Here is a 71,476-nt window from a genome sequence, read left to right as displayed (position 1 = left end):
CAGCCCAAAACAAATCGTTCCCAAATGAAAAGTACAAGTCGTATTGACAAAATTCTTTCACCGTGAGCACCAGCAATGTCTAGTCTACTGATTTCTCAGTTTTCATGCCTGTGGAGTTTATTATATGGACATGGTGACAGTGTAAAGACAGCCTGTACTTCTGATTTTCAAACAAACTTTCTGAGCCATTTTAACATTGGAGTCTATGGAAGAGTTGGAGGGAGGAGGCTGTGCATTGGTGACATTTATGAAAGAACCATAACACCTATTACAATAATACACACATTGGATGAAAGAGGACAGCGATGGCTGCGTTTTGAGGGTAAAATGATGGCTGTAGAGCGAACATTGTGGACACAGCAGCAGTTTTAAGAAAAGATTTAAAGATTAATTCCCCCCCACCTCTCACTCTGGCAGTTGAGCTGTCTCACTCTAGCGCCAACATTCCGTCCCATACACACCCATTATAAACTCTGAAACAGCTGAAAAAAAGGATGAAACTTAAACTGGAACTGAAGAAAAAGTATAATAGATATTGAAAATATAAATGCAAGTTGAATAGTTGAATGTTTTGGCTTCGTTTTAAAGTTTGAACAGTGGCTCTATGTCAACGTATGTGGAAGTGGAAAGAGTTTAAAGAGGAGTAAGTTGAATGAGAATTTGAAGGGTCTTTCCACTGAAATACATGGGAAATTTTTGTTGAATAAAGTTGAATAATTTAAAAAAATATAAATGTTAAAAATGAGAAAAATAGAAGCTAAAAGCTAAAAATAACAGAATAAAACTTGACTCACCTAAAAAAAAAGAATCCTCATTCAATTATGTCATGTGACAGCCTAATTCCTATGACATCATACTACGTATGATGTCATAGGAATATATGCCTTTGATCTGAAAGCCTTAAATAGGGGGGGCGGATCCTAAACATTTAGTCAGTTTATTCGCAGCACTCGTGTTCGCAGCATTCAAACGTACGCCTTAGAAACATTTTGAAACAGTTGGCTCTTTTACACAGTCATTTTATCAAGACTACAACATGTCTGAAAGAAAACACAGCAAAAAACAACAAGCTTACGCTGGCTGTCCTCTCGAGGGTGCACAGCCAAATTCCCCATCAGCTGAAAGTAGGCAGGTAAACCAAAATCTAGAGGACAGGATTAAACAAATCCAAGCAGAGAAGATTCAACTTGAAGAGCAGTGCAGACAAATGGAGACCCATAATAAACAGCTGGAAGAAAGGCACAATGGGTTTGTCACTAAATACAGAGAACTGGAGGCCCGAAATAAAGACTTGGAAGAAAGGCACAAGGAAAGTCTCATGAACCAACAGAAGCAGCCCAACGTGGATAACATAAATGAGGGCTGGGGAATAATGTTTAATCAAGCTAAGCAGCGCATTGCAAGCCTGATGACAGAAAAGAAGCAGAACAGGCATGAGTTAAGAACAATGTCCTGCCAGCTTCAACAAGCACAAGCTGTTAGTCTGGACATCTATGGGAATCTCCAAGACGCTGTCAACCTGAATCAGCAGCTGCAAGTACAGCTTGATGAAGCCCTGGAGGAAAACCAAGAGCTTCTTCAAGAGAAGAAACAGCAAGACATAAAGGAGAAAGACATGGAATGCAAACTTCACAACATGAAGAAACAAAATGATGTCTTGCAAGTAAAGATTAATGAAGCACTGCACAGAAATGCACAAGTGCTTCACGAGAAGAAACAACTGGACACTAAATACAGAGAACTGGAAGGCCGAAATAAAGACTTGGAAGAAAGGCACAAGGAAAGTCTAATGAACCAACAGAAGCAGCCCAACGTGGATAACATAAATGAAGGCTGGGGAATAATGTTTAATCAAGCTAAGCAGCGCATTGCAAGCCTGATGACAGAAAAGAAGCAGAACAGGCATGAGTTAAGAACAATGTCCTGCCAGCTTCAACAAGCACAAGCTGTTAGTCTGGAGATCTATGGGAATCTCCAAGACGCTGTCAACTTGAAACAGCAGCTGCAAGTACAGCTTGATGAAGCCCTGGAGGAAAACCAAGAGCTTCTTCAAGAGAAGAAACAGCAGAACATAAAGGAGAAAGAGTTGGAATGCAAACTTCACAACATGAAGAAACAAAATGATGTCTTGCAAATAAAGATTAATGAAGCACTCCACAGAAATGCACAAGTGCTTCATGAGAAGAAGCAACTGGACACTAAATACAGAGAACTGGAAGGCCAAAATAAAGACTTGGAAGAAAGGCACAAGGAAATGCTGGTGAACCAACAGAATCTCCAACACGCTGTCAACCTGAATCAGCAGCTGCAAGTACAGCTTGATGAAGCCCTGGAGGAAAACCAAGAGTTTCTTCAAGAGAAGAAACAGCAGGACATAAAGGAGAAAGAGTTGGAATGCAAACTTCACAACATGAAGAAACAAAATGATGTCTTGCAAGTAAAGATTAATGAAGCACTGCACAGAAATGCACAAGTGCTTCATGAGAAGAAACAACTGGACACTAAATACAGAGAACTGGAGGCCCGAAATAAAGACTTGGAAGAAAGGCACAAGGAAATGCTGGTGAACCAACAGAAGCAGCCCAACGTGGATAACATAAATGAGGGCTGGGGAATAATGTTTAATCAAGCAAAGCAGCGCATTGCAAGTCTGATGACAGAAAAGAAGCAGAACAGGCATGAGTTAAGAACAATGTCCTGCCAGCTTCAACAAGCACAAGCTGTTAGTCCTGGACATCTATGGGAATCTCCAACGCGCTGTCAACCTGAATCAGCAGCTGCAAGTACAGCTTGATGAAGCCCTGGAGGAAAACCAAGAGTTTCTTCAAGAGAAGAAACAGCAGGACATAAAGGAGAAAGAGTTGGAATGCAAACTTCACAACATGAAGAAACAAAATGATGTCTTGCAAATAAAGATTAATGAAGCACTGCACAGAAATGCACAAGTGCTTCATGAGAAGAAGCAACTGGACACTAAATACAGAGAACTGGAAGGCCGAAATAAAGACTTGGAAGAAAGGCACAAGGAAATGCTCGTGAACCAACAGAAGCAGCCCAACGTGGATAACATAAATGAGGGCTGGGGAATAATGTTTAATCAAGCAAAGCAGCGCATTGCAACTCTGATGACAGAAAAGAAGCAGAACAGGCATGAGTTAAGAACAATGTCCTGCCAGCTTCAACAAGCACAAGCTGTTAGTCTGGAGATCTATGGGAAACTCCAAGACGCTGTCAACTTGAAACAGCAGCTGCAAGCACAGCTTGATGAAGCCCTGGAGAAAAACCAAGAGCTTCTTCAGGAAAAAGAGCAACTGGAAAAAATACAGGAGAAGAAAAACAAGCACAATTAGAAGAACTGGAGAAAGGAGGGACCCCCCTGCTTCCTCACTGGATCATGAGGCGGCATAGCCTGGTCATCCTCCACCGCTTTTCTCATCTCCTCACCCCTATACCTCGCCTCTTGCCCTTTCTCTCCTTCCACCTCTCCATCATTCTCCATTTTTTCTTTCTCCCCTCCCTTCTTCATCCTTTTTCTTTTCTTCCCCCCCCAACTAGTCAAGGCAGATGACCCTCCCTGAGCCTGGTTCTGCAATAGGTTTTCTTCCTTTGAAGAGAGTTTTTCCTATCCACCGTCGCCGACTCGATTTACAACCCGGATTTACGGTCAGATCCTGCTGTTTATGTCAGTGGAAAAATGACAACCACAAAAAACCTTCGACGCATGGTCTCTCTCGCAGCCCTCGTGTTTGGAAAAATGTGCAGGTAAGCTAACCAGCCAGTGCATGTAAAAGGGCGGCGCAGCTAGTACTCAAGCCCCCACTGAAGTCTAAAATTACAAGGTTCTTTCGAGCAGTGGGAAAAGCTTTAACGAAGCCGTTTAGGAGCTGCTTTAAGGGCAGCAGCGATGACTAAAAGACCAGCTTGACCCCCCCCCCCCCCCCCCACACACACACACACACACACACACACTACAATGCTTCTTTAAAGATCTCGAAGCATTCAATAATTTATTCAAAAACAATGTAATTGGCCAACAGAAGTATATTTCATCTTGTCTCCCTATATTGTCTCTCCATCACCCCCAACCGGTCGCAGCAGATGGCCGCCCCTTCTTGAACCTGGTTCTGCTGGAGGTTTCTCCTTATAAAAGGAGTTTTTCCTCCCCACTGTCGCCTAGTGCTTGCTCAAAGGGGATCTTTTGATTGTTGGGTATTTTCCTGCTAATACTGTAGGGTTTTCACCTTACATTATAAAGCACCTTGAGGAGACTCTTGTTTTGCTGCGATGCTATATAATCTTAGATTTAACTGAATTTTAAAATCATCTATTATAGCATCAAAGTAAAACAAAATGAAATTTAAAAAAAACCTGACATAAAAAAATAGATTTACCATCAAATAAAAATCCTAATCTCAAACATATTCCGATTTTTCTTGTGTTTTATTGTGTTGTCAAGTATGAAAAAACAATGTTGCATTTGTGCACTCTGGTCATGAGTACTGGTATTGTATTACAGCAGAATTTAGAGTAGAATTTGATAAAGGTGGTTTGGGTATGAGATGAACACAATTCATGAAACTATTAAATGTTGTTTTTATAGACACTAAGTGAATATCTGTGGTAAGTTTAACAGTTTTCAGGGTTTTAGGCACATTTCTGCACATAGATTGGTCCAGAATGGAAAGTCTAAAGCAAAAAGCCTGAGTGAGGTGGACATTCTCATCATGGTCTCCAAGGCCTCCTTTGTGACTTGCCATTTTCTCCCTCTCCTCTTTGTTGCGGTTTCCTGGGTCCTCACCCTCCAAACTCCATGGACCTTTCAATTAATCTTTAGGAAATGAAAAATAATAGTAATTAAAAAAACACTTGGGAGGTTTAATTTGTTTATTTTAATTTGGTTTTCACCTGTTGTACTTGTAGTGGAAAATGATTCTTTGCACAAACTGAAAAAACCTGGAGGTTGTGTTCTTTTGCAGGAAAAAATTAATGCTTTCTGAATTAGGGTCATGATCAAATTGTAATGCTTTTTAAATCTTGCTTGAGTCAATACCTACTAGACTGCAGTACTCTAAACCTTCATTTGTGTAATTTAAAGTACCACATGGGTTGACACACTGAATCAAAACATTGATATGAGGAGAAATGTACAGCTTTCACACACATACAATGCCACCTGACATAACTCTCACGTTATTTAATTCTTTCTTGCATTCAAGAAAGACCTCAAACAGTTGCGGTCTTTCTTGAATGCAAGGTACATTTGGGGTGGTATGCGTGCACAAATTAACCGATCCGCTGTACAAAAACCACTAAAAGATCCCGCCACATATCATTTTGAGGTGCAATAAGACACCACATCCACGTCTTTGTACCAGATCTCTTGATTCTACAAATGCTATGTGATCTGCTCTGTGATCTTTGAGAGTGACATCATAATGAAATGGCTACAACCCTGCTTCTTAAACAAACTGACATAATGTGCTTTAAGTGACACAAATTCTAGAAAAGCTCATGTGGAATGCTTAAAATCACTTTGTTTCAAGCATTTTTTAAAACAGCATTTTTAAAGCTAATACTCCAATACAATAGTAATACTGGGAAAATGTCGGTAGCTGTGATCATGTGCTTGTCCAGACCTGCTGTGAAAACATCCATTCTACACTCATCATAATGTAAGTAAGCAGGGGGCTTCTTTCGTTCTAAATTGTTTAGTTAGTAGGGAAGTTACGTTTGTGTCGAGGCCTTTGTCATTCTTCAGAATGTCATTTAACCAAATACAACCGAAGCCCCCTTTCTCTTAAACAACGTTACTCCCTCGTTATATGATTCAAGCTTTTGAAAACACATTACCGAATTCCAGGCAGTGTTTTACGTGATCTGGGTCTGAGGTGATTCCGAGGAGAATGCAAGCACATTATGGAGCCACTAAAAATGTTAAAATTATCAGCATTTTGTGAGCATGTGACATATTCGCAAAACAATCGCAGAATGGATGGGTCGTTTCATAAACACACACACACACACAGACACACACACTGGACCTCATACGGGTATTCTGCAATTGATACATGATTACGTTCACATACTCACTGATATATCACAGCAGGGCTGTTGTAGAGTGAATGACCAGCAGATGTCAGTATTTCCAAATGAGCTGTTGAATGGGGCTTTGTGTGATCTGTGTTTTGGCGAAGCAATTGGCCGGACAGATTCGACACATTCACAGGGTTTGATCACAGCATCACTAGTACTGTAGTTAGTGTAATGACACCCGATGTGAATGAATGTGAAACACATAGTCACATCAGACTACAGCAAAACAAATGCAAAAACAAAACAAAACAAAAGATCACGTGAATGTTTCCACGATGAAAAGAAGAAAAGCTTGTTCAGTGATCACTCGGGAGATCCGGGAGTGCTTTACTACTATTGTCTAGTTCATAAGCAGATTTGGTAAATCAAACTTTGTTTCATTTTTTCTCTCTAGGAGTTTATTCATCTCATATACCTGTTTTTAAGAAACTCTCATGTAGCTTTGGGTTTATGTCCAGGCTCAGTGGGCTTTATAAAAGATCCTTTTCTTGTATTTTAAGTGATTTCATGTTTGTATGCCAGCTTTACTCACAGGAGTGTTCCAAGATTAATTTATCAAACCAACAAATTGTGCAAAAATTTGTATAAATAGTTTTGTGTATTAGAATGAATCCATATCATACTGATACAATGCTTAAAACATTTATTAGACCAGCAGTCATTAATAACAGGAAAGCACAAATATTGTTTTTAAATCTGGCAAACACTTGTTTAAAACTAAAAGTCAAAGTCATGGAACTGAATTCATCTTTTTATACCCATATTTTGGCCTGCACACCGGACCAGTTTGAGAATTCAGAAATTAATCAGACATAACATTCAATCACTAAAAAAAAATTTCTAAAGCAAATTAAATAACTTATTTAATATTTTTCCCTTTTTTTGTCAAATAATAAATGTGAAAATTTGTGGATAACAAAAAATATTACATTGTATGAGGAGCTTATGGATGCCAGTAGATGAAATAGGTACTGTACACTTTTTCTTTTGCTGTGAATAAAATCTTGATAGAGTTTCTACCAAATCTGAAAATGTCCACAGTGTGTCAGAGAATAGAACTGAACTGAGATGTTTTGTTTAAAGTAAAAGAAGGACAAGCATCATCCTCTTTCCTTGTAAACATGCAGCTCAAGACCAAATAAGGCTGCAGCATTGTCCCCTGTAGTGATAGCACTAATCTAATGCATTTGAAAAAAAATCATAATATGACAAGATTTAGCATCTCTTTTTTCTAATTCATAAAGAGGTTAATGGTTGTGTGTCTCTGTCATGGTTAGTCTATACCATTAATGAACTGCTCTGAAATTCATTTGTAACTGCACCAAGACCACTGTCTCAAAAAGCCCCTTTTACATTAGTAATTAATCAGATCGAGTCGCCGCAGTTTGCCACAGTTTTCAGGGTTTTCCATTAGGTCACAGTACCTGGTACTTGGTACTAAATGGTGCCTGCTTGGCCGGGCTTCGAAGTGATCTGAGCAGGTACTAAAGTGTGATGTAGTCAGACTGCATGCCACCAACTGATATGTGTATGTATATATATATATATATATATATATATATATATGTATATATATATATATATATATATGTGTATATATATATATATATATATATATATATATATATATATATATGTGTGTGTGTGTGTGTATATGTATACATATATATATGTGTGTATATATATATATATATATATATATATATATATATATATATATATATATATATATATATATATATATATGTGTGTGTCCCCACAGGATCCCTCTGTGGGGGGACACTCCCACCAGGTTTATATCTGGGACTCTCCACCATTTGACCTTAGAACTGAAGAAGCCTCTCGGATGAGAGGTGAAACGTCTTCAAGTAACTTAAAGAAGTCAAGACGCTTTTCTTTGCAAGCTCCTTTGACTACAATGACCTGGATGACTGAGAACCTTCACAGAGATATATATATATATATATATATATATATATATATATATATATATACATATACATATGTATATGTATGTATGTGTATATACATATACATATATAGATACATATGTATGTATGTATATATATATCTTGGGAGTCATTTGCAGTGACTCCCAAGCTAGGCTAGTGGCTCCAGCAGATCCTGGGAACAACATCGGAGATCTCTGTCCAGAAGAGCGCAGTCCTAGGAACAGCTAAGATACTGCGCAGGACCCTCAAGCTCCCAGGCCTCTGGTAGAGGACCCGAGCTTGAAGGATTGACCGCCCGCAGGGGCAAGTGGGGAATAATATATGTATATATATACTTCAGTTAACAGAAGTTGCATCCGATGTGGTTTTCCTCTGCTGTAAAGAGTCGGCTTCAAGGTTCGATGTCTTGTGCATTCAGAGGTGCTTTTCTTCATATCTTGGTTGTAACACGTGGTTATTGGAGTTACTGTTGCTTTCTTTTCACCTTGAAGCAGTCTGGCCTTCTTCCTCTGACCTTTGATATCAGCAACACATTTTCTTCTGAAGAACCTCCGTTTACTGGATATTTTCTCTTACAGATGACTGTGTGGGAAATGCCAGTGGATCAGTGCTTTCTGAAATACTGAAACCAAAACCAACAACCACGCCACATTCAAAGTAAATGCTTGGTTTAAACTTCAGCAAGTATCCTTAAATTTTGACTGTACCATCCAAATGTCTCAGCAGAAATCGAAATATGTTTTATCAATACTATGTTTTCCAGCTTTGGTAAATATTTGTTTTAATGAGCAATATTTTTGGCTCATGTGCAATTATTTTGGTCCCAGTCTGTTTCAATGTTTCCTACACATACACCATGTATATAGTTCCACTCCCATATGTATACATATACACTGTTTTTTATTTTATTATATTTACCTATTTATTTATTTATTTTCACTGGCAGGCGTAGTTGTAGTTTATGACAGTATAACGTGTTAATGGAAATCACAGTATATGGTAAAAAAATTTTAATAGTATTGGAGGCTGAATCACACACACACACACACGATGTAATAAACACAAATGTTGCATCAGAAGTGAACCAGTTCGGTTAATCTCCTTGTGTCTTTGTCTGTGCAGTAAAATAAAATAAAGCTACCAGCATATGTTTCATGTAGTTGGTTTTATTTTATTATTGTAACCATATAAAAAAGCAATAGTACAATTTGTGTTTTGCATGTCTCCCATTATAATTATAATCCAGATTTTAGTCATGCAACTTAATGAGCTGCTAAAGCAATCACATTCTTGTGTAAATGCAAAACTATGAGACAAATGTTCGCTGTTGGATATGAGGTGAAAGCATTTTCATATTTCTTTTCCAGTGATATACCTTGACTCTCCATTGTCCATTTCCATTTGTGTCCATTTCCAATATGCAGACACATAACACAGTCAAAAAAAGAATCAGCCACAGAACTGTTGTGCCACAGACGTGTCCAGCAACAGTTCCCAAAGCCTCGTGAGGAGCACGTCTTTGTGCCTTCCAGCTGTTGCACAGACAACTTCCTGTTCTTTCCTCTTTAGGAGGAGCCTTCAATCCTGCAGCAAGACTTCAAAACTAAAACTGTCCCAAAGTGCTGAGAATTAGCGATGAAGATGAAGTTTTCCATTGTTTTTATTCTTTTAATAGGTATGAAAAAAAGGCTATTCCACTTTTTCCAGTGTTTGAGAAGTTCTATTGATAGCACGTTAACTTGTTAAAAACGGCTGCTAGCTAGTACTGCTGGAACGTATTTAGGCTAACACGAACTTAAATAAAGGGAGCTACGTGCAGTGATGCTGGCGTTAGTCATGTTAGCATATTAACAGGTGATGATCACGCTGGGTCCAGAGGTTGTACACTCGGAGATTAGAGCTCCGTTTTGCTGCAGTGTCCGTCCGTTTACTGTATATATGGGTGTTGTGCATTTTAAGAGAGTAAATAACGGGGCTAAATGTCCTTTCGCTTCCATATACTGTATTTTACACCAACACGATGTGTATGTAAGAATTTATTAGCGGTTTAAGTCGGGCAGCCTGTGCGTGGGAGTTCAAAACACAGACAGTGCGCATGCGTGCGACGTGAAGAAGCGAACGCTTTGATCGCCTGACTGTGATGTAGCGAACGCTTTGATGTGCCCGTGAAGTTACAGTCAACTGAGCCCTTATATAAACCCGGGACTCATAAACTACTTAGCGTTAAGTAAATGAGATGTACAGACCGCGATCTTCACACTCTAGAAACCTAGATTTTCAAAGTCCTTCAAATAATTTTACTGAAACAGAAACGTCCACAATGGCTGAATTTCAGACTACAGGCTCTATCCCCATTATTCCCGAGCATATTTTACCTGCTATAACCAAGTGTTTCGATCAGTTCTCCCAGGTACAATGGGGAATGATTGAACAGGGAATCTGGGACTCTGATCTCCAAGCATTACTGGCTGATATGATAACCGAAATCATTCAGATAGTTTCTACCGGCATCCTGAAATCTGCACTTCCCACATTTCAGGAGTTAATGACAGACGAATTGTCCCAAACAGATATTAACATAACTGTGGCAAAAATAGCTCCGTCGCTGGGAGACTCTCTTTCAACCAGCATTGGCATCGCTCTTAACACCCCCATGAAAACTGTCCGTCCAGTAAGAAGCTGACAAAACTGATTGAATCGGAGATCTCAGTAAAGGTTAACTCAGCTATGACTCTACTCTTAAACAACCCGAATTTACGGTCAGATCCTGCTGTTTATGTCAGTGGAAAAATGACAACCACAAAAAACCTTCGACACATGGTCTCTCTCGCAGCCTCGTGTTTGGAAAAATGTGCAGGTAAGCTAAGCAGCCAGTGCATGTCAAAGGGCGGCGCAGCTAGTTCCCCTAGCCCGTCTAATTCAAGAGCAGAGAGTACTGAATCAAAGATCTCTGAGAAGGCAATGGTTGTTGAGGAGGTGAGCAGCGCTCTCACCAAATGGAGCACAGACACAGGAATCACAGAGGACAATAATGATGAAAATGACATGACGCCTGTAGAGAAAAAAGAAAGTGAAACTGGAGAGATGGCGGAAAGTCGTTCCAGCACCCCAGGTGAAGTGATCGTGGCTGATGTTGTCAGTGCAATATTTGGACACTCTGAAGTATTCGAATGCCGAAGATGACACAGAAATAGAGAAGTGCACAGATGCTGAGGCAGCTGAAAGTCTCCAGCGTCCCAGCACGCCAGCAGAAATAGCTGCAGCTGACATTGTAAACACAATAATTGATAATCTGCAGTTTTCTGATGGTGAAGATGTCACATCTGGTGAGAAATGTGACTCACGCAAACCTGCTTTTAATGTGCAGTTAATTATCCAAAAGGTGAAAAAACTTTTTCGCCTCACGCATCCCATCCAGAAAAAGCAATGGCCAAAAGCTGCACAAAGACAGCTTCTGCGCTTTTGCCAAAAAGCAGTTTTACAAACTGATCAGAGAGATAAAACACCTGGTGAAGAAAAACAAAAGGTTCTTCATCTGTCTCCACGAACCGGTCAAGTCTCTTGATGATCAGAGAGCAGATTGTATGGACAACTACAGTTCTTTTTGTAGCTATGTAAACACACCAGTGATGGATAGCATGCTTAAAAGTTCTTCCCCAGTTGATTATAACACCATCAAACCCATTCTCGAACAAATGTTTAATAAATTAAACGGGCCAGAACATTTCAACCTTATCTGGAACCCCCTGGAAAAGATAAAGGCAACTGAGATGTTTTCCAGGGAGTTGACAGATAAAGTGTATGACCATCTGATCATCAAGATATGTACTCCCTGTGATGCTATCAGGAAAAGGTCTTTCAGACTCTGTGATCTCTAGGTCTGCAGAGCCAACAGATGAGTTACCTTTTTCGCCCGAGGTCCTCTATGTGACTGTAGAAGACTCAGTGCAAAAGTTTTTGCAAAACACTCTTCTGTGGTTAGAGAATGATGCTTTGGATCAAACTGTCCAAAGTGACAAGATTTCTGGTGCCGTGGGAGACATCCAGGATGTGATTTTAAGAGCACTGACTCCAACAGAGCAAAAAGAAAATGACAGACTGTCTGAACCAGAGTCATATCCAGATTGTCCTCCCAAAAATGAAACAGTCTCCTGCGTGAGTGTACTAGAGCAGGGCCCACCCCCAGAAAACAGCCCTGAGCCTGAACCAATCACTGAAGCTGGGCTTACAGAAGCTCAAAGTCAGCCATCAACCTCTAAAAACTTACAGGAGGAGACTGAGAAAATTGTCAGAGACTTCAGTAACTGTCTGTTAGATAAGCTCCTGGAGAAATGTAGTTTCGACACAAATATTCTGAATATAGAAAAATACGAAGCGATCACCAGGCGTCTTACAGATCTGCTTCTAGATAAGGTCAGAATCCCAGGATATCTGAGTGCTCTTAAAAATAACAAACAGCGGATTCTAAAGAAAATGAGTAAAGCCCTTATAAAGAAGCTTGACTCTGCAGATCAGTTTGTACACTCGGCTCTTACACCAGATGATTACACTTTTGATGAACTTTTTCAGGATCTCCTGGACATGATTATTAAGGTTGTACTCAAGCCCCCACTGAAGTCTAAAATTACAAGGTTCTTTCGAGCAGTGGGAAAAGCTTTAATGAAGCCGTTTAGGAGCTGCTTTAAGGGCAGCAGCGATGACTAAAAGACCAGCTTGACACCCCCCCCCCCCCCCCACACACACACACACACACTACAATGCTTCTTTAAAGATCTCGAAGCATTCAATAATTTATTCAAAAACAATGTAATTGGCCAACAGAAGTATATTTCATCTTGTCTCCCTACATTGTCTCTCCATCACCCCCAACCGGTCGCAGCAGATGGCCGCCCCTTCTTGAGCCTGGTTCTGCTGGAGGTTTCTCCTTATAAAAGGAGTTTTTCCTCCCCACTGTCGCCTAGTGCTTGCTCAAAGGGGATCTTTTGATTGTTGGGTATTTTCCTGCTAATACTGTAGGGTTTTCACCTTACATTATAAAGCACCTTGAGGAGACTCTTGTTTCGCTGCGATGCTATATAATCTTAGATTTAACTGAATTTTAAAATCATCTATTATAGAATCAAAGTAAAACAAAATGAAATGTAAAAAAAACCTGACATAAAAAAATAGATTTACCATCAAATAAAAATCCTAATCTCAAACATATTCTGATTTTTCTTGTGTTTTATTGTGTTGTCACGTATGAGGATTTTTAGTAGATCAGACTCTACTGTATTAGAGAAAGAGAAGCAGGTAGAGCTGGGTTAATTTACTGTCATTGTCTTTGGCAAACGTATTTAAAAGTTAATTACAAAACTCTTACTGCCTATATTCTACTCAATAAAGTTTATCTTATCTTATTCTGTTTTCATTGCGCCATTCTCTCTATACAGTTTTTGAATTTACATACTATAATGTACACGGCAGTTGGTTTCTGTGCTTCTGCAACCTTTTCTTAGCTTTTCCTATAAGGTATTTGTAATTAATTAAAATATATATATATTATTTTTTGGCTTTAGTGGATTCCCGCTCAGGTAACTCGGCCATTATGCACTACCCAGTAAACAAAATGGCTGAACGGTATCTTAAATGTTTGAACATGAGCTAGTCATACCATGTCACGTAATATTCATGTGCAGTGTAGCAAGCTCACCTTATAGGAGTGTAAAACATGAGGCGTATGAGGTGATTGTTTAAATTACTGCAGTAGATGCCTGCAGCTGGAACGGTTTTCTGATCTGAACGTGAACCTACTGGTCACGTTTACAGTAATGTTACCAGATATGCATTGTACTGTAGGAAAACGGTGGTGAATCAGTGTGCAAAAAGCCCCCAAAAGAAACACACAGCTTCTTTAGCTCAAACACTGTCTGATCTCTCTCTTAGATACTGTGCTGTTCCATCTAGTTATTGGTTACTGAGAAATGTTTGGTTATTAATTTATTAAGAGAGTGCAGCTGTTCAGATCAGATGGTGAAGTAGGAAAATGCAGAACATGTTACTATAGCTGAATGCTGTGTAAAATACTAGTAATAAATCTAACTCTAAAACTTTTTATTTTCTTGGTTAAGGATTTGATTATTTCTATGGGGGTAAGGGATAGGATAAGTATAAGCCATAAAGCTTCAGCCTATTCCTTTTTCGGTTACTGTTTGAGTACTTTTATGTAAAATTATAATCTGTTGTTGTTGACTGAAATAAACATTTCAAATAAAATAAAAAATAAAATAAATCTAACTCCCATTTATGGCTTTTACTACTGTGGGGCTAAATAAAAAATTACACACATAATGAAATCTGCTACAATTACAAAGCCTAAGTTTAAAACAATTATTATTTATTAAGCATTTTTTTTGCTCTTTTTTTAATTCGTTTTGCTAATAATGGACTCAATTTTATTATGAAGTTCAAAGACTTATTAAACTTTGAAACCATGAAATCCAGGAAATTTGATGCTCGTAAATGTACGAGACCCTCTTTATGGCTAGTATCCCCAAATATCTAACAATCCTTTCTAAAAGTACACAAACTTTGTTCTTTTCAATTAAATAGTGCATTTTTAATGTATTCTGGAGCAGGTAAAAATTCCACTAAATTAGCTTTTGCATATTTTTAAGTATAATCAAATTGTTATAGTTTGCGAGTACTTTTAATTTGGAGATTTTGGCACTTGTTTTGAAGTTTGGATAGTGCTTTATAGTAATTTAGTAAATGTTTTGAAGTCATCTGGCTTCTTAATAATTTAATAAAAAAATTAACAAGCCATGTAATAATTTGAAAACCACTAGGGACCACTTATTACTATGTCACCAATTTTTTACTTAAAGGAAATTTAGGATTTATGTCTGTCAAGTCATTTGTTCTGGCATAAGTCACCATTTTGATATATCTTGATATATCTAGTTAGATACATTTTTGCACTGCTAGTGTTTGCTGCTTGGATTAGTCAGTTTACCATATAAACACATGCAGTGCCTTTCAGACTTTTATTTACACTGTTCATTTTTTTAGTAAGGGAATCTTTTATATTGAATTATACTGGGAAAAAACGAAAATGTTTGTATTTTTTTCCTCATGCACTTTCTTTCATTTCCTTATCACGTTTAGATTCTTCAAGATCACAAACACCATCTTTGACATGTAAGTAACTTTCATATTATTTGTATTACTGATTATTATTATTATTATTATTTTGAAAAGTGATGGTCTTTGGGGAATCCTTAAAAGAAGTGCATTACTTCATTTTTTTTACTGGTATTCAGTATATATATATATATATATATTCATTTAGACACAGGAGGCAATGAAAATGTAACATTTATTTAAATTTCCATCTTTTATGCTAACAATAATGCCAACAGTGTTCTCTTCACTTGTCCCACAACTCTGACAGTTTTGGTCCTCTGCTCCACTCACAATTGGCTGATTTCCATCTGAGCTGCTACTGTCAACTGCATTAAACTGATTTTACATTGCCTTGTTATTCTAATCTTTATCTGCGTTTTGGACTCCAAACATTCACACCTGCTGTTAGTAACCAGAGTTCACAAGAGTGTAAGGCGTGTAGTTCAATAAAGTGATCGATGTGTTCACTAGCTGATTTCAATAAACCGGTAACTTATCAAATCTATATTTTATAGGAAGTACATTACTGATAAAAGTGGTAATAAACACGGTAACCAATAAAAAATTTAAATTTCCTGTTATAAAAAAAATACTGCTGTGAGCTTGGTTTTCTAACAACAGGTGTGAACATCTACAGTCTTTAAGCTCTGGTAAAGATTTAAAAATAAAAGCATTAAATAACATAACATTAAACACTAAATTAGTTTGACGGTGTTGACTGCAGCAGCTCAATGTTAATCAGCTGATGGTGATGGAAGCAGATGAGCGTTTTTCATCATGGTTGTTGGTGATGTGTTGGTCGAAACAAGATGGCTCTTAGAGCCGACTCTTTGCTCCTTATCCGGTCGTTAAGTCTGACGTAGTGATGCGCGAATCATGAACGAATCGTTCAATATTCGAGAATCACTTTACTGACTCATGAATCATGATTCACAAGTCCAACTGACTCACTGACTCATCCCTGTTGCTGTTAGCAGCAATGTATCTAGCTTATAATTAAAATTGTGGAGAAAAACACAACATCCAGTATCGTAACAAAAACATTTCTGCTCTGAACTGGAAGAAAAAACCCTGAATAGAAGCTCACATCAAGAAAATAGCTCCTCCGTTCACAGTAGCATCGCTCTGCTAACATGCTAACAGCACATTTGAGCTACTCACCCCCTCCCTTCCTGTGCTGAATCGTAAGCGAATCACTCAGGACTCGCTCACCCCCTCCCTCCTGTGCTGAATCATAGAGCAAACAAATCACTCACTCGCTCACCCCCTCCCTCCTGGCTAACAGCTTCTTCTTCTTCTTGGTTGGCAACCAATGTTAAGGCGCATTACCGCCCCCAGGCTCACATTTCAGTGGACATTTAGATGAGAAAATATATATTTAACACATTTAAGGAAAATACTAATAAAATAAAATAAAATAAAATAAAATAAATGTTTATTAAGCAATTTTGATAGGAAATTGCTTAATTTTAGAAATATTTTTGCTCTTTTTTGCTCTACAAAATAGTTGTTTTCTTTTAGAATCATTAATCTTAGCAGTAGGATTTACATGAAAAGAGAAACAAATTAAGTTTGAGTGAAAATGTACATTTTTTGCACTCTCTGGTCAACTGACTCAGTGAATCAAATGATTCAAAAAACCCGAGTCACTTTGGTGAGTGACTCATTAAAACTCGATTCAGTAAAAAGAATCAAATTTACCATCACTAATGACGACAGTTGGTCCAGTGATGGGTTAAAAACAGATGAGGCGTTCAGGTGGTGCTTGGAAATTTGAGCATTGAACATGTCTGTGTGTTGGTCTCTGTGTGTGAGAGACATATGTCGTGTCCAAATTCATGGGCTGCATCCTCCTGAGGACCCGGCCTTCGCGGTCTACGTGGGCCGGGTCCTCAGAAGGTCGGGTAGGCCGGAAGTAAACGGCTGGGGAAATTGGACAGTCTAGCCTTCTGATTAGCGTCACCGCTGTCTCGGTGGAGTTTAGTAAACTCGGCCGTCTGCTCCTTGCTATCTAAAATATAACAGGACACTGGCGTAAATTCTCGACCGTCTCACTCTTCTGTTTAATCAGTTTTCTGTTTGACGTTTATTCAGCTGTGTGAAAATCCCAGAGGAACCCACCCGGGGGATTAATAAAGTTTTATTTATCTAATCTAATAACTTTAATCTCGGCCAAACCGATTTACTCACGAACAAATAAAACACTGAAAAAAGCCCAACAATATCATTTTTACATTGTCTAAGTGATGTTCTTGGCGGCTTCAGTGACCCTCAAGCTCCCGGCTTGTTATCGAGCTGGTGGGTAGCAGATGCTCCGAAAACGTCGAAGCACTTTTGCAAATATGCGATATCTTGATAAACCGAGCAGATATTTGATGTTTACACAGCTACTTTCTCGCCTGAAAATATGTTAAAAGTTTATTTTGTGACCCAGAAAGATTAGTAAGAGTAATTTTAAAACTTAGTAGCGGCCGCCATTATTGGAAACTGGAGTTTGGCTGGACCGTGCTATGAATTCTGGGATATGGTAGGCCACGAAGGACACACCCGACCCATCCTTCAAATTCGGGGAAAAGGGGGATTTGTCGGCTGCATTCGGAGGAGTCTATGAATTTGGACAGCCTTCGGCGCGTCGCTGTGACTAGTCGGTCTACAAATGCGGCCTCAGGACGATGCAGCCCATGAATTTGGACACGACCATAGAGAGATAGAGGGAAAAAATACACTAGACTAGTGTACAAATTGGTACTTTTTGCCCGAGTATAAGCGAATGAGTGACATACAGAAAAACACGGCAACTGGCATTACATGAGCAAATAAAAAGTATTTCATCTTAAACTGTTTTGTGGGTTTCATTTTAAGACTACTTTAAGTGTGTTCGTGGGGAGATAAACTATACAGACTATAAACAGAGACATTAAATGAGATTAGATTAGTTAAACGTTAATTAAAATGTGGGAAAATCAACTACAGACAGGTAGATGCTGTGAGCTTTAATTATCCAGTCAGAAAGGATGATTTTAAAGTCATCAACTGACTCCAACTGCCCAGATCTGAAAAACCTGTGTGCCAATCACAATGCTCTACTTAGTTGGCATATACTAACTACTGACAAACTATTAATCTGTGGCAAAACCCTGTCAAATCTGTCTTATTGTACCTATTGAAAAAGTTAATCTTACTACAACTGCTTAGATGCAGCAGACATTTTTAGGTTTAACCTTGGCAGAGTGAGAGAGAGCTCGTTAAGCAGGCAGGTGTGAGCCTGGTTTCTATAGTGACTGCACCCAATGGCACGCACACAGACATGCACCTCACTTCTGCTGCTTAAAATGAACAGAAAAGTCAGCCCAAAACAAATCGTTCCCAAATGAAAAGTACAAGTCGTATTGACAAAATTCTTTCACCGTGAGCACCAGCAATGTCTAGTCTACTGATTTCTCAGTTTTCATGCCTGTGGAGTTTATTATATGGACATGGTGACAGTGTAAAGACAGCCTGTACTTCTGATTTTCAAACAAACTTTCTGAGCCATTTTAACATTGGAGTCTATGGAAGAGTTGGAGGGAGGAGGCTGTGCATTGGTGACATTTATGAAAGAACCATAACACCTATTACAATAATACACACATTGGATGAAAGAGGACAGCGATGGCTGCGTTTTGAGGGTAAAATGATGGCTGTAGAGCGAACATTGTGGACACAGCAGCAGTTTTAAGAAAAGATTTAAAGATTAATTCCCCCCCACCTCTCACTCTGGCAGTTGAGCTGTCTCACTCTAGCGCCAACATTCCGTCCCATACACACCCATTATAAACTCTGAAACAGCTGAAAAAAAGGATGAAACTTAAACTGGAACTGAAGAAAAAGTATAATAGATATTGAAAATATAAATGCAAGTTGAATAGTTGAATGTTTTGGCTTCGTTTTAAAGTTTGAACAGTGGCTCTATGTCAACGTATGTGGAAGTGGAAAGAGTTTAAAGAGGAGTAAGTTGAATGAGAATTTGAAGGGTCTTTCCACTGAAATACATGGGAAATTTTTGTTGAATAAAGTTGAATAATTTAAAAAAATATAAATGTTAAAAATGAGAAAAATAGAAGCTAAAAGCTAAAAATAACAGAATAAAACTTGACTCACCTAAAAAAAAAGAATCCTCATTCAATTATGTCATGTGACAGCCTAATTCCTATGACATCATACTACGTATGATGTCATAGGAATATATGCCTTTGATCTGAAAGCCTTAAATAGGGGGGCGGATCCTAAACATTTAGTCAGTTTATTCGCAGCACTCGTGTTCGCAGCATTCAAACGTACGCCTTAGAAACATTTTGAAACAGTTGGCTCTTTTACACAGTCATTTTATCAAGACTACAACATGTCTGAAAGAAAACACAGCAAAAAACAACAAGCTTACGCTGGCTGTCCTCTCGAGGGTGCACAGCCAAATTCCCCATCAGCTGAAAGTAGGCAGGTAAACCAAAATCTAGAGGACAGGATTAAACAAATCCAAGCAGAGAAGATTCAACTTGAAGAGCAGTGCAGACAAATGGAGACCCATAATAAACAGCTGGAAGAAAGGCACAATGGGTTTGTCACTAAATACAGAGAACTGGAGGCCCGAAATAAAGACTTGGAAGAAAGGCACAAGGAAAGTCTCATGAACCAACAGAAGCAGCCCAACGTGGATAACATAAATGAGGGCTGGGGAATAATGTTTAATCAAGCTAAGCAGCGCATTGCAAGCCTGATGACAGAAAAGAAGCAGAACAGGCATGAGTTAAGAACAATGTCCTGCCAGCTTCAACAAGCACAAGCTGTTAGTCTGGACATCTATGGGAATCTCCAAGACGCTGTCAACCTGAATCAGCAGCTGCAAGTACAGCTTGATGAAGCCCTGGAGGAAAACCAAGAGCTTCTTCAAGAGAAGAAACAGCAAGACATAAAGGAGAAAGACATGGAATGCAAACTTCACAACATGAAGAAACAAAATGATGTCTTGCAAGTAAAGATTAATGAAGCACTGCACAGAAATGCACAAGTGCTTCACGAGAAGAAACAACTGGACACTAAATACAGAGAACTGGAAGGCCGAAATAAAGACTTGGAAGAAAGGCACAAGGAAAGTCTAATGAACCAACAGAAGCAGCCCAACGTGGATAACATAAATGAGGGCTGGGGAATAATGTTTAATCAAGCTAAGCAGCGCATTGCAAGCCTGATGACAGAAAAGAAGCAGAACAGGCATGAGTTAAGAACAATGTCCTGCCAGCTTCAACAAGCACAAGCTGTTAGTCTGGAGATCTATGGGAATCTCCAAGACGCTGTCAACTTGAAACAGCAGCTGCAAGTACAGCTTGATGAAGCCCTGGAGAAAAACCAAGAGCTTCTTCAAGAGAAGAAACAGCAGAACATAAAGGAGAAAGAGTTGGAATGCAAACTTCACAACATGAAGAAACAAAATGATGTCTTGCAAATAAAGATTAATGAAGCACTCCACAGAAATGCACAAGTGCTTCATGAGAAGAAGCAACTGGACACTAAATACAGAGAACTGGAAGGCCAAAATAAAGACTTGGAAGAAAGGCACAAGGAAATGCTGGTGAACCAACAGAATCTCCAACACGCTGTCAACCTGAATCAGCAGCTGCAAGTACAGCTTGATGAAGCCCTGGAGGAAAACCAAGAGTTTCTTCAAGAGAAGAAACAGCAGGACATAAAGGAGAAAGAGTTGGAATGCAAACTTCACAACATGAAGAAACAAAATGATGTCTTGCAAGTAAAGATTAATGAAGCACTGCACAGAAATGCACAAGTGCTTCATGAGAAGAAACAACTGGACACTAAATACAGAGAACTGGAGGCCCGAAATAAAGACTTGGAAGAAAGGCACAAGGAAATGCTGGTGAACCAACAGAAGCAGCCCAACGTGGATAACATAAATGAGGGCTGGGGAATAATGTTTAATCAAGCAAAGCAGCGCATTGCAAGTCTGATGACAGAAAAGAAGCAGAACAGGCATGAGTTAAGAACAATGTCCTGCCAGCTTCAACAAGCACAAGCTGTTAGTCTGGACATCTATGGGAATCTCCAACGCGCTGTCAACCTGAATCAGCAGCTGCAAGTACAGCTTGATGAAGCCCTGGAGGAAAACCAAGAGTTTCTTCAAGAGAAGAAACAGCAGGACATAAAGGAGAAAGAGTTGGAATGCAAACTTCACAACATGAAGAAACAAAATGATGTCTTGCAAATAAAGATTAATGAAGCACTGCACAGAAATGCACAAGTGCTTCATGAGAAGAAGCAACTGGACACTAAATACAGAGAACTGGAAGGCCGAAATAAAGACTTGGAAGAAAGGCACAAGGAAATGCTCGTGAACCAACAGAAGCAGCCCAACGTGGATAACATAAATGAGGGCTGGGGAATAATGTTTAATCAAGCAAAGCAGCGCATTGCAACTCTGATGACAGAAAAGAAGCAGAACAGGCATGAGTTAAGAACAATGTCCTGCCAGCTTCAACAAGCACAAGCTGTTAGTCTGGAGATCTATGGGAAACTCCAAGACGCTGTCAACTTGAAACAGCAGCTGCAAGCACAGCTTGATGAAGCCCTGGAGAAAAACCAAGAGCTTCTTCAGGAAAAAGAGCAACTGGAAAAAATACAGGAGAAGAAAAACAAGCACAATTAGAAGAACTGGAGAAAGGAGGGACCCCCCTGCTTCCTCACTGGATCATGAGGCGGCATAGCCTGGTCTTCCTCCACCGCTTTTCTCATCTCCTCACCCCTATACCTCGCCTCTTGCCCTTTCTCTCCTTCCACCTCTCCATCATTCTCCATTTTTTCTTTCTCCCCTCCCTTCTTCATCCTTTTTCTTTTCTTCCCCCCCCAACTAGTCAAGGCAGATGACCCTCCCTGAGCCTGGTTCTGCAATAGGTTTCTTCCTTTGAAGAGAGTTTTTCCTATCCACCGTCGCCGACTCGATTTACAACCCGGATTTACGGTCAGATCCTGCTGTTTATGTCAGTGGAAAAATGACAACCACAAAAAACCTTCGACGCATGGTCTCTCTCGCAGCCTCGTGTTTGGAAAAATGTGCAGGTAAGCTAACCAGCCAGTGCATGTAAAAGGGCGGCGCAGCTAGTACTCAAGCCCCCACTGAAGTCTAAAATTACAAGGTTCTTTCGAGCAGTGGGAAAAGCTTTAACGAAGCCGTTTAGGAGCTGCTTTAAGGGCAGCAGCGATGACTAAAAGACCAGCTTGACCCCCCCCCACACACACACACACACACACACACACACTACAATGCTTCTTTAAAGATCTCGAAGCATTCAATAATTTATTCAAAAACAATGTAATTGGCCAACAGAAGTATATTTCATCTTGTCTCCCTATATTGTCTCTCCATCACCCCCAACCGGTCGCAGCAGATGGCCGCCCCTTCTTGAACCTGGTTCTGCTGGAGGTTTCTCCTTATAAAAGGAGTTTTTCCTCCCCACTGTCGCCTAGTGCTTGCTCAAAGGGGATCTTTTGATTGTTGGGTATTTTCCTGCTAATACTGTAGGGTTTTCACCTTACATTATAAAGCACCTTGAGGAGACTCTTGTTTTGCTGCGATGCTATATAATCTTAGATTTAACTGAATTTTAAAATCATCTATTATAGCATCAAAGTAAAACAAAATGAAATTTAAAAAAAACCTGACATAAAAAAATAGATTTACCATCAAATAAAAATCCTAATCTCAAACATATTCCGATTTTTCTTGTGTTTTATTGTGTTGTCAAGTATGAAAAAACAATGTTGCATTTGTGCACTCTGGTCATGAGTACTGGTATTGTATTACAGCAGAATTTAGAGTAGAATTTGATAAAGGTGGTTTGGGTATGAGATGAACACAATTCATGAAACTATTAAATGTTGTTTTTATAGACACTAAGTGAATATCTGTGGTAAGTTTAACAGTTTTCAGGGTTTTAGGCACATTTCTGCACATAGATTGGTCCAGAATGGAAAGTCTAAAGCAAAAAGCCTGAGTGAGGTGGACATTCTCATCATGGTCTCCAAGGCCTCCTTTGTGACTTGCCATTTTCTCCCTCTCCTCTTTGTTGCGGTTTCCTGGGTCCTCACCCTCCAAACTCCATGGACCTTTCAATTAATCTTTAGGAAATGAAAAATAATAGTAATTAAAAAAACACTTGGGAGGTTTAATTTGTTTATTTTAATTTGGTTTTCACCTGTTGTACTTGTAGTGGAAAATGATTCTTTGCACAAACTGAAAAAACCTGGAGGTTGTGTTCTTTTGCAGGAAAAAATTAATGCTTTCTGAATTAGGGTCATGATCAAATTGTAATGCTTTTTAAATCTTGCTTGAGTCAATACCTACTAGACTGCAGTACTCTAAACCTTCATTTGTGTAATTTAAAGTACCACATGGGTTGACACACTGAATCAAAACATTGATATGAGGAGAAATGTACAGCTTTCACACACATACAATGCCACCTGACATAACTCTCACGTTATTTAATTCTTTCTTGCATTCAAGAAAGACCTCAAACAGTTGCGGTCTTTCTTGAATGCAAGGTACATTTGGGGTGGTATGCGCGCACAAATTAACCGATCCGCTGTACAAAAACCACTAAAAGATCCCGCCACATATCATTTTGAGGTGCAATAAGACACCACATCCACGTCTTTGTACCAGATCTCTTGATTCTACAAATGCTATGTGATCTGCTCTGTGATCTTTGAGAGTGACATCATAATGAAATGGCTACAACCCTGCTTCTTAAACAAACTGACATAATGTGCTTTAAGTGACACAAATTCTAGAAAAGCTCATGTGGAATGCTTAAAATCACTTTGTTTCAAGCCTTTTTTAAAACAGCATTTTTAAAGCTAATACTCCAATACAATAGTAATACTGGGAAAATGTCGGTAGCTGTGATCATGTGCTTGTCCAGACCTGCTGTGAAAACATCCATTCTACACTCATCATAATGTAAGTAAGCAGGGGGCTTCTTTCGTTCTAAATTGTTTAGTTAGTAGGGAAGTTACGTTTGTGTCGAGGCCTTTGTCATTCTTCAGAATGTCATTTAACCAAATACAACCGAAGCCCCCTTTCTCTTAAACAACGTTACTCCCTCGTTATATGATTCAAGCTTTTGAAAACACATTACAGAATTCCAGGCAGTGTTTTACGTGATCTGGGTCTGAGGTGATTCCGAGGAGAATGCAAGCACATTATGGAGCCACTAAAAATGTTAAAATTATCAGCATTTTGTGAGCATGTGACATATTCGCAAAACAATCGCAGAATGGATGGGTCGTTTCATAAACACACACACACACACAGACACACACACTGGACCTCATACGGGTATTCTGCAATTGATACATGATTACGTTCACATACTCACTGATATATCACAGCAGGGCTGTTGTAGAGTGAATGACCAGCAGATGTCAGTATTTCCAAATGAGCTGTTGAATGGGGCTTTGTGTGATCTGTGTTTTGGCGAAGCAATTGGCCGGACAGATTCGACACATTCACAGGGTTTGATCACAGCATCACTAGTACTGTAGTTAGTGTAATGACACCCGATGTGAATGAATGTGAAACACATAGTCACATCAGACTACAGCAAAACAAATGCAAAAACAAAACAAAACAAAAGATCACGTGAATGTTTCCACGATGAAAAGAAGAAAAGCTTGTTCAGTGATCACTCGGGAGATCCGGGAGTGCTTTACTACTATTGTCTAGTTCATAAGCAGATTTGGTAAATCAAACTTTGTTTCATTTTTTCTCTCTAGGAGTTTATTCATCTCATATACCTGTTTTTAAGAAACTCTCATGTAGCTTTGGGTTTATGTCCAGGCTCAGTGGGCTTTATAAAAGATCCTTTTCTTGTATTTTAAGTGATTTCATGTTTGTATGCCAGCTTTACTCACAGGAGTGTTCCAAGATTAATTTATCAAACCAACAAATTGTGCAAAATATTGTATAAATAGTTTTGTGTATTAGAATGAATACATATCATACTGATACAATGCTGTTACGCCCCTAATCTGGGTGCCGAGGCACTAAGTTAACACAGCTCTCACAGAGCACGCTCACACAAAGGTACAACAAACGTATAGGTTGGTAACCAGGGTCAGGACCGCGTCGGCTGTCAAGCTGCTCGCTCACTCCACACTCTCTCTCTCTCCGGCGGGAGCTGTCAGAGCGGCTTTTTGAACACTGTCACGTGTTCCACGGTCCAATCAGCTGCTCACTACTCATCATTGGGGGAGGGACCTGCAAAGAGTCTGAAACACAGCAAAGAGACACAGACAGAACAGCCCACACATAGCCACAGCCGTAACAAATGCTTAAAACATTTATTAGACCAGCAGTCATTAATAACAGGAAAGCACAAATATTGTTTTTAAATCTGGCAAAAACTTGTTTAAAACTAAAAGTCAAAGTCATGGAACTGAATTCATCTTTTTATACCCATATTTTGGCCTGCACACCGGACCAGTCTGAGAATTCAGAAATTAACGAGACATAACATTCAATCACTAAAACAATTTTTTTCTAAAGCAAATTAAATAACTTCTTTAATATTTCTTCCCTTTTTTTTTGTCAAATAATAAATGTGAAAATTTGTGGATAACAAAAAATATTACATTGTATGAGGAGCTTATGGATGCCAGTAGATGAAATAGGTACTGTACACTTTTTCTTTTGCTGTGAATAAAATCTTGATAGAGTTTCTACCAAATCTGAAAATGTCCACAGTGTGTCAGAGAATAGAACTGAACTGAGATGTTTTGTTTAAAGTAAAAGAAGGAAAAGCATCATCCTCTTTCCTTGTGAACGTGCAGCTCAAGACCAAATAAGGCTGCAGCATTGTCCCCTGTAGTGATAGCACTAATCTAATGCATTTGAAAAAAAAAATCATAATATGACAAGATTTAGCATCTCTTTTTTCTAATTCATAAAGAGGTTAATGGTTGTGTGTCTCTGTCATGGTTAGTCTATACCATAAATGAACTGCTCTTAAATTCATTTGTAACTGCACCAAGACCACTGTCTCAAAAAGCCCCTTTTACATTAGTAATTAATCAGATCGACTCGCCGCAGTTTGCCACAGTTTTCAGGGTTTTCCATTAGGTCACAGTACCTGGTACTTGGTACTAAATGGTGCCTGCTTGGCCGGGCTTCGAAGTGATCTGAGCAGGTACTAAAATGTGATGTAGTCAGACTGCATGCCACCAACTGATATGTATATATGTATATATATGTATATATGTATGTGTATATACATACATATTAGGGGTGCAACGATACTCGTATCGATATTGAACCGTTCGATACAGTGCTTTCGGTTCGGTACACATATGTATCAAACAATACAACATTTTTAATTTATTTTATCAACTTTCCTTCTGACGGTGCTGTCTGTGTTGAGCGCTCAGTGGATCTGCGCTTGACAGTGCAGCCTAGGCAGAGTAGTCGAACACAGATTCACTGAGCACAGGGCAAGCTAGCGAGACAGAAGTTAAGCTCTCCTTGCAACATGGCAAATTGAACCTCCCCCACCCTCATTCAGATCTGGCGTTTGGAACTATTTTGGTTTTCATGTGACGTATGACCCTGAAGGTAAGCCGGTCATGGACTAAAGTAAAACAGTATGTTGGATGTGCCACGCAATGCTCAATTACATGGGTGGGAACTAGTGTGTTAGCGCAGTTGTCAAAGGAGCTTGCAAAGAAAAGCGTCTGGACTTCTTTAAGTTACTTGAAGACGTTTCACCTCTCATCCGAGAGGCTTCTTCAGTTCTAAGGTCAAATGGTGGAGAGTCCCAGATATAAACCTGGTGGGAGTGTCCCCCCACAGAGGGACAAAAGGACCCCCTGATGATCCTCTAATCGCCTGAGCCAAGGTGTGGAACTGGGTGTGGGTCCCAATCAGCCAGAGTTTCGGGTGAGTTCATTGTGAAACCTGGCCCCACCTTATCATGCGAATTCCTGAGGTCAGATGGCCCAGGATGTGAGTGGGCGTTAAGGCGTCTGGGAAGGGATCTCAAAACTGGATTATAGATGGCAGAGAGTTGGTGTCGTAAACCACCGCCTCTGTTCAAAGATGGTCGCTCACAGTGGACATAGATGGCTTCTTTCACTCCTCTTTCAAACCATCTGTCCTCTCTGTCCAAAATGTGAACATTGGCATCCTCGAAAGAGTGTCCTTTATCCTTAAGATGCAGATGGACAGCTGAATCTTGTCCTGTGGAGGTGGCTCTTCTGTGTTGTGCCATGCGCTTGTGAAGTGGCTGTTTGGTCTTTCCAATGTAGAGGTCTGGGCATTCCTCGCTGCACTGTACGGCATACACCACATTGTTAAGTCTGTGTTTTGGCGTTTTGTCTTTCGGGTGAACCAGTTTTTGTCTGAGTGTGTTGCTGGGTCTGAAGTACACCGGGATGTCATGCTTGGAGAAAACCCAATGACCTGGATGACTGAGAACCTTCACAGACATGTTAGCGCAGTTAGCTCGTTAACGTGTTGGCCGTCCAGCCCCACACACAGGGCAATCCGCGGTAGCTCGTTAACGGAGATTTGCCGTGTTGTGGCATTAACCTCATTTCAGATTAACGCTGACAGCACTAGTGGGAACACAACGAATATGACTGCACATTTACGCCGACATCATCCTAGTGCAAAGACAAGTGGAAGCAGACAAAAACAACAAGCAGGCATGCTACAAACTTTACCGGAGTCAGCGGTTAGCACATGATTCTCCTTATGGGGACCTGATATGTTTAATATGCTGCTGAGAATATAGCCCAGAAGAAGCGTATAGTATAGCTTTTATTTTGGAAAGAGCCATTCCTCTGTAATAAACTCTCTTTTCCAAAGATGAGTGATTCCTCAATCAGATACAGGGCTCGCAAAATCGCTAGCCCGACGTCCCGGGGCTAGCGATTTTTCCAGTCGGGCTGCCCTGCCCTGCCCGTCGGCCTATCGTAGGAAGGAAAAATATATCTCAATGCTTTTGCATTCTTTCGGAAATGTAGCTGGGTAATTATGTCATTGGCATCGGTGAGCCACTGTGAATATGTGACATATTGAAATCGCGTTTGAATTTGCGCTTGTTTTTTGCTTTCACTTTGCAATCGCACGAACTGTGTGTAGAGAGCGACAGCACTGATTGGTGAGTGATGATAATTTGCGCACCAATTCCTCTGACATCATCTTAACAATTGTTAGCTTACTATGCAAACATGACAAGTGAAATCTCCCGCAGCAAGCTTAAACATGTGAGAGGTTGATCGCGCAGAGAATCGCTGAGCGTTATGTGAGTGCATGTGTAAAAGCAGCAGGATATATATTTTAGTTCTGCTGAGCCAAATAAGACAGGTCAGGGTGAAGAAGTGACAGCCAAAGAAAAGCTTACCACAAAACGGAAACGTTATGACAAATCAGACTATAAGGCAAAAAGAAAGTGCAGCTTTATGGTTTCATGGACAAAAGAATTTCTGTGGCTGCAATATGACGAGCTAAATAACCAGGGCTGCACAGAAGTCGTCCGCAGGTGCGTATTCGCTGTCAAAATAAAAAACGCGCACAAGATAAGAAGTTGCAACGCCTGTTTGCATACATAAGATTTTCTGGAGGAGGACAGACATTTGTTTAGAACTCTTAAAGATGTCGAAGAAGCTCCTTTAAGCAGTTACTTTGGTGTTCCTCCACCTCCAAAGAAATGTCAGAAGGAGTCCAAACCACAAAAGAAGCGCGTATTCTCGGACAAGTGGTTGCAGGAGGTGAGCTGGCTTCAAACAAATGATGAACGCACAGAGATGTGGTGCAGAATGAGCTGTGAAAATTTAATAAATGACAAATTAATAAAAAGGCATGAACATTTTTTTTGTATCGAAAAAATATCGAACCGTGACACCAAAGTATCGAACCGAACCGAACCGTGAATTTTGTGTATCGTTGCACCCCTAATACATATATATATATATTAGGGGTGCAACGATACTCGTATCGATATCGAACCGTTCGATACAGTGCTTTCGGTTCGGTACGCATATGTATCGAACGATACAACATTTTTAATTTATTTTATCAACTTTCCTTCTGATGATGCTGTCTGTGTTGAGCGCTCAGTGGATCTGCGCTCGACAGTGCAGCCTAGGCGGAGTAGTCGAACACAGATTCACTGAGCGCAGGGCAAGCTAGCGAGACAGAAGCTAGGCTAGTTGCAACATGGCAAATTGAACCTCCCCCACCCTCATTCAGATCTGGCGTTTGGAACTATTTTGGTTTTCATGTGATGTATGACCCTGAAGGTAAGCCTGTCATGGACAAAAGTAAAACAGTATGTTGGATGTGCCAGCAATGCTCAATTGGTGGGAACTAGTGTGTTAGCGCAGTTAGCTCGTTAATGTGTTGACGTCTTCCAGCCCCACTCATGAGGTGATCCGCGGTAGCTCGTTAACGGAGATTTGCCGTGTTGTGACGTTAATGTCATTTCAGATTTACGCTGACAGCACTAGTGGGAACACAACCAATATGACTGCACATTTACTCCGACATCATCCTAGTGCAAAGACAAGTGGAAGCAGAGAAAAACAACAAGCAGCATGCTACAAACTTTACCCGAGTCATTTAGACAGCCGTTAGCACACGATTCTCCTTATGGGGACCTGATATGTTTAATATGCTGCTGAGAATATAGCCCAGAAGAAGCGTATAGTATAGCTTTTATTTTGGAAAGAGACATTTCTCCATAATAAACTCTCTTTTCCAAAGATGAGTGATTCCTCAATCAGATACAGGGCTCGCAAAATCGCTAGCCCGACGGGGCTTTTTTCCAGTCGGGCTACCAAAATCTATCTCTGCCCTGCCCGTCGGCCTATCCTAGGAAGGAAAAATATATGTCAATGCTTTTGCATTCTTTTGGAAATGTAGCTGGGTAATTATGTCATTGGCATCGGCCACTGTCAATATGTGACATACTGAAATCGCGTTTGAATTTGCGCTTGTTTTTTGCTTTCACTTTGCAATCGCGTGAACTGTGTATAGAGAGCGACAGTACTGATTGGTGAGTGATGATAATTTGCGGACCAATTCCTCTGACATCGTCTTATCAATCGTTAGCTTACTATGCAAACATGACAAGTGAAATCTCCCGCAGCTTAAACATGTGAGAGGTTGATCGCGCAGAGAATCGCTGAGCGTTATGTTAGTGCGTGTGTAAAAGCAGCAGGATATATATTTTAGTTCTGCTGAGCCAAATAAGACAGGTCAGCGTGAAGAAGTGACAGCCAAAGAAAAGCTTACCACAAAACGGAAAGGTTATGACAAATCAGACTATAAGGAAAAAAGAAAGTGCAGCTTTATGGTTTCATGGACAAAAGAATTTCTGTGGCTGCAATATGACGAGCTAAATAACCAGGGCTGCACATAAGTGGTCCGCAGGTGCGCATTCGCTGTCAAAATAAAAACCCGCACAAGATAAGAAGTTGCAACGCGTGTTTGCGTACATAAGATTTTCAGGAGGACAGACATTTGTTTAGAACTCTTAAAGATGTCGAAGAAGCTCCTTTAAGCAGTTACTGTGATGTTCCTCCACCTCCAAAGAAATGTCAGAAGGAGTCCGAACCACAAAAGAAGCGCGTATTCTCTGAAAAGTGGTTGCAGGAGGTGAGCTGGCTTCAAACAAATGATGAACGCACAGAGATGTGGTGCAGAATGTGCCGTGAAAATTTAATAAATGACAAATTAATAAAAAGGCATGAACATTTTTTTTGTATCGAAAAAATATCGAACCGTGACACCAAAGTATCGAACCGAACCGAACCGTGAATTTTGTGTATCGTTGCACCCCTAATATATATATATATATATATATACATATGTATATGTATATATATATCTTGGGAGTCATTTGCAGTGACTCCCAAGCTAGGCTAGTGGCTCCAGCAGATCCTGGGAACAACATCGGAGATCTCTGTCCAGAAGAGCGCAGTCCTAGGAACAGCTAAGATACTGCGCAGGACCCTCAAGCTCCCAGGCCTCTGGTAGAGGACCCGAGCTTGAAGGATTGACCGCCCGCAGGGGCAAGTGGGGAATAATATATGTATATATATACTTCAGTTAAGTTGCATCCGATGTGGTTTTCTTCTGCTGTAAAGAGTTGGCTTCAAGGTTCGATGTCTTGTGCATTCAGAGGTGCTTTTCTTCATATCTTGGTTGTAACACGTGGTTATTGGAGTTACTGTTGCTTTCTTTTCACCTTGAAGCAGTCTGGCCTTCTTCCTCTGACCTTTGATATCAGCAACACATTTTCTTCTGAAGAACCTCTGTTTACTGGATATTTTCTCTTACAGATGACTGTGTGGGAAATGCCAGTGGATCAGTGCTTTCCGAAATACTGAAACCAAAACCAACAACCACGCCACATTCAAAGTAAATGCTTGGTTTAAACTTCAGCAAGTATCCTTAAATTTTGACTGTACCATCCAAATGTCTCAGCAGAAATCGAAATATGTTTTATCAATACTATGTTTTCCAGCTTTGGTAAATATTTGTTTTAATGTGCAATATTTTTGGCTCATGTGCAATTATTTTGGTCCCAGTCTGTTTCAATGTTTCCTACACATACACCATGTATATAGTTCCACTCCCATATGTATACATATACACTGCTTTTTATTTTATTATATTTATTTATTTATTTATTTTTTCCCGCCTTCGTTGTATATTGGTTTCTCTTCTTCTTACTTTAAACAGACCACTAGCTTCAATAACACTGTTGAAGCTAGTGGTCTCTTCCAATTTTAGCTAAAATCGCAGTACTTTAAGGTGAAACAAGCAGAAGCAGGTTTAACAAATGCAATAAAAAGAGAAGAGTGAGGTGCCACCTTTATTATTTTTTCAAACAAATCAGGATGAAACCACTGCAATTAGCTTAAAGTTTTCCAGACAATATTGGACAAGAAGACATCCCAGCTAGTCCAGACATGACTGTGCTTCTTTAGATGATCCATCACATGAAAAAGCTCTGGCCTCTGATTTTAATATCAGGTACTCTGAGATGCTTTTGCTAAAGTGATATTGTGATGGTTATTTTTCATTTTTATTTCATCCAGACAAAGGACTGATGTTCTCCATGGTATAGGACAAAGGATGAGCTTAAGCCAGAAGTATACATTGTCCGTCCATCCTTTCATAATCAATAATCGCTGCTGCTCCTACAGTATTTGTCATTTTTTTAACTAAATATGCACACAATGAGATCCTAATTAGTCCTTACGCAAAAAGGTCAAAGTCATAGTCACATTTGCTGTTTTCTGTGCTTGAAGACCAAAGTCAGGATAGTACTTAATCAGGGAGATGCTCTTTACCCTCGTAGCCCACACTGAGGCTATCCTCCAGAGACTGACAAGCATCCTCTAATCTTTGTGTAAGTAGTTTGGGCTCATTGTCAGCCAGAAAAAAGATGAACATCTGTGCATAAGATGGCCTCACCCCTCCCTCCATCACTATGAATATCTGCACCCGTGCAGTTAAAATAACTTCCCTGGGTTCTACCATCAACACTACCCTCTCACTCAATATGGAACTCAGTTGATGACTCAGGAAGGTAAACACTATTGTGGCCTTATTGTCCTGCAGGGTGTGTAAAAATAAAGTGCTGACTGACCACACAAAGATCAAAGTGTAGCAGCCCTGTGTCAACAGCCCCTTACTGTATGGACGTGAAACCTGGATCACCTAAATGAAGCGGCTCAACTCGTTCAACACGCGGTGCCTCAGAAGCGTCTTTGGATTCAGATGGCAGGACCGCTTTCCAACAACTGGCACACCAACCATCTGTGCTCGGTGGCTTGTAGCTATGATATTGGCATGACATGACGAGGGCCAAAGTATTGAAGATCGTGATATTTAAAATACCACAGGTTCAAATTCAAGATTTGTTTTTTTCTTTGTGCAAGTTTTTTTTAAGTGGAAGGCTCACATATTTTCTATCATGACATATCAGACATTGGTTTTATGGAAAATTTTAGAAAAAGGGAAATGAACACTGTGGAACAGATGTGATGACTTTGTGGAAATCCATTAAAAAACTGTCTGTTAATCACACCATCATACTGGCTGTCACACCGCCCGTTGTAATAAGAGGGCCAAGCCATGAACAAGGGAGGGCAAAGGACTTTTCTAGAATTCATTATCCAGAGACCAGATGTCCCCTGCTAGGGAGTTGGCACAGGCCTGAATGGTCCAGGTCGCCTGGGCAAGCTGGTTGCGGAACAGCTCGGCGTTGGCCTCTGGGCTGGCAGACTTCAGAGCGTCGAGGTGGCTGGACAGGGCTTTGAGGGTGTGGGGGCCGGAGCCCAGCAGGATGTGGCGAAAGGGGCTGTCTATTGGAGAAACGTAGGGTGACAGGAAGTTCCTTTCCACCTATAGTAACAGGAGGAGGAACATGGAGGAGTTTGTTAAAAGTGTTCTGAGTCACCAGACTTTTCTGTCATATAAAAGGAGGCGATTAGCAGCTAAAAAGAAAACTACCTTGAATACTATTGCACTTTACAGTAGATAAAAAGTAATGGAGTAAAATAAAATATGACGTATTCCATTTTAAATATGACACAAAAGTAACTAAACCACACTAAAATATATAAAATCCTTTGGCCAAAAGCTCAGATAGCAGCTTAGCTTTAGCTTTATTATTGTCTCCACTTTATAAGCCAACACCTCATTAGCTGTGTGGATTCACCAGTTGAATTAATAATTATCAGTTTAAATGAAGGAAATACAATAACAGCAACAGGTAACTAACTAGTAACCTGTTTTTTTAAGCAGCTAGTTAGTTTTAGCAGGTAAGTTTTAGACTAGGTGTAACTTGAGTTACACATTATCTGCTATAAAAACCTTTTTTGTACCTTTTTTCCTTTAACATATATTTTATGTTATGTTGCGCATTCCATGAGGTATTTCAATTACAGTGTTTTATTTATGTATTTAATTAAAGAAGGCTAATGTTTAGAGTTTAGGACACTATGTCTGTCTACTGAGAATTGCTAAGATATATCCATATTTTCCACAGAGTATCTCAGGAAGAATTACTGAGTGTTGGAAGCCTTACCGTCATGATGCGGTCATTGATCATGCGGCACATCTCCGTGTTTTCCAGGTCGCTGTTTTGGATGTCAGCTGTCAATATGCTAGAGACACGGTTGTAGGAGCCAGAGGCCATGACCAACCACTGCCCAGTCAGGGTCTTGGGCAACAGCTGGGGCTGCAACTGGAAACAGACAAATATGCAGGAGTGATTTAGTTTTCACAGTAAACTCAATTTGGTAACTGGACGTGCAAGATCTGACCAGAGTCTGGGCAAATGAGTAAGAGAGGTGACGTTACTCTACATCTCTTCAACTTGCTTTCAACTAGATAAATAGATTTCATTTAACTAAATATAACATTTCTTTTTTATGTAGTTGTTAATGAGTCCTTAATTAATAAAATAAAAAATGTAATTTCAAAATAATCTTCTTTTACTCTAATTAAGTCTTGGATTAATTGTTTACGCTTTGCCCGATTCTGCTCAGAGCCCAAAGCGAACTCAGCATATCCAGGCTAAGACTGAAGACTATAAGACTGAAAACAGCTACAAAATAAATAAAGTTTAGTCTATTTGAAGGCAGAAAAGAAAGGCCGGCAAAATGCCAACTGTGTGACTTAGACCTAATATCTCAACTCTTAATCTCTCAGACTCACTATCACATCTCTATCATCCAACCTTCCTTTATCTCAAAAGTTTTTGAAACAGTACTGGTAAAACAGCTAAGTGATCATCTCCAGAGGAATTGTTTATTTGAAGAGTTTCAGTCAGGTTTCAGAATTCACAGCACAGAAACAGCTTTAGTGAAGGGTACGAATGATCTTCTTATGCCCTTTATTGCAGCCATTAGAGCATGCTGTAAGTGTGCTGCATTGATTTGAATCATATCCATCTAATACAGTACAATTTGTTCATGTAAATGGGAAGTCTTATTTCGCACACCAAGGTTAATTATGGAGTTCCACAGGTTTCTGTGTTAGGACCAATTCTGTTTACATAACACATGCTTACATAAGCCCTGCAACAGACTGTTGACCTGGTCAAGGTATACTTCCCCATGGTAGCTGGGATATGCCATTAGGATAGATGGCTTAACTTGTCCTCCCGTAACACTGTGAGGAATCTTGAAGTCATTTTTGACCAGCAAATGTCCTGCAGTGTGTATATTGAACAAATATGTAGGACTGCTTTCTTGCATTTGTGCAATATCTCTAAAATTAGAAACATCGTTCTCAAAGTAATGTTGATATACTAGTTCATACATTTAGTACTTCTAGGTTGGACTACTGGAATTAAGCCTTCAGTTGATCCAAAATGCTGCAGCCAGAGTATTGACAGGGATTAGAAAGAGAAAGCACATTTCTGATCATGGTTATGCAAGAGGTTTCTATTGTTAAAAGGGAGTTCTTCCTTCCCACTGTCGCCAAGTGCTATCTAATAGGTGGTCGTCTAACTGTTGGGGTTTTCTCTGCATTATTGTAAGGTCTTTACCTTACAATATAAATTGCCTTGAGGCAACTGTTGTGATTTGACACTAACTAAATAACTAAAAATGAAGGAGAAGTGAAACTTCTTTGTAATACAGAAACCTTTTAGTTACCTGGATAGGAAGAATTCCAGCTTTGAAGTACAGGCCTGTGATCAGATAGTTGTTGTGTTTCTGGCATTCCAATTACATGTTGTCAACAGCGAAGTCTCAGAATGACCTCTGGTGGACAAACTATGTAACATCAACACTCATAACATGGTTGAAGTGTGTTTCTCTCTTCCCTGTTTCTTTTTTTTTTTTAAAAACTTGTTGTATTGGCATCATTGTATCAATGTCAATACTGATATATCAGCAATGGTCAAGTTGTTCCTGATTTCTTCAGCCCTGCTCTCAACAAGGTAAATACTATCTTGATTTACAAGGACACTGGTGAGCACTCACCCTCTGAACAGTCTTGACCTTCCCATTAATCTGACCCACGCGGCTGCGTATGAGCTGGTTGTACTTCTTCAGGTCCATCTGCAGCAGGTGGTCATGGACCAGCCTCAGCGCTATGTGACCTGCAAACTGGCCCGCTCTCACAGCCAGCTGAGGAACCTGGCTGGCTGTGACAGAGTTCAGGTTTTCTCGGGTGTCCAGGATTGTGCCAAAGTACGGGTAGTCCTGAGGAGCCACACGGGATGTTTTAAGAATTACTCTCAGATCTACAAAGTTGGCATTAGTTAAAAGAGTTCAGAAACTATTTAAGAACTTGTAGTACAGAAGAATTCACTTACTGAACTTCCAGAGTGGAATCTGAAAGCGACTGAGGGAATGCCGGAGAAGGCGAGGAAAGGATACGCAGCACTGTCCATCCTCAGAGGCTCCAGACTTCAAAATCAAACGCAAAAAAGAAGAGTGAGAATGACAGCAAACAAAGGCTGTGATAATCATCACTGGCTATGCTTCGTTGTCTTTAATTCGACGAACTCACATAACAGACTCCCAGTTGTTCTTTCCAAACTGAGAAAGAAGAGACTGGTTCTTGTCGTTATTCAGCTGAGAAGAAAACAAATACTTTGATTAAACTCTCGCAAATTTCACAAACCAAAACTAACCAGAAGAATTATTTCTACTTGTAATAAGCGCCACCTGGAAGTTTGATGCCTTCTGTTGTGTGTTTGGCAAAGGAGCTTTAAAAGGAAAGTGGGGATTTCAGCAGATGATTAACTCACTCTGGTGTGAGTGGGTAGGATTTGTAGTAAGACTTCATCAAGACCTAGATCTTGATGAAATTGAGTGGGGAACATGATCAGTGCCGTAGGCATATTTGGTGTTTTGGATGTTTCTATTGTGTGTTGCAAGTTTAATTGAAAACTTTGTGTTTGTTGGAGTGTCTCTACTGTCCTTTTTTAAATTTTTTTTATTTACTTGTAGTTTTGTTTTAGTTACACCGCCTGGTCGTGCAGGCTGTTGTAAAAGATTGCGAGGGAGTCCTGTGAGAGCGGTCCAACTTCTTTCTTTACTTTTTTTTGGCTTGTGCCACTTCCCTCTGCAAATCCATTACAGGTGACACACAGCACTTATTCCCAGCTGTGCTGAGACCCAAACTGTTTGCGGTGCTTGGTTCACGGGTGAATTGATTGCAGTGTCTCTAAAACAGGGTGTAAGGATTTGCAGTGCAGCTGAGATGTTAGTAGAATTTGTGGTTAACTGGGAATTAATGGGAAATTTTATGTTTAATTGACAAAACAAATAAAACACATTTATTTCATTTACATCTTAGTGGTCTCTACTGAAGAGATCAGATGTGATGTTACCTCTTTCAGAGTGTTTTGGATCAGGCTGTGCAGCAACAGACTGGCTGCTACTTTAAATCCATCCTGACCTGAAAAAAAAAAAAAACAACCCTAATGTTTAGTTTTCATGATGTTGCCTAATTTAGTCTTTTAAGAAGATGCATAAGAGGAAACCTGAACACTAAAGAGGTATAAAAAAGTCTCCATCCAGTAAATACCTGTCACAATGCCGTCCAGGTTGATGTAGGCGACTGCTTTCATGCTCAGAGAGGACAAATAACCCTGGAACAAAGAAATAGCCAAAATAAATTTATACTCAGCCACTTTGTTAGGTACATCTTTTCAAATGTTTGCTCTCTAATAAGCCAATTTATGCATGTAGACATGAACCAGATGTGAGATGAAACTGACAAATGTGCAGCAAATGCTTGATGCTATCATGTCAATATGAACCAAAATCTCTGTGGAATTTTTCCATCACTTTGTTGAATATATGACATGAAAAATTAATGCAAATTAAGTGAAAAGAGGTGCAACCCAGTATTAGCAAGGTGCAACTAATAAAGTGTACTAAATAGCGTGTATTTACATGAACAGAGTACACTCATTATTAATGCAGTTTTGCCTTGCATTTCTCACCTCCAACCACTCGGTGGCGCCAACACTCCCATACTCTCCCGCACTCCAACTGGCAAACACGATGCTCCTCCTCGGTTTGAATCCATCTGACAAAGTGGAAACACATTTAATAAAACTAATGAAGCCGGCGCGTTTTTTAGCTGCTCAGTAACAAACTTTAGCGTCTGGTGTGAAGTTTACATCAATTTCATTACTGTTACTTATTCATTTGGGGGTTTTTTCCCCCCCAATTCAGTTTTATTTATAGCCAACATATTTATAGCCACAATATTTACAGCCAAATTGCAAGCTAAAGAACATTGTTGTTACTGAGAACAACAATGTTCTCAGTAATTGTTTTACTGAGAACATTGTTGGCGTGTTCTCAGTAAAACAGAGAACACGCCAACAATCAGACTTAATCAGAAGCACTTGGTGACAGTGGAAAATAAAAACTCCCTCTTAACAGCAAGAAAAATCAGGAAGAAAAAGAGGTGGGTAAAGAAGCACTCAGTGCATCGTGGGAGGCCCACAGCACCATACCTAAGGGAGGATTAGGGATCACGTGATCCAGCCATAACTATAAGCTGTAGCAAAAAGGAAAGTTTAAAGCCTAATCTTAAAAGTAGAAACAGTGTCAGTCTCCCAAATCCACCTGGGAGCTGGTTCCAAAAAAGAGCGCCCTGAAAGCTAAAGGCTCTGCCCCCCCATTCTCCTTTTAAATATTGTGAGAACCACAAGTAGGCCTTCAGACTGAGAGTCAAGTACTCAGCCTGGGTAATTACATACTGTGATGTCTTTAAGATAAGATGGGGCCTGATTATTCAAGACCTTTTTTGAGAGTGTTAAGGTTTTTGAATAAGATTCGGGATTTAACATGAAGCCTGTGAAGCAAAGCCAGTATCTGAGAAATGTTTTCTCTTTCTAGTCCCTGTCAGTATTCTGGGTATCCTTTGCATAGCAATGAAAATGAATGATATGCTTTCCCATGATAGTGCCTAAGAGAAGCATGTATAAAGTATCAACAGGTGCTCACCGTTCTCCACCATGTCAGAGATGGAACGCGCCAGCTCTACGAGGACGCTGGTGCCCACGGTTGATGCTGCAAAGCCCGGGCCCCACGCATCCCTCTGGGCCCCAATGACCACGTATCGATCTGCAGACGGTCACAGGACATTCATCACTCACATCGTTTCCATATTTCCTGATCACAGGATCTCTCTCATTATTCATCTTTGCTGTACCTGCATCCACAAAGCCTTTGATGACCCCAAAGACATTATTTATCCTTTTCTCAGTAAGGACATTGTTGACTTCCACAGTAATAACATCGCTCTCATCTCCGAGTCTATTGATGCTCCCCCAACCATCTGGCTGAGTTCTACCCTTGAGCTGCCTGTGGGATGCAGACAAACATCAACCCTTTATTGATGCCCTGTTTATTACAAGCTTCAACCATCTTTCTGATGTATGATGTTTATGAGTCTTACCTCAGAATTTTGGTTCCCATGCCTGTTGTGATAGTCTGAGCCAGAATATTTGGCAGGCCTGAAGACTGTACAGGTGGAAACTGGGTGTAGTTGAAGGAAGGGAAGCCTGGGGTGTAGGGATCCCCAGAGCCCATGTGGACCTGTGGAAAACAGAAGAAAAACACAATGCAGTGCAATTGCTTCCTCTTAGCAACAGTATTAGGTTTACAGACTTTAGAGTTCGTAATACATGTCAAATCAGTCTTCATATTCCCTGTCTGTCTTTTTGTCTATACTTCTACAGAACCTACCAGCAATACTGTATGACCAGGAATCAAACAATTGCCAGGGAGTTATGATTTGTTTGGTAGCACCCTCACTTGCTCAAAACTCCAGAAAAGCTCCCACTGCATCCCAATTCTTTGAATCTTGAGAACATCAAACAAACTAAGCATGTAGAGCACTTCAGTGGCTTTTATTCCAGTACATTTTAAAACTGCCCTCACTCACATGTCCAAAGAGTGAAGTATCATTTCCAATAGGGTAATCAATGGGGTCTGGGTAGATCAGCACAGCAGAAGCGTTCACTTTGGCTGCATTGGCTACCTATAAGCAGAGAAACAAGGCAATGGAAAATTAAGTTCACCAACAGTAAAGATTTTTGCATAAATCCATCCATCTTTTTGTAATGTTTCATGCAAAAAGAAGTAAACTTAAGTCCCACAATCACTAAACTGCTATCACTAGTATGACCTCAGATTTACAAAGTACCCTATTGCCTACCCTGTCACATCAGCTGTAAACATGTCACTTCTATGTGTGAATCTGTGCCATTTAGCAAAACAGTCTCTCCTGAATTTATGCAGAAAATGTTCTCCAAGCTTTATTTCATCACAGCCTCATGCAGGAAAGAGGGTGAAGAAATGTGTAGAGAACTCAAAGCTTTTTACACACAAAAAAACAAAAACAAAAACAAAACCAGATTTAAACTGGACTAAAACTTCTGTTTGATATTTTGACATTTTCAAATTGCAATTTAGGGACATGGCAGATTTGCAAGGAACTACAACACGCACAGATATTACCCAAGTCACCCCAGGAAAAATTATTCCTGTTTGAATAGTTTACTAATACAACTTTTGCATCTTTTTAAGCATCCCACCTTCTCAGCAAAGCTGATCCTTCCAGCTCTGACCAGCATCACCCTGTTATTCATGTCGATGTTCATGTCCTTCAGCTGTTGGAAGTCATCTTCCTGTCCATAATGGGCATACAGCACTGCACCCTGGAGCCATCAGAAACAGAAATGTCACTGCAAGTGTCACTGTACATTTTTCCTACTCATAATTTAGCCTTCTGATTACCCTTGCTGTTCCACTTGCGCTGTAGGACAGGAAACCTGTTGGACGTTCCTCGGAATCGTTCTTGAAAACTATTCTGTTGTATCCAGATGCTGGGGGGTCCTGAACCTTGACAAAGTACTCATCAGTCCAGGTCTTCATGCCGTACTCCTTAAACTTCTTTATCACCTCGTTCCCCAGATCTTCATCACCAGGAGAACCAGCCCGGTGGCTGCTACTGCTCAGCTGACTGTGAACGAACACAGGGAAAACAAATGGAGGCAAGAAAACAGGGCCCAGTTATTCTCTTTTAAAACTGCAATGCACATAAAATTTGTACAGCACTGTACATGCAGTGTGTGGGGTTTCTATTCACCTTAGTGCAATCTCTAAGTTGGATGTATTTAGTTTATCACCAAGCAGTTTTCTCACATCATCCCAGTCCATGAAAGGGACAGCACCAGTCTCATGGGTAATATCATCTTCAGAAGGTGCACAGGAGCAATTCAGATCCTTATTCTTATGAACCAGGTTGCCAGTCAAATAGCCTGAACGTGGTAGTCATTTAAAATGAGGAAACAATTACTAACAAGGAAAGGGAACACACCCAAGACCAGACCATAGCACAGAGTCAGCATTTTAAAATACCAGTGAGGGACCAAGAGACCTAAAGTTTGTACACTATCAACGCTTACACCTCCAGACTAAATTTATGGCTATAAACTGTCAAACTGTTGCTCAGATGAATGCAAGGTCAAAGCTGGGCTATGTTTTTCAGATGATAAAATTATACTTTGTAAGTTTTCACACACACATGGAAAATGTTTTAAAAAAATTGCAACTTTCTAGGCGTATGTATCTCCTCAGACAAACAGAAAAATGCCAACTATGCCATCCTCCCTCTCTTACCAATGACAAATGTGAAGACGATAGTAGCTGCCATGAAGCAGAGGTTCTTGGTTGTACATTCAAAGTTTTGAGCCACGTGTGGTTGGCGGTTTGACTTGTGACTAAGGTGGTCTTCGTCGCCATTCTCTCCAACCTCCTCATTCATGTCAGACGACTGTATCATCTCCACCTGGCTGGTGTCACCTTCCATATTATCAGGCAAGTTGAATCGTGTGTAGGAGTGTGGTTCACTGTTAAACTAACAAAACAGAAACAGAAAAGGTCAGGGTAAGCAAAACATATTATTTCAGTAACTACCAAAGAATATAGAACCTGGGTGGGAATCATAGACAGCATGCCCACTGATCCAGTTCTGTTTTCTTAATATATATGTTACCACGAGTCTTCGATTAAACAGTTTCAAACGCATTTCATACCACTGCTATGCTGACGATACACCGTTTTACTTTTCTGTTAATCCAAAAGCCTCAACAGTCTCTCCTGCCTCAGTGAATGTTTCACTGTCATTACTGATTGAAAGTCTTCAAATTTCCTCCATCTCAGTGCCAAAAACTGAAGTTCTTGTGTTCGGCCTCGACAGTTCCTCTAAGCAGGTCAGTCGTTACACCAGAGCAGTTTCAGTGCAGCACACTAGCAGGCTAGTGATTCGCTACATGCGGTAGGTGGTAAGTTAGATTCCGATTTTCCATTTGGATTTAATTTGTATTATCCCCCAAGACAAAAGTGTCTTGGTTTGTGAATTGGATTTTGGTAGAGTGTCCCTGTGCCAAAAGAAATACTGCACAGTGAAATGTATATTTGAAGTAACCTTTCAGTTAAGAGGTGGAAATGGAAACATAAATAAATAAAGGATGGGAATCAACCTTAATACTAAGCTTGTTATTTTAAGATTTATCTTATAACACTCAGTGAATACTTACAATTTGGGATATCGCTGATCTTGCTTGGTCCATGGCTGCTTCAGAGGATTCTGAGAAGATAAACCAAAAAGTTAGACTACTCCAGCCACAGTTAAGTCTTTAAATGACAGGCATTTTATCCTCCAAAGAGACTTAAAGGCAGGTGGTGCGTGAATATAACTTTTTATTCAACTTAAATCCCTCACAGTGCGAGCAGTGGGTTGCTGCTTTTCACTTGCAGGAACATCCAAAGAATATATCCCATGTCTTGTCATTGGTCCGATTCTTCTTATCCTAAAGGCAGAGCTGGCAGGGGAGCAAAAGGCAAGTGTCCTGCACAGGTCGACACACAATGACACCACCGACTCTTTGGTCTCGCCCATCATGGTGGCGAGGTAGGAATGGATAAACTGTTTCTGTGGGCTGGGTCGATTTATACTCATAAGGAGTTGCGATCAGGAGTGCTTGTAATTGATTGATTGTTTGATTGAAATCTGTGGGAGCCAGAATTCTGGATGTTTGTAGGGGATCAACTATTTCCTTCACTTCACAAGATTACAGAAGAGAGTTTCTGATCACTCAGGATTGTTTTTCATTAACTCATATGTGATACTGCAGAGCCATAGAGGCTTTCCACTGCTGGCTGCTCATAGAGGAAGCACATGCAGAATTCTGCTGTGGATTTAAAGTTATCAGACAATGCATGTGACTAAAATGGACAATGAGTCTAAACTGGAGGGCGTAAAATGCACCTCTTGTCGTTAAAATACAGGGGGGTGGAAGCTGAAAAAACCCCTGCAACATTCATACTGCAGTGACATGTGGGCCATTTAAGGAGAAATTACGAAAGGAATAGCACAACAACCACAATAATAATAATAAATAAATACAAATAGAAAGTTAAACTTTTTCTGCTCAGCAAACAGTTGAAACCTCGACCTGGTTTCCCAGGTCAAAACAATTCACGCTACGACTGCAGAAACTGTCCAGCACACGGACGGGTGTTGATGTTGTTTCCACGGAGAGTCGTTGTAGTCACTCAGACCGTGTCTTACACAGTGAGAAATATAAATCTGAAAACTAATCTGATTAGTACATAGTCGTGATCAAACAGCCACATAATGCTCTTTCCACGACACAGACTACACTACACCAGAGTGTGTTTTCCCAAATTAATGAGAAAATGAAACAAATGCACAACACTTTTATGGCACTTACGTTTATCCTTATCTAAATTCTCTCTTATGTGTTGCATGGCGAACTTACTGTGTCAGACTGTTGCCTCTCTGTCCCCGATGTCAGCATCATAAATCGGGGGACGCAGTTCTCTGAGCAGGAAGATCTTCAGCGCAGTTGGGAAAGAAATGGGCGTGAAAGGGCGAGATCACGAGTTTGGAGTCACCGCTCAGTGGTAACATACTTCCTCTAATTTTTTTCTAACGACAATATTTTTATTTACATTGTTTATTCTAACCCTTGAGTAGGCAATGGGCGGATCGCGGTCCGGATCTGGACCCAGATGACGTTCTGTGTGGAACCAGACCGTTTATATTTTACTCTGCGCAGCTTTCCACGTACTCACGGTAAGGTTATTTTTAATGTGCGCAGCTTTTTCTTTTGTGTTTACGGTAATCGACGTGCGTACACAGGAAGCAAACGGGTTAATCGCGTACGTTATAAGCCATACCACGTGACATTACTCAACCAATCAAATAATTTCTTCAGTTGAATAGGCGCATTACGTGTGTGCGAAAACAAAGTTTTGTACTGAATGTACACATTATGGGCAACACTATCACCATAATATTAAAAAAACTACCTACTGTTATTAACATTTTGGAAATTACTGCTCCTGATAATTATACTTTTATATGAAAGGTGATTAAAAACTATTTATAGTGAACCCTGCCACTGATGAATAAATAACTCAATAAATAAACACATGGTTTCTGTTTCAGTGCCACATGGTTGAGGACCATCTCCCCTGCTTTGACAGGTCTGCACAGATTAGCTCCAATGCCGAGAAATGTGTTTCGTATTTGATTCAGATCACTTTATTAAATTCATGCATAAAATCAGGGCTTTGCATTGTTTTTTTGTTTTTGTTTTTTTGTTTTTTTGGGGGGGTTTTTTTGTTGTTGTTTGTTTAATGCAGCTGATTATTCCAAATCTTTATACACTGGTGCTTCTGTAAAAATCAATCAGAAATTTCTGTATCTATCACAGTATGAGATATTTTAGCTAGTGAGAAAAAAAAAGAAGCTCAGGTTTGAACACCGCAGCAGCAATAGTAGAAAAAAAAAACAGTTTTCCTCATGGTAAACTATAGAAAGTCATTGACTTATTGTCATCATACGGCGCTTTTAACAAATGAACATTTTATGGGGGGGCACAGAGGCACAGAGGCAGGCACAGAGGCCGGAGGCCCGAGGGGGGCCCTCGGGCCTCCGGCCTCTGTGCCTGTGGCTCGGTTCACTCTGGCACAGCTGGCTGCCGGCAGAGCCGGCGGGCACGCCGGTGCAGCCCCCTCTAGCTTCTGCCCGGTGGCTACTGGGTGACCCCTCATCTGGGGATCCTCAGCCCTTCCCATGAAGGTGGCACGGATGCCCCTCCGGTGGTCCTCCTTGGGCTCTTGCACTCTGGGGCCTCTGGATGTCTGGGGCCTGGATCTCCTCCATGCCTGCTTCATGCCCTGGGGGACGGGGCTATGGCTCTCTACATCCTCTAGCAGACCATTACATGGGGAAACCATTTGAATACAAGCGCGCCGATCCACACAGGTGTGCACATGGGTGTTCACTATTCGTAGACTTAAATCACACCTTTCTTGGCTGCTACTTCAAAGCACATTGTGCGCTGTCTGTCCTGCGTGCTGCACAACAACATTCAATATTTAGTATTTACTGCTGTTTTCACTTAGCTAGATTAATGCGATGGTGTTGTGTATAGTATGTTGCATTGTTTTGTTTTGTTTTTTGCTTGTTTTCTATTCTTTTTCTCTCAACAGGTGATCCCGGAGATATTTTTTCTTCCCCCCTTTCTCACTGTCCCTCTCCCCTTCTGTTTTTCTTTTCCTTCCTCTTTCTTTCTCCCTTTCCTATCCCTCACTCATGTCTGTCCCGTCTGTAACAACTGAAAATAAAATAAATAATAAAAACAAAGGTCGATCAAATGGACCAATACGGCAATGCCATGATGATCCATTTGGCAAAATAAATCCATTGGGTATCCTTGTTGGTCTTCAGACAACAATTCTGACGGCTAAAGAACCAAATGGGACAGGCGGAAAAAAAACAAAAAAAACAAAAAAAAAAAAACAAAAAAAAAAACAAATGAACATCGTGGAAACAATATGATGACTTAGTAGATATCCACTGAAAACGTGGTGATTAATCACAACAGCACTGCCTTGTTGTAATAAGAGGGCCACACCATGAACAAGGGAGGGAAAAGGACTTTTCTAGATTTCATTATCCAGAGACCAGATGTCCCCTGCTAGGGAGTTGGCACAGGTCTGAATGGTCCAGGTCGCCTGGGCAAACTGGTTGTGGAACAGCTCGGTGTCTGCGTCGGGGTCGGCAGTCATCAAAGAGTCGAGGTGGTTGGTCAGAGCTTTGAGGGTGTGGGGACCAGAGCCCAGCAAGACGTGGCGGAAGGGGCTGTCTCTGGGAGAAACGTAGCGTGACAGGAAGTTCCTTTCCACCTATAGCAAGAAGACGGACATCATGAACGAGCTGGATAAAAACCAACGTTATCAACAAATTTATTGGACAGACCCGTCCTTTGAAAAGCAGAAAGCAGCAACTAAAGACTATCATCTATTACACTTGACTGTGATTAAAATGTGATGTATCCCATTTAATATACGATCCAAAGGTAGCTAAACCAACACTAAAGTTGTAATTTCAGCTAATCAAAAGCAGAGGTGGCAGCTTGTGAAATCAACTAAACTTGATAGGCTGAGTTTTTTTCCCTTACCGTCATGATGCGGTCATTGATCACGCGGCACATCTCGATGTCCTCCAGGTCGCTGTTCTGGATGTCGGCTGCCAGCGCGCTAGAGGCACGGCTGAAGGAGCCAGAGGCCATGATCAACCACCGCACTGTCAGAGCTTTGGGCAACATCTGGGGCTGCATCTGCAAGCACACAAACATGCAGGGATGACTTTTCTCCCTCAAACTCAAGTTAGTAAGCTGGACATTCAAAACCTAACCACAGTTTTGTGTTCTATGATGAGAGGAGTAACCAGGCAAAACAAAAACTGATTCAAAACTGATCATTTTTAAGTTGATTGATGAAAAACACGACAACAGTCAAGTTACTCCTGATTTCTGCAGCCCTGCTCTCAACAAGGTAAATACTATCTTGATTTACAAGGACACTGGTGAGCACTCACCCTCTGAAAAGCCTTGACCTTCCCATTAATCTGACCCACGTGGTTGCGTATGAGCTGGTTGTACTTCTTCAGGTCCATCTGCAGCAGGTGGTCATGGACCAGCCTCAGCGCTATGTGACCTGCAAACTGGCCCGCTCTCACAGCCAGCTGAGGAACCTGGCTGGCTGTGACAGAGTTCAGGTTTTCTCGGGTGTCCAGGATTGTACCAAAGTACGGGTAGTCCTGAGGAGCCACACAAGATGTTTTAAGAATTACTCTCAGATCTACAAAGTTGGCATTAGTTAAAAGAGTTCAGAAACTATTTAAGAACTTGTAGTACAGAAGAATTGACTTACTGAACTTCCAGAGTGGAATCTGAAAGCGACTGAGGGAATGCCGGAGAAGGCGAGGAAAGGATACGCAGCACTGTCCATCCTCAGAGGCTCCAGACTTCAAAATCAAAAGCAAAAAAGACGAGTGAGAATGACAGCAAACAAAGGCTGTGATAATCATCACTGGCTATACTTTATCTTTAATTAGACGGACTCACATAACAGACTCCCAGTTGTTCTTTCCAAACTGAGAAAGAAGAGAGTTGTCCTTGTCATAGTTTACCTAAGAAGAAAAATGTTTTGATTAAACTCTTGTTTTATTTTACAAATAAAACTGACCAACAGAATTATTTCTGCAGAAGAGATCAGCTGTGGAGTTACCTCTTTCAGAGCGTTTTGGACCAGGCTGTGCAGCAACGGGCTGGCTGCTACTTTAAATCCATTCTGACCTAGAATAACAAGACCAGTAATATTTAGTTATCCTAAAAAATAAGTGATGCTTTTTGCATGTGTATGTAAAAGTTTGACATTAAACAGCTTCATGGGTGCAAGACGTCTGCATCCATGGCAGCAAATACCTGTCACAATGCCGTCCAGGTTGATGTAGGTGAATGCTTTCATGCTCAGAGAGGACAGATAACCCTGGAGCAAAGAAATATCCAATATATGAATGAGACACAATCACTAATAATTATCCTCCTCAGAATAAGTCTATTCATTTACGTCTTCTTTAATGGGCATTTGTTTTTGGTCTACATCTTTTGACTTATTTGAGCTATCCTAAAAAATCCTGATGTACGAAGTAGAAAACATCCTGGGCTTTCCATCAATATCTCATGCATTGGGGGTCTCTTTTAGCACCAAAGACGGATGAAATCGCAAAAAAGTTAAATGGGAGAATTTATTTTTGTTGAGTAAAAGAAAAATGCAGCTAATCTAAACCTTTGCCATGCACTTCTTACCTCCAACCACTCGGTGGCGCCAACACTCCCATACTCTCCCGCACTCCAGCTCGCAAACACAATACTCCTCCTCGGTTTGAATCCATCTATCAAAGTGGAAACACAATTAATCAAACTCATGAAGCCAGCACGTTCTTTAGCTGCTCAGTATCTGACGTGAAGTGTACATCCAGGAACATTTTATTTGGAAATTAAAAACCAAACATCAGCTGCCGACAGGTGCTCACCGTTCTCCACCATGTCAGAGATGGAACGCGCCAGCTCTACGAGGACGCTGGTGCCCACGGTTGATGCTGCAAAGCCCGGGCCCCACGCATCCCTCTGGGCCCCAATGACCACGTATCGATCTGCAGACGGTCACAGGACATTCATCACTCACATCGTTTCCATATTTCCTGATCACAGGATCTCTCTCATTATTCATCTTTGCTGTACCTTCATCCACAAAGCCTTTGATGACCCCAAAGACATTATTTATCCTTTTCTCAGTAAGGACATTGTTGACTTCCACAGTAATAACATCGCTCTCATCTCCGAGTCTATTGATGCTCCCCCAACCATTTGGCTGAGTTCTACCCCCGAGCTGCCTGTGGGATGCAGACAAACATCAACCCTTTATTGATGCCCTGTTTACTACAAGCTTCAACCATCTTTCTGATGTATGATGTTTATGAGTCTTACCTCAGAATGCTCATTCCCATGCCTGTTGTGATAGTCTGAGCCAAAATATTTGGCAGGCCTGAAGACTGCACAGGTGGAAACTGGGTGTGGTTGAAGGAGGGGAAGCCTGGGGTGTAGGGATCCCCAGAGCCCATGTGGACCTGTGGGAATCAGACAGATGAAAAGATGATCTTAGAGTGGATCATGACATCTTTTCAAAGGTAGCTCTAATCAAACTAAACACATGAACCCCATTATTATTGTGGTTATCATTTAGATTACTGCACTGGTAGAGGAAGCGCAACTACTTCCTCTTATGAACAGTGCTAGGTTTAAATGCACTTCACAACATGTGTATTGTCAACATGTCGAACATCTGTCCTCTCATTTCATATTTAAACAACAGTCTTCACCTTTCCTTCAGTTTACTCATCTAAAGTATTTTCCCAGGTGATTTACACCTGAGGAGTAAAAACTGTCTTTACTCACATGTCCAAAGAGTGGAGTGCTCTCCTTGATCGAGTAATCATCAGGGTCTGGGTAGATCAGCACAGCAGAGGCGTTCATTTTGGCTGCATTGGCTACCTGTAAGCAGAGAAACAAGGGAATGGGAAGCTAAGTTCACCAACAGTAAAATTATTCGAATCAATCACATAATATAAAACGAAGTTTCATGCTAAAAAGAGGAAGCGTCAGGCTTTGTTTACATAATTTCTTCTGCAATTAATAAAGTATGATTCAGTTGGGGAGAAAGAGGATGAGATGGAGATGACAAAGGACAATGCAGTGATGGAGGAGGCCGATGAAGGAAAGGAGGAGAAAGATTATGAGAAAAGTATGAAAATATAAATCTGCAAATCTTAAAAGGTCATATAGTTCGGAAGGTCTCGCCTGTACAGAATCACACACACACACACACACAGGAATTCTCAGGAAAATGGAAAATTCTAATGGAATTCTACTGAAGGTTAAGAACAGACGACATCTACAAATATTGACAAGTACCGCAGGGAATAAAGTCCTGTTCAAATGATGTTCCATCTTATTTTGAAACCACCCACCTTCTCAGCAAAGCTGATCCTTCCAGCTCTGACCAGCATCACCCTGTTATTCATGTCGATGTTCATGTCCTTTAACTGCTTCAGGTCATCTTCCTGTCCATAATGGGCATACAGCACTGCACCCTGGAGCCATCAGAAACAGAAATGTCACTGCAAGTGTCACTGTACATTTTTCCTACTCATAATTTAGCCTTCTGATTACCCTTGCTGTTCCACTCGCGCTGTAGGACAGGAAACCCGTTGGACGTTCCTCTGGTCCATTCTTGAAAACTATTCTGTTGTATCCAGATGCTGGGGGGTCCTGAACCTTGACAAAGTGCTCATCAGTCCAGGTCTTCATGCCGTACTCCTTTAACTTCTTGAGCACCTCGTTCCCCAGATCTTCATCACCAGGAGAACCAGCCCGGTGGTTGCTACTGCTCAGCTGACTGTGACAGGGAAAACAAAAACTGGTTACTTATTGTTAAAAATACAATACACATAACAAAATGTGTGTAGTGCTGCAGTGCATGGAGCTTCTATTCACCCAAGGACAGCGTCCATACTGGATGTAGTCAGTTTTTCAGCAAGAAGCTTTTTCACATCATCCCAGTCCATGAGGGGAGCAGCACCGGTCTCATGGGCGACAGAAACGTCTTCATAGCCGAGAGGAGAGGATGCACAGGTGGGAGCCAAATCCTTATTCCGATGGACCAGGTAGCCAATCAAATAGCCTGAAAGTGGCAATGATTCCAGATAAGGGATGGGAACAGATCAACTGAATTAAGTGACTCAACTGACTATAAAACCACAGCTTCCTCTTTTAACTTGCTTTCTTACCGAAGATGAAGACGAGGATGATAGCAGCTGCTATGAAGCAGAGGACCTTGGGTGTACATCCACATTTTTGAGGGACGTATTGTTTGCGGCTTGACTTGTGATTGAGGTGATCTCCAACCTCAAACGGCTCATTTATGCCAGATGACTCTATAATCTCCACATGCCTGGTGTCATCTTCCATATTCTGGGCAGGTCGAATCATGTGTAGAAGTGTGGTTCACTGTTAAACTGACAAAAACAAAAAATCATGGTAATCAGAATATATCACTTCTGTATTTTCCAAACGACATGAATGGTTTGTTGATGGGACCCATGACATCAGGACCCGGGTCACAATCTTTTCTTTTCTGTCAGGCATATTTAAAATAAAGGGTTTGTAAACCGTATCTAACAGCTCTACCAGTTTAGTCATAAGTCATAAGACCAGCTTGTGATTTCCCACGCTGTGAAAAATGTAATTTTCCTTCTTCATTAACATGCCTCTAACAAATAACTCATCATTTAAATGTGCCAATTGCAGTTGCTGTTTTAAAATCAGATGACAAGCTGTCAAAAACTATGAACACAGGAAAGCTGTCTCCTTTCACTTTCACAATCTACTCTTTCTAGCCCTACCTTCACCTTCTCAGTCCTTTTCTTGAGGTAACTTCTTTCTTAACCTTCATATATTTCCTGTGTGCTCAAAGCACATCATAGATAATGATGTATGAGAAAACCAGCAAAAAAAAATATTTGCTTGAATAGTGAAAATAAAGCAGAAAGATAATTCAATTCAATTCAATTTGATATAAAACAGCATCATATCAACAATTTGTCAAACAGTCTCCTCAAGAGTTAATAAACTGAACTTACTATTTGAGATTCCCGAGAGCCTAAAGAAGGTGGATGGTCACCGTCTTTGGGGGCAAACAAAAAGAAAGTAGGGATCTACTTCCTGGTTTTGTTGTATATTAAAAGAGGAGGTGGTGGTCAGGGAAGGACCTTTTTTCTCTTTCTGTTCTCCAGAATTTCAAAAAGCTCCATTTCATTTTTTACCGAAATGAAACTTGCCTTTCAGCTTTTTAATCTCCTTAGTCAAGTTTTACAGTAGATTAGTAGTTATCAGCAGTGTTGGGACTAACGCGTTATTAAGTAACGCGTTACAGTAACTACGTTATTATTGTGGTAACGAGCACGGTAACTAGTTATTATGCCAAAATCAGGAACGCGTTAGTCGTTACTGGGATTTAGATAGGGTCGTTACTCGTTACTTCGTGTGGTGGCTATCGCGGAGCTTCCACAGATTCAGTAACATTAGCAAGTGGTGGAGGCAGCAGGTGGATGAGGGAAAGGGGACGCAGAAGGAAAAGAGACCCGAGGCGGCCGCCGGTCCAAGTGTGAACTGAACTTCAGGTAAGAAGTTATGACCTGCAGGCTATCCGAGTCAGATATAAACCAAGTTTAGGTGGAGTTTATTTTCGTTATTCTGACTTTTTCCGTACTGCGTACTAGCTAGCATGACGGAGTTTCTATACAGCTGGGTGGGTGCTATGAAGTTAATGATGTTGAACTTTATTTTGTTCATAAGTTATTAGAGTTGCCAACTGTCCCGTCTGGTATTCAGATAAAATATTACGCGTTTCTTATTGAGGTGAAAAATAACAGTTTGTCCCGTAATTCAGCTACAATGAAAAAGACACAAAGCTGGAGTTATTCTGTGTCTTTGCTGCACAGCTGCCTCTTCTTCTTTCATTCCCCCCCCCCCCCCTCCCTCTCCCGTTTCTACTTCAATCATGAAAACTGATCAATGATCAGCTGATCGGCTCTCTTGTTTGTTTATCGCCCACTTTGCGCCAGAAAGAGGAAACCAGCCAATGTCACGTTAAACAACAGCAGCACGTTTAAGCTTGATCAGCAGTTGTTAGAATTTATTTAATATTAATTTCTAGTATCAGCTGATGTTTGCTGGAGCCACAGCTGCAAAAAAGCTGCTGGTCATGATGTCGGTTTGGTTATCTGGTGAGAGGGAAACATGAAGATGAAACCAGGAGATGTCCTTACTGAATCATCAGAGCTGAACAGGTGATGGAGAAACAGGTTTACCTTTTAGGTGACATGAATGAGTTGAAGGGAAGTTATGAACTGTTTCTGAGAGACAGATAACCCCAGGATCCTTTTTTATGAAGCTGACAGCTGGTAACTGTGCAGGTGCGGATCTAGCAAAGTTTTGCCAGGGGGGCCAGGTAGGGCATTAACAGGGAGAGGGGGGCACAAAGAAATACTTTTCTTTCTTATTCTCATTTAAAATGTCTAGCTTTTAAAAAATAATTATGTGAATCTTACAACAAACGATTGATAGATTGATGCATATATACCATCAGAACAGTGTACATCACTGTCACAACAGCATTTGTTTTCATTCAAAGGCTTTATGAGTTTTCCTATAATGGCGGGCCGGTCTCTAGTCAAAACGCCCGGGCCGATTTTTTGTCCCAGTCCAGCCCTGTATGCAGCTCATCTGCAGTCTGGTGTTACCTACATCTTCGTATTTAGAAGGCAGAATTTCCGAGTTCTGAGTACAATCAAAGCACCACGACTGCAGTTTTTGTGTTGGATGTAAAAGGCGCACATGACGCTGTGACGTAGGCTAGAATCATGGCAGCGGTCAATGATGGTCCAGGCGTGGGATTTCTCTCGTGGAAATATGCACATTATCTTTTCCTTTCTATTGGTAGGTGGCACAGTGCACTTGTGGCAAGTAAGCAAGCTAGAAGACTGGCAAAGTTATGGAAGCAACACATTAATAAGAGAATTCTGAGTAAAACCAAAGTTACTTTCCCTAGTAACTAGTTACTTTGAAAGTAACGAGTAACTTGAAGTAACTGAGTTACTTTTGATAGAAGTAACTAGTAATGTAACTAAGTTACTATTTTAAAGTAACTTACCCAACACTGGTTATCAGACACTGCGTGTGACTAGAATTGGCCAGGAATCTAAACAAGACGGGCTAAAATACACATTCAGGGGAAATTACCCAGCAAACAACAGAACTACCAGTAAAGTATTTTGGTTCATTTGTAGAGTTTGTCTCAGTGAACTTAACTGAAACCCTGACATTGTCTCCCTGCTCACAATGATTTGTGGTATGACTGCAAAAAGTGAACCATAGAGGGAAGGATGTTGGTGTCGTTTCCATGTAGAATAAGGATCTAGCAAGAGCGTAACAAAGTAAGAAATATAAATCAGATAACTGCTGTGCAGGGATTAAATTTCCATATAATGGCATTCAGAATTTCAGGTAAAACAAAAAAAAAAGTCAGATTTCAAACTGCTATTATTTTTGAAATAATCTGATATTAATTGAGTAACACTGTGAAGGTATATACTTTTCACTTAAAGTAAAATTAAAAACCAGATTGACAGCGTGTGCTGTTGATCTAAAGTGAAATGAGTCCGTGGAAACACGAGGTTTCCTTATAATGGCATTCTGAATGTGAAGGAAAAAACTGCACTTATGACATTTCAGCAGACTTTTAATTTGAAATTCAACAACAAAGTGATGTGATACTGACTGGGTAACACTGTAATGGTGTAAACGTGACCTAAAGTGAAATTAGTCTGTATGCTTGTAATGGCTGTACATGCATTTTAAAAGACGGACCATTTTCTTCTACTTATCCAATTCAGGGTTGCAGGGGGCTGGAGCCTTTCACTGCTGTCGTGGGGTGAGAGGCAGGTTACACCCTGGAAAGGTCAAGGATTAGGGCCACTCACTTTTTTTCTCAGTGAATTCTGAAAAACCTCAGAAATGCCAAGAAATGTCAGAATTGTGAGATTAGTGTGAGAATTCAGACTTTTTGTTTTCAGAATTGTGAAAAGAAAAAAACATTCTTCAGCCCTAACCGTCTTCAATGGTACTGGGTACATTCTCAAATGCTTATTTTTTTCTCAGGACATTTGAGGCCACCAAACACTCGTTGATAAACTCCTAATCAGAGAATGGGCTGCAGTTTTTGGTCCTTTTATCCAGCTCTATCCCGGGACATAAACTTGAGTAAATTAATGCATAAAGTCTGTTTTTTGTTCAAACTTTGCTTTCTGCATCTCTGTTGTTTTTCATGCAAGTTGTGTATTGGCTGGCACACAAGTAGGTAGGTCAATCACCAAAAGCAGTTGCCTTAAAAAACAAAGCTACAAAGTTTTGCTGGAATTTCCCTTAAAAAAGTAAATAAACAAAAATAAAATGGAAAAACGAATTTTACAAAAAAATAGTGAGTTGGTACACTTCTTTAATAAAAGGGTAAGGAACAACTAAAGTGTCGCACATGGCCTGGGGTCAGCACAATGCACAGGCAGGCTTTAGACCAACTGATTGGCTGCTGCTTACAGACAAAAAGGTTTAACAGCAGGTGGTGGGGCTGCTGTGTAGCTAAGCTGCTGCTCTCAGTGACATCATACAGAGCCAAAAGTAGAGCCTCTGCTGATAATCAGAGGTGGGTAGAGCAGCCAAAAATTGTACTCAAGTAAAAGTAGCACTACCTTAACATAGTTTTACTCAAAAGTAAAAAGTAGCCATCCAAGAAATTACTCATGTAAGAGTAAAAAGGTATTTATTAAAAAAGGCTACTCGAGTATTGAGTAACTGATCATAACATCTGATTTAATATTTTAAAAAATTTAGATAGTCAGACAAGAACAACGTTTAAAATACCAAAATTTGCACTAAAGACAGAAAAAGAAATATATATAAATAACATGATTACAAAACAAATCTAAGAAACACTTTCCCAAATCATTATTAAACTAATATTTACAGAAGGTAACATAAATATATGGTGTTGCTTTGCCTCTCCAAATGGCACAACAGGCTCAGCAGATAGAATAATATTAAAACAACAAACCTTATGTACAAACAAGAAGTCTAATTTCAACAAACTGTAGGTTTGTGTCTGTGTCTCATGCATTTTTGGTTAAAACGTGTTTATTATTCCTTTACTGAAGTTGTTCACACTGAGTAGAATGGCCAGAATTGTTTCTCCAGTAAGAGTAGTGATACTTCATAATAATATTGCTCAAGTAAAACTACTCCGAAAAGTTATTTTTTTCCAAAAAGTAAATGTAATTGGTTACTACCCACCTCTGCTGATAAGACGAGAGAAACCCTCATTGGGGGAGTTAGAGACTGAAGAGGACGCCAGATGACCATGAGAACCATGATCACCAGCACCATTAAGCAAGGCACCGAATAATGAAAAAGGTCATTGGTAGTTTTGTTTTAAGAAGTAAAGCAATAAGCTAATGGACAATACAGAGCCAATTTTTATTAGTAGCCTAACAAACAAGACAAAGTGTCCATGTTATTGAGAATGAATAATGAAACTAAGACTCCAATAGCTGTGATTGTTTATTGCAGCAATGAAACAAAACAATTGAAATAAAGCAAAGCAAATGTGCGCACAGTTTGAGAGAAAGGAAAAAGAACAAAGAAAAGAAAACCACGCACAATAATAATCGACCATTTTCAAACATTCTTTAACAAGGGTTACATTTTCCCCCTTTGATCCAAAACTCATCTGCTAATTCTTACAGGCCAGTGCTGCAAATGGAGTTGCAATTTCCAGAACCTGCCTCATTATAAACCAACAGGATTAAGGTAAAAATCACTCAAATGACGAATGGTTAACACATCAGGTTAACAAGTTTGATGAACTACAATCAGTCAGATGGGTTTTGGACAGAATCCTGCTTTCAGTCATTTGAAATGGACTCGCATCCATTTGTTTTCTGTCTAGCAACTTTGTTTTAACACCAGTTTGATTCTTAGAGAAACAGGAAAAAAATAAACTGAACCCTGATACATGAAAACTAAACAATCCAAGTATTCGTCAGCTCAGAAACAAAAGAAGAGGCACAAAGAAATCTCAGTGAATTCAACAAAAGAGACGGTACAATGAACTTTAATTCATTAGACTAACTCCATAACACAGAGTGGGGGCTGATTATGGAGATACTGGACCACGCTGTTGTAACCACATTACGCATTTGTGCTTTCCTTAAAGCAAAGACACCTTCCATATGCAAAGAAAAGACCAGAGCAGACCAGCATTCGCTTCAAAACAGACTGTCTCGCTAAAAACAAGCACATCAGTTGCTTGGCCTCGCTAATGACACAGACACTGATCTGTGATCAGGTGCTAACCTGCCTGTCTAGAGAGGAACGCTGAAGAAGTTAGCATGGAACGCCAGATGGGATTGCAAAGATGCAAACGTGTGCGATGTGTAGCTTTGTACTGTATATACACATTATGGGAAACACTGTCCCCGATAATAAAAAACATGCACCCCTACAGTGAAATATGGAGGGCACTGCCTCCGATACGGCACACACTGGTAGGCAAAAACTACCTTCTGTTTTTCACATTATGGAAATCACTGCTCCCGATAATGCCATCAAGATGAGAAGTGTACATGCACCAAAGGACAGGTACGGGTAAATATTGTCAGGTGTGATGTGTGAGCTGGCATTGCTCAGAGACCAGTTCAGTGTCAGTTGAGGGGAAAGAAAAACTGTTGTGTACCAGCTGTCGGTGCACATGTACACTTCTTTTAGCAGATGCTGCTTTTGTCATTTCGACAGTATAACTGTCATAATTATGGAAGACACTGCCCCCGATAATTATACTTTTTTATATAAAACGTGAATAAAAACTATTTATAGTGAACCCTGCCACTGATAAATAAATAACACAATAAATAAACATACGGTTTCCGTTTCAGTGCCACATGGTTGAGGACCTTTTCCCCTGCTTTGACAGGTCTGCACAGATTAGCTCCAAAGCCAAAAAATGTGTTTCGTATTTGATTCAGATCACTTTTTTTTTTTTTTTAATTCTTGCATATAATTAGGACTTTTTTCCCCATTTAAAGTAGACGATTATTCCAAATCTGTGTGCACTGCTGCATGCTGTAAATCAATCTGCACTTCTTTCAGCAGCTGAATGCCTGAATCTATTTTCTGACTGAGTTGTGTAGCAGAATCAGCACAGTTTGGGATATTTTAGCTACCAATAGAAACCAGCTCAGGTTTGAACACCAAGCCGCAGCAGCAGTAGCAGAAATACCAGCAGTCTACCTCGTGGTAAACAAATACAAAGTCATTAGCTTATTGTTATCATACTGCGGTCTGATAACTGAGCTGGCAAACACAGTCTTTACTGTGATTCTGACCTGATACTGTTCTGGAATTAAAGAAAAAAAATCCAACTCCAACTCATTCAGAGGTAACACCAATTTAAAGTAGTACTTCCACATAACATTTGTTGACATTACTAGCACCATGGGATTTAAGACTGTGATAACTAAATACCACATGTTCAAATTCAAGATTCTTAGAGGGTTAAGTCCTTTTAAGGCAGAAGGCTTACAAACCACTTTGCAACATGTTTGGCTTTAAAAGAATTTTAGATAAAAGGAAAATGAACATCGTGGAAACGATATGATGACTTTGTAGATATCCGCTGAAAACGTGGTGATTAATCACAACAGCACTGCCAGTTGTAATAAGAGGGCCAAACCATGAGCAAGGGAGGGAAAAGGACTTTTCTAGATTTCATTATCCAGAGACCAGATGTCCCCTGCTAGGGAGTTGGCACAGGTCTGAATGGTCCAGGTCGCCTGGGCAAACTGTTTGCGGAACAGCTCGGCGTCTGCGTCGGGGTCGGCAGTAGTCAAAGAGTCGAGGTGGTTGGTCAGAGCTTTGAGGGTGTGGAGACCGGAGCCCAGCAAGATGTGACGGAAGGGGCTGTCTATTGGAGAAACGTAGGGTGACAGGAAGTTCCTTTCCACCTATAGCAAGAAGACGGACATCATGAACGAGCTGGATAAAAACCAACGTTATCAACAAATTTATTGGACAGACCCGTCCTTTGAAAAGCAGAAAGCAGCAACTGAAAACTATCATCTATTACACTTGACTGTGATTAAAATGTGATGTATCCCATTTAATATACGATCCAAAGGTAGCTAAACCAACACTAAAGTTGCAATTTCAGCTAATCAAAAGCAGAGGTGGCAGCTTGTGAAATCAACTAAACTTGATAGGCTGAGTTTTTTTCCCTTACCGTCATGATGCGGTCATTGATCACGCGGCACATCTCGATGTCCTCCAGGTCGCTGTTCTGGATGTCAGCTGCCAGCGCGCTAGAGGCACGGCTGAAGGAGCCAAAGGCCATGATCAACCACCGCACTGTCAGAGCTTTGGGCAACATCTGGGGCTGCATCTGCAAGCACACAAACATGCAGGGATGACTTTTCTCCCTCAAACTCAAGTTAGTAAGCTGGACATTCAAAACCTAACCACAGTTTTGTGTTCTATGATGAGAGGAGTAACCAGGCAAAACAAAAACTGATTCAAAACTGATCATTTTTAAGTTGATTGATGAAAAACACGACAACAGTCAAGTTACTCCTGATTTCTGCAGCCCTGCTCTCAACAAGGTAAATACTATCTTGATTTACAAGGACACTGGTGAGCACTCACCCTCTGAACAGCCTTGACCTTCCCATTAATCTGACCCACGTGGCTGCGTATGAGCTGGTTGTACTTCTTCAGGTCCATCTGCAGCAGGTGGTCATGGACCAGCCTCAGCGCTATGTGACCTGCAAACTGGCCCGCTCTCACAGCCAGCTGAGGAACCTGGCTGGCTGTGACAGAGTTCAGGTTTTCTCGGGTGTCCAGGATTGTGCCAAAGTACGGGTAGTCCTGAGGAGGCACACAAGATGTTTTAAGAATTACTCTCAGATCTACAAAGTTGGCATTAGTTAAAAGAGTTCAGAAACTATTTAAGAACTTGTAGTACAGAAGAATTGACTTACTGAACTTCCAGAGTGGAATCTGAAAGCGACTGAGGGAATGCCGGAGAAGGCGAGGAAAGGATACGCAGCACTGTCCATCCTCAGAGGCTCCAGACTTCAAAATCAAAAGCAAAAAAGAAGAGTGAGAATGACAGCAAACAAAGGCTGTGATAATCATCACTGGCTATACTTTATCTTTAATTAGACGGACTCACATAACAGACTCCCAGTTGTTCTTTCCAAACTGAGAAAGAAGAGAGTTGTCCTTGTCATAGTTTACCTAAGAAGAAAACAAATACTTTGATTAAACTCTTGTTTTATTTTACAAATAAAACTGACCAACATAATTATTTCTGCAGAAGAGATCAGCTGTGGAGTTACCTCTTTCAGAGCGTTTTGGACCAGGCTGTGCAGCAACGGGCTGGCTGCTACTTTAAACCCATTCTGACCTAGAATAACAAGACCACTAATATTTAGTTATCCTGAAACATAAGTGATGCTTTTTGCATGTGTATGTAAAAGTTTGACATTAAACAGCTTCATGGGTGCAAGACGTCTGCATCCATGGCAGCAAATACCTGTCACAATGCCGTCCAGGTTGATGTAGGTGAATGCTTTCATGCTCAGAGAGGACAGATAACCCTGGAGCAAAGAAATATCCAATATATGAATGAGACACAATCACTAATAATTATCCTCCTCAGAATAAGTCTATTCATTTACGTCTTCTTTAATGGGCATTTGTTTTTGGTCTACATCTTTTGACTTATTTGAGCTATCCTAAAAAAAATCCTGATGTACGAAGTAGAAAACATCCTGGGCTTTCCATCAATATCTCATGCATTGGGGGTCTCTTTTAGCACCAAAGACTAAGGAAATCAGAAAAAAGTTCAATGGGAACTCGGCGTCTTAGGTCTCACAAGGTTTTTACTGAGTAAAAGAAAAATGCAGCTAATCTAAACCTTTGCCATGCACTTCTTACCTCCAACCACTCGGTGGCGCCAACACTCCCATACTCTCCCGCACTCCAGCTCGCAAACACAATACTCCTCCTCGGTTTGAATCCACCTATCAAAGTGGAAACACAATTAATCAAACTCATGAAGCCAGCACGTTCTTTAGCTGCTCAGTATCTGACGTGAAGTGTACATCCAGGAACATTTTATTTGGAAATTAAAAACCAAACATCAGCTGCCAACAGGTGCTCACCGTTCTCCACCATGTCAGAGATGGAACGCGCCAGCTCTACGAGGACGCTGGTGCCCACGGTTGATGCTGCAAAGCCCGGGCCCCACGCATCCCTCTGGGCCCCAATGACCACGTATCGATCTGCAGACGGTCACAGGACATTTATCACTCACATCGTTTCCATATTTCCTGATCACAGGATCTCTCTCATTATTCATCTTTGCTGTACCTGCATCCACAAAGCCTTTGATGACCCCAAAGACATTATTTATCCTTTTCTCAGTAAGGACATTGTTGACTTCCACAGTAATAACATCGCTCTCATCTCCGAGTCTATTGATGCTCCCCCAACCATTTGGCTGAGTTCTACCCCCGAGCTGCCTGTGGGATGCAGACAAACATCAACCCTTTATTGATGCCCTGTTTACTACAAGCTTCAACCATCTTTCTGATGTATGATGTTTGTGAGTCTTACCTCAGAATGCTCATTCCCATGCCTGTTGTGATAGTCTGAGCCGAAATATTTGGCAGGCCTGAAGACTGCACAGGTGGAAACTGGGTGTGGTTGAAGGAGGGGAAGCCTGGGGTGTAGGGATCCCCAGAGCCCATGTGGACCTGTGGGAATCAGACAGATGAAAAGATGATCTTAGAGTGGATCATGACATCTTTTCAAAGGTAGCTCTAATCAAACTAAACACATGAACCCCATTATTATTGTGGTTATCATTTAGATTACTGCACTGGTAGAGGAAGCGCAACTACTTCCTCTTATGAACAGTGCTAGGTTTAAATGCACTTCACAACATGTGTATTGTCAACATGTCGAACATCTGTCCTCTCATTTCATATTTAAACAACAGTCTTCACCTTTCCTTCAGTGTACTCATCTAAAGTATTTTCCCAGGTGATTTACACCTGAGGAGTAAAAACTGTCTTTACTCACATGTCCAAAGAGTGGAGTGCTCTCCTTGATCGAGTAATCATCAGGGTCTGGGTAGATCAGCACAGCAGAGGCGTTCACTTTGGCTGCATTGGCTACCTGTAAGCAGAGAAACAAGGGAATGGGAAGCTAAGTTCACCAACAGTAAAATTATTCGAATCAATCACATAATATAAAACGAAGTTTCATGCTAAAAAGAGGAAGCGTCAGGCTTTGTTTACATAATTTCTTCTGCAATTAATAAAGTATGATTCTGTTGGGGAGAAAGAGGATGAGATGGAGATGACAAAGGACAATGCAGTGATGGAGGAGGCCGATGAAGGAAAGGAGGAGAAAGATTATGAGAAAAGTATGAAAATATAAATCTGCAAATCTTAAAAGGTCATATAGTTCGGAAGGTCTCGCCTGTACAGAATCACACACACACACACACACACACATTGGAATTCTCAGGAAAATGGAAAACTCTAATGGAATTCTACTGAAGGTTAAGAACAGAGGACATCTACAAATATTGACAAGTACCGCAGGGAATAAAGTCCTGTTCAAATGATGTTCCATCTTATTTTGAAACCACCCACCTTCTCAGCAAAGCTGATCCTTCCAGCTCTGACCAGCATCACCCTGTTATTCATGTCGATGTTCATGTCCTTTAACTGCTTCAGGTCATCTTCCTGTCCATAATGGGCATACAGCACTGCACCCTGGAACCATCAGAAACAGAAATGTCACTGCAAATGTCACTGTACATTTTTCCTACTTATAATTTAGCCTTCTGATTACCCTTGCTGTTCCACTCGCGCTGTAGGACAGGAAACCCGTTGGACGTTCCTCTGATCCGTTCTTGAAAACTATTCTGTTGTATCCAGTTGCTGGGGGGTCCTGAACCTTGACAAAGTGCTCATCAGTCCAGGTCTTCATGCCGTACTCCTTTAACTTCTTGAGCACCTCGTTCCCCAGATCTTCATCACCAGGAGAACCAGCCCGGTGGTTGCTACTGCTCAGCTGACTGTGACAGGGAAAACAAAAACTGGTTACTTATTGTTAAAAATACAATACACATAACAAAATGTGTGCAGTGCTGCAGTGCATGGAGCTTCTATTCACCCAAGGACAGCGTCCATACTGGATGTAGTCAGTTTTTGAGCAAGAAGCTTTTTCACATCATCCCAGTCCATGAGGGGAGCAGCACCGGTCTCATGGGCGACAGAAACGTCTTCATAGCGGAGAGCAGAGGATGCACAGGTGGGAGCCAAATCCTTATTCCGATGGACCAGGTAGCCAATCAAATAGCCTGAAAGTGGCAGTGATTCCAGATAAGGGATGGGAACAGATCAACTGAATTAGATGGTGCAAGCCAAACCCTGAAGTGTCTTACTCAGATGACAGCTCAAAGCTAAGCCATGTTTTTCCAGATAAAATGACACATGGTAAGTCCCCTCACCACACCCACACACACACACGGGAAAATTATGTTAAAATAGCTGTCGGACAGTGAACTTCCACTTTTTCCACAAGTAACACACAATCCAACGGGACAGATCCCCAAAGAACCACTCAAGTTATTGTGCACTAAATTAAAAAGAGTTTCTTCCTTCCTCCCTCTCTTACCGATGATGAAGATGAGGAAGATTGTAGCTGCCATAAAGCAGAGGTTCTTGGGTGTACGTCCAAACTTTTGAGCCACATAGGGTGTGCGATTTGAGTTGTGATTCAGGTGGCCGCCAACGCCATTTCCCCCAGTCTCCTCATCTATTTCAGATGACAGCTTCATCTCCACCTGACTGTTGTCACCCTCCATATTCTGGGTCAAGTTGAATCGTGTGTAGGAGTGGGGCTCCCCATTAAACTATCACAAACAGAAAAAGGGTAAGCAGATTAAATGATTTCAGTAACTCCCAAAGAACAGCAGTGGTTTGATTTCAGGATCTTTGCTTGGACTTACAAGAGGTAAAAGGTTTTTGCTGTATGACCGAACAGAGATTTGACTGAAGAATAGTTCTAGATCTCAATTTATAATAAGTGCTTTACAAACCTAAAGATTACAGCTAACTGGTGGACTTCCCAGTTTCAGTGTGGCTAGCCAAACAAGAGGAACCAATCACTAATTAAAACAAAAATTTTGCAATGCAACAGTTTAACATTTCAATGCATTTCTGAATATGAAACAATTGTATTTCTCAAGTTCTTCCTGTGTTTGTTCCCAAAATAGAATAAAAATTTAATTCTGGTCTCAAGTTCTCATTTTTGCAATAACAGTCATTTCAGGTGTGGAAATGATGATGTCCCGTTTAGGATGAAAGCTTAAAGCAAAGCCTGTTATTAGGGATGGGTATCGTTTAGGTTTTATCCGATACCGGTGCCAAACCGGTACTTTTGAAACGGTGCCGGTGCTTAAACGGTGCTCAAACCGGTGCTTAAAGAATGGAGAACACAAAATTGGTCCAAAAACCTCTCATGTTTAGCTGTTTTTTTGTAAAAAGATAACAATGTTAGCCTTTTCTGCAGCTATGGGGCATATATGGTATCACTCTTGGCTGGAAGCAGTGCTTAAACAATGGAAAAAACACAAACTTTGTCCAAAAACCTCTCATGTTTAACTGTTTTCTACTTTTTCTTTGGTCATTTTAGCCTTTTTGGCCAGGGTGAAGGGAGTATCTGCCATCAAACAAGAAGACAGCCGCATGTAGCTATGATGATGTTTGCTAGTTCACCTTACATGCATTAATGTAATAACGTGGTTAGCCTACTCAACGTAAATTACACACGAACAACATTAAGCTACTCACGCAGAGAAGAACGGCTGCTGCTGCCATCATCATCCGTCATCATTTCTGCTACACTAGCAGGGCTCCGGGTCCGTTAACAGGCACCACACGCGCAGTAGATGTGCTCGGTGTGAGGTCTTGCAGCAAGCTATCAAATACGGCGCATTTCTCGGCTTTAAAAAAAACCGCTATGTCGCCAGGTGTTTCATCGGATTTGAGGTGTTACCTCCTTTGACAGTGTCATAGTATCAGCTTAAAGCACTTGGCTGCTGAGTTTGCATATTTTGCTGTGAAGTACAGCCAGACTTTTGACCGCTTCGTCTTGGGCATTTTAATCTGTAGCTCTGCTCTAAAAGAACGTACGCACCTGGCCCCGCCTACTATCCTCGGAAATGTAAAATGATTGGCTAGAATCTAAAGTGTATCACAGCTCAGGAAAAAAAAGCACCGAAATAAAGCACCGAAATGTGCGCTGCTTTTCGGTCTGGTTACTACCGTTTATGTCAGAACCGGTGCCATGATGGCACCGGACACCGGTACCCATCCCTACCTGTTATTGTTGGGTTTACACTTATACTTACAATCTTGGATATTGTTGACCTTGCTTGGTCCATTGTTGCTTCTCAGAATTCTAAAAAGATAAGGAAGACGAAAAAAAATAAGTTAAACACTGCAGAGTAGGTGAATGCAGCCACAACTGAATCTATAAAGGGTAATGAACCAAACCTCTTCTTCACGTAGTGTGCGCCTTGAATTTTTTGTGCTTCAATTTCAGTTCCCTTACAGTGCAAGCAGTGTGTTACAGTTTTACTTGTGTGTTGTCTAAACAATACATCCCCACCTCTTGTCTAAACATCCACAGGGCTTCCTATTTTACTAACTAGAAAAACAGTGCCGTTTCCAGGCACAAAAGGCCAGTGTCAAAAAACACCATCTGAGACCCCTGTAAACTCCAGCTGAATGCAAGACCACTGATTTCCCACAAAATCGTATGCCAAACAAAGCAAGGTGTCAATTTAACAAAGCCAACAAGGTTCGAAATACAAGTTCTCTACATACAATCTTAAATACTGGAATTCGCAGCATGATAAAGGAGGACCTAAAAGCATAGCTTTTTGTCTTGCTATGCTTTACAAGGTAAAAAAGGAACCACATGCAGACAATGTGAAACAATGCTGCAACATTCGTACTGCAATCACAATTTCAGGGGAAATTTCCCAACCATCAGCACACAAAGGATATTTGTTGATAAGCTATGGCCACATTACAGAAACATTTTGAATACACACATTTTGATTGCTTAACATTAACATTTTTTCCTGTATCAGAACAGGCCTTTGTGGGATTTGCTTATTTAAAAAATATATTTAAACAAAAATAAATAAATAAAAATTGATGGCTCAACGTCTCTTCCAATAGCTGTGCCCTCAAGAACAAAAAGACACCAAGCTCGAATCTTGTCTCATCAAGAGTGGATCATTTTACTGTGTGAAAAGTTTAGAATCACAGGGTTAAACCACTATTGGTCACTGAACTTTGGCCTGATTAAAAACACTGAAAACATTGTTTTGTTGACACCGACTTGAAATCCACATGCTCCGAGAGTTGGCATACAAATAAATTGTGCATTCGCGGGTTGATGCATTCTGTAATGGTAGGGAAGTGTTTAATAATATAATGTGTGCTGTTCACACAAATATCAGGAGAAATCCTATAATTATCCTTAGGACAGATTTGCAGCTAGAGATGGGAGCTCGAGATGTCTAACTGGACAGTGCGTGTGGAAGGTCTGTGTGGGCAAATGCCAAGGGGACACAAACAGGCGGGCGGGCAGGCTCGGTCTAATTGGCAGCAGAAGAACACGACCTTAATAGACTTCGATGGCAATCTTCCAAGACAGAATAGATAAAAAGCTTAATATTTCCACAAAGCAAATGAAAGCACAGACAAGTTGGAACCTGCCCTCGGTAAAGTTGTTCAGGAAACACTTTGTCTATTCTCAGCACTATGAGGTAACTTTAGAGCATGGCTTGGCAGGACTACCTCGACAACCTTCAGGGTAATAAACCAGAACCACATTGAAAAGCAGTAAAATCAGCTCTAAAAAGGACAACAAATGAGCAGCCTTATATTTTTCTTGCTCACAACTTTAAGTGTGACTGATGTGAGCTTTAGAAAGTAGAACTAGGCAAGGATTAGTTACCGTAAAGCTAATTGATCTCTAAGGTGGGTAGAGCCGTGACTACAGCCGTACATACCAAGCATACCGGTTCTGAGCTAAGCCGATCCCTTAATCAGATTAGCTACGCTTTGAGACTTGGAAACATATGGATATTAATATTAAATAGAAATCAAGAATTCATATGTTCAATTTCAACAGCACTTTACTAAAAACAAACGTTTTTACATCACAGGAGAAGCCCACTTGTGTACATCAGTTGCTGAACCATAACTATAGCCAAAAGGCAGAAGCTGCATCACCATTGAAGAGGTTTTTGAACATGTGTGTGTGCGCTCAAGAGATAGTGTGTGTGTCCCACCCTTCTGAGAAGGATACTGGCAGGCATGGTCCTCCTCCCCCCCCACATACACCAAGCTGTAACTGGAGATATTTGCCCCTGTGAGCCCATGATCAAGGTTATTAAAACAAGATCTGGAACAGCGAGCCACTCTCACCAGTTATTTTGTGTTTTTCCACAAAATACTGCACAACATTTTGTCTCTTTTTACAAGTTTATCTTCCCAAAAAACATTCAAGCTGTCAGACACAGCTCCTTATCGAGTATGCCTCAAGTTCAACCTTCAAGGACTGCACAGTCCTGCAAAAAATTGAAATGTCACTGTCAGGGTCAGAGAGGAGTACAGTCTGGCTCTACAAATGCAACTTCCTCGTACAGAGTTCAGAACTGAACAAATCCCTTCGTCTGAAAAAAAGAAGAAAAAAGGGCTAACTGTTGCTTCATCATGAGGAACAATCTGGCAACAAGAACAGAGCTGTTGTAAAGATGAGGGTGATTGAGAAGGACAAAAAGGTTGGAACACACCAATGTTTTACACAATAACTGAACCAGTCACTCTCATTCACCAGATTAACAACCATTTTAAAACTACTAGCCACTGCCACCTTCAAACTGACATAAGCATAACAACAGGAATTGTTTATTATGGGAATTAAAGCCCTCCTTCTGTGTGTCAAGGACTCTTTATGAAACGTGTCTGTTTATGTGTATTCAGCTTCCAAAAGAAAAGAAAAAAATCCCAATAGTTATCTAGTACTGGATCATTACTTAAAGCACAATTAGTTCATAAAATAATGTAATTACCACAATGCACTTGCACTACACCCCCTATGTTAATTACACATCCAAATACCACACAATTAGGTGGAAACCTCACCCAAGCACAGAGTTAACCTTAGCTGAAATAAAACCAGCATGTGAGAAACTTACCTGACCATTCACCAATGTACAGGAAATGATGCACTTTATAGTTTAGACTGTATATATTGAAATATAGCTAAATGTCGCTTCCTAAGAGGAAAAGAACAACATGTGAGGTCAGCGGTGTATAGGAGTTATTGTAGAGTAGCAAATCATGTGAGAGTCACACTGGGGGAAAAGCAGGGCAGGCAAATCCTTTTTTTTTTGAGAAGTATTTTTAAACAGCAGGAAATTCTGAAGTCAAAGCATCAGGAGCGACACTGGATGCCCTTGAATTTACTGAACAGAGATTTCAGGAGAGTTTTGTTTCCTGTTCGCTTTCACTATTGTGGGTTCTACTGATACCGCAGCGTGTGTCTCTTCGGCACAATTTAGCCCTCTATGCCTGTATAACAATCAGTACTACAGAGTACTGTCTGTAGTATTATATTAAAACTGCACCCATTAAGACAATGACAGCTCGCAGTTTACAGGGCTGTCAAGTTCACCCACTGCTGCTCTGAGAACTCATCCACAGCGAGAGCCAGCTCCACGTGTTTTATGTGAGACAATTTGTCACCTTTATTTAGACCAGCGAGTTAAATTATCTGAGAAGTTCCTGAAAATCGCCCAACCATGTGCATCTGCATTATCCTATATTTAGCCGCCAGTAGCTTGTGTGACAAGGTCAATGAGAAGGCTCGACACTGGCCCGGTTACCCGCACGTTACAGGAACGGGTCGTTACGAGGACCTGGCGTTAGCTTACACCGGGACAATACTCCGCAATGCTGGCTGAACGTGACAACCGGCCTGCTTCATTATGGCGCCCTGCAAGCTGCAGCGTGTAGCTCGCGAGACAAAGTGACAGGTGACGTTCACGAAGAGACCGGCTACCTACGTGCACGTGCTCGGATACGGAGCTAGCAAACTTGCTCAAAGTTTGACACATCAGTAAACTGAATATCAGATATATAAACATTTTAATACACCGCACTCTGAGGAAAGCGAAAGATGGCCACGTGCCATCTGCATCGAGTCTTATTTATTTTAACTACAATAAGCTTTAACACTTCCCCAGCTCGACTTGAAACAGTGTAGCTAGGCCTTCATTTTTTTTTTTTAATGTTATCGTTTCTTTTCTTTTTTTTTAAGCTCACCTTCTCTCCAGCACAACCCAACCTGAGTGACCTTCTGCTGTGTAACACGCGGTTCCTTCTTCGGTCGGCGCTTCGGTTCCTTCTCCCACCCTCCAGCCGGGAGTTACACTGCACTCGCCAACTACCCCGCTTATTATTGGCCGTGCAGTATCTACGTACGCGTGACGTCAACACAGCGGAAACGTCAAAGCGCCAATTTTTCTTTTTTACAGCCTTTATTACCGTCAAATCGAACTATGAGCCAGTATAAAGCAAGGTATGGACATCAAAGAGGCAGCAGGTGTTGTGAAACAGAGAAGGAAAGGGGGCAATAAAGAACGACAGGACGGCAATAAGCTCGCTTTTTCTTTAATTTGCGACGAAATCTTCATCGTAAAGTATTGCTCTATTTCTTTCACAAAAAGTAGACCGTTTTTTCTGACAAATGTACATTTGTGCATGTGGTACTTGGAAGCGTCTTTGTCACAACAATCAATGCAGCAAATTAAATATTTTTACTATAAAGGAACAAAATGACATAAAATAGTATCAACTATTAAAAAAAGAAGGGGAAAAAACCCAAAAAATGACAAGACCAAAATAGAGGGACAAGGAGATTATTCGCAGAACATGAAATTTGCTGTTCTGCTTCAATTTGCTTTTGTTTACACAAAAAGTATTTGGATAAAATCTATGGATCAGCTTAACTAAAAATTTCAATGTGTATTCAATGTGTGTTTCATTGTTTTTATTAAGGTCAAAAATGCCACAAATGTGAGGATGGAATATACAGCATGTTTCTTCCTAAAAGAAAGGTAAAAGAAAAGAGAGGAGGATTTGCGCTGCATGGCACATGAATAATGCCAGATTCTTTCTGCAAATACCAGCTGGTTCTGAAGGTATTCATCATGCAGTTGTGTTTATATATTTATAAGTATGAGGAGGCACTAACAAAGAATAACCTATTGTAGATGAGGGATTATGTGGTATAATAAAGCAACCAATCTTTAACTTAAACTAAAATGTTCCAAATCACACAAAACAGAAATGCATACAGATGGAAGAAGGCCACTGTCAGTGATGGATACTTGTTTGATAAAATATTTCTAGAAGCTAATGAACATAACCAAGTATGTGTGTATGAAAAGGTTAAATTTGCTCCACTTTGATAACTCACAATATTAAAGTTGTCAAAGAAGACTAATAATATTCTTCCAAGCTTCTCCATCTTTACTTGTACGTTTAAAGTGCAAATTATGGAAGATGCAAACCTTTACTGAAATCCAATCCTGAATTCTGCTGGATAAGCTTTTTTATAATAGCTTCAGCTTTTTTTTTTTTTAAAGAATCATAGTGTGCTGCACTGTGGCCTTGTACCATATCTACCCTTCAAAATTATAGTTTATAAAGTCTAGAATGAATATTATAACCAGAAAATTAGAAATTACCATTTATATCTATGTAAGTAAATATACTTTAAAAATGTCCTAATAAAATATTATAACTGTACTTTTTTCCCTCTGGTATTTTTAGTATTTTGGTTGTGTTTAAAACCACAGTCTACCTTGAATGACCTTTCCAGATAAATCGTGGCTTTTCTTCCATCAACTGAAACCTTGAAATGAGGAACAGCAGACATGATAGCGGTCAGGACTGTTTTTTTTTTTGTTTTTTTTATCTGTGTGTGTGTGTTTGGGGGGGGTCATACACCCACAGTCCAAAAACAGTGTTGTCTTTGTGCTGCAGCTGTGAAAATGTCTAGAAGAAGACAAGACGTGAAGGTCCATTGACTGTGGTCAGTGTCTGAAGTTTTCCCATTTCTGCTTTTCATTCCCACACAGCACAGAAGTAAAGACAATGCTTTATATTCAGAATTAATACAGAGCAGTATTCTACAACTAAGACTTAGGAGTGCAAAGTTTGGAAATTTCCACTGGAGCGAAAGTTGGTAAATAATTTAGTGCAAAGACTGATGCTGTCTGGCCTTTAGCAGCCAAAAAAGGAGACGACATTGATAATTTGGTTATTATACTACTCACTGTCATGTTCATTCAGACAGGGTTGACCAATCAATAACCTCTGGGATTGGGCATTGGGGTGGGCAGCAGCGAAGCAGTCGCCACTGATGGTAAATTATTAGTAAATC

The 71,476-nt window shown here is 40.5% G+C and overlaps 3 protein-coding genes across 5 annotated transcripts; all 3 read right to left on the bottom strand.

Annotated features, from left to right (window-relative positions):
* Positions 1–32,121: 32,121 nt before the first annotated feature.
* Positions 32,122–44,328, bottom strand: LOC146498164 (transferrin receptor protein 1-like). 3 transcript variants are annotated; one of them, XM_085140540.1, is made up of 18 exons: positions 44,102–44,328; positions 42,857–42,906; positions 41,937–42,174; positions 41,404–41,575; positions 41,052–41,277; positions 40,850–40,972; positions 40,198–40,293; positions 39,709–39,848; positions 39,463–39,614; positions 39,255–39,374; positions 38,240–38,325; positions 37,819–37,882; positions 37,622–37,689; positions 36,796–36,860; positions 36,599–36,692; positions 36,264–36,485; positions 34,358–34,516; positions 32,122–33,672 (listed from the first exon to the last, which is right to left on the bottom strand). In XM_085140540.1, exons 2-18 carry the CDS (start codon positions 42,887–42,889, stop codon positions 33,430–33,432), a joined length of 2,301 nt encoding a protein of 766 aa, XP_084996666.1. In that variant the 5' UTR covers positions 42,890–42,906; positions 44,102–44,328; the 3' UTR covers positions 32,122–33,429. The 3 variants fall into 3 exon arrangements, with proteins under 3 accessions (XP_084996666.1, XP_084996665.1, XP_084996667.1); XM_085140539.1 differs by lacking the exon at positions 44,102–44,328 and adding an exon at positions 44,054–44,072; XM_085140541.1 differs by lacking the exon at positions 44,102–44,328 and adding an exon at positions 43,042–43,379.
* A 1,900-nt stretch (positions 44,329–46,228) lies between these two features.
* Positions 46,229–51,267, bottom strand: LOC146498163 (transferrin receptor protein 1-like). Its single transcript, XM_085140543.1, has 16 exons — positions 51,046–51,267; positions 50,753–50,939; positions 50,429–50,654; positions 50,227–50,349; positions 49,655–49,750; positions 49,187–49,326; positions 48,941–49,092; positions 48,733–48,852; positions 48,506–48,591; positions 48,122–48,185; positions 47,925–47,992; positions 47,762–47,826; positions 47,568–47,661; positions 47,233–47,454; positions 46,814–46,972; positions 46,229–46,538 (listed from the first exon to the last, which is right to left on the bottom strand). The coding sequence occupies exons 1-16, from the start codon at positions 51,245–51,247 to the stop codon at positions 46,296–46,298; spliced, it is 2,247 nt and encodes a 748-aa protein (XP_084996669.1). The 5' UTR covers positions 51,248–51,267; the 3' UTR covers positions 46,229–46,295.
* A 5,148-nt stretch (positions 51,268–56,415) lies between these two features.
* Positions 56,416–69,494, bottom strand: LOC146498162 (transferrin receptor protein 1-like). Its single transcript, XM_085140542.1, has 18 exons — positions 69,352–69,494; positions 65,355–65,404; positions 63,617–63,854; positions 63,113–63,299; positions 62,789–63,014; positions 62,587–62,709; positions 62,009–62,104; positions 61,541–61,680; positions 61,295–61,446; positions 61,087–61,206; positions 60,860–60,945; positions 60,456–60,519; positions 60,259–60,326; positions 60,093–60,157; positions 59,899–59,992; positions 59,564–59,785; positions 59,145–59,303; positions 56,416–58,869 (listed from the first exon to the last, which is right to left on the bottom strand). Exons 2-18 carry the CDS (start codon positions 65,385–65,387, stop codon positions 58,627–58,629), a joined length of 2,316 nt encoding a protein of 771 aa, XP_084996668.1. The 5' UTR covers positions 65,388–65,404; positions 69,352–69,494; the 3' UTR covers positions 56,416–58,626.
* Between the last annotated feature and the right edge of the window lie 1,982 nt (positions 69,495–71,476).

The sequence above is a fragment of the Neolamprologus multifasciatus genome, chromosome 18 (genome assembly GCF_963576455.1).
Source record: "Neolamprologus multifasciatus chromosome 18, fNeoMul1.2, whole genome shotgun sequence".
Taxonomy (NCBI): domain Eukaryota; kingdom Metazoa; phylum Chordata; class Actinopteri; order Cichliformes; family Cichlidae; genus Neolamprologus; species Neolamprologus multifasciatus.
Note: the sequence above shows the minus strand (reverse complement) of the source record. Positions and strands in the feature narration are given on the sequence as shown.

Bases quoted from the DNA above. Each gene is read 5' to 3' on its own strand.
- LOC146498163 (XM_085140543.1), bottom strand. From the start codon at position 51,247: ATGATTCGACCTGCCCAGAATATGGAAGATGACACCAGGCATGTGGAG. The intron at 50,350-50,428 runs GTAATCAGAAGG...TGATGGCTCCAG, and splicing joins GCGCGAGTGGAACAGCAAGG to GGTGCAGTGCTGTATGCCCA. The intron at 49,751-50,226 runs GTGGGTGGTTTC...CTCTGCTTACAG, and splicing joins GGATCAGCTTTGCTGAGAAG to GTAGCCAATGCAGCCAAAAT.
- LOC146498162 (XM_085140542.1), bottom strand. From the start codon at position 65,387: ATGGACCAAGCAAGGTCAACAATATCCAAGATT. The intron at 63,300-63,616 runs GTAAGAGAGGGA...TGCCACTTTCAG, and splicing joins CTTCCTCATCTTCATCATCG to GCTATTTGATTGGCTACCTG. The intron at 62,710-62,788 runs GTAATCAGAAGG...TGATGGTTCCAG, and splicing joins GCGCGAGTGGAACAGCAAGG to GGTGCAGTGCTGTATGCCCA.
- LOC146498164 (XM_085140540.1), bottom strand. From the start codon at position 42,889: ATGGACCAAGCAAGATCAGCGATATCCCAAATT. The intron at 39,849-40,197 runs GTGAGTGAGGGC...TGTTTTCCACAG, and splicing joins ATACTTCACTCTTTGGACAT to GTCCACATGGGCTCTGGGGA. The intron at 39,375-39,462 runs GTACAGCAAAGA...GACCGTCTGCAG, and splicing joins CAAAGGCTTTGTGGATGCAG to ATCGATACGTGGTCATTGGG.